The sequence below is a fragment of the Poeciliopsis prolifica genome, unplaced genomic scaffold (genome assembly GCF_027474105.1).
Source record: "Poeciliopsis prolifica strain line A6 unplaced genomic scaffold, Auburn_PproV2 SCAFFOLD119, whole genome shotgun sequence".
Taxonomy (NCBI): domain Eukaryota; kingdom Metazoa; phylum Chordata; class Actinopteri; order Cyprinodontiformes; family Poeciliidae; genus Poeciliopsis; species Poeciliopsis prolifica.
The window spans coordinates 445752-516224 of record NW_026562494.1 but is presented as its reverse complement, the minus strand read 5'-3'; the positions used below and the strand labels follow the sequence as shown (position 1 = coordinate 516224).

The 70473-nt window shown below is 44.9% G+C and overlaps 5 protein-coding genes and 2 pseudogenes across 5 annotated transcripts in view; 3 read left to right on the top strand and 4 right to left on the bottom strand.

The window, feature by feature from the left end:
• LOC129354812 (uncharacterized) overlaps positions 1-434 on the top strand; it is a 1040-nt gene extending 606 nt beyond the window's left edge. Inside the window, exons 2-3 of the mRNA XM_055024356.1 lie at positions 81-206; positions 271-434. Of these exons, the coding sequence (XP_054880331.1) occupies positions 81-206; positions 271-368 (224 nt within the window). The 3' untranslated portion in view covers positions 369-434. The remainder of the gene's footprint in view (positions 1-80; positions 207-270) is intronic.
• Positions 435-11073: 10639 nt separating this feature from the next.
• Positions 11074-13263, bottom strand: LOC129354864 (zinc finger and SCAN domain-containing protein 2-like). Its single transcript, XM_055024396.1, has 3 exons — positions 13139-13263; positions 12401-12556; positions 11074-11834 (listed from the first exon to the last, which is right to left on the bottom strand). The coding sequence occupies exons 1-3, from the start codon at positions 13179-13181 to the stop codon at positions 11074-11076; spliced, it is 960 nt and encodes a 319-aa protein (XP_054880371.1). The 5' UTR covers positions 13182-13263.
• Positions 13264-14130: 867 nt separating this feature from the next.
• LOC129354826 (formimidoyltransferase-cyclodeaminase-like) lies at positions 14131-21684 on the bottom strand (annotated as a pseudogene).
• On the top strand, positions 20560-26754 carry LOC129354863 (adhesion G-protein coupled receptor G7-like). The gene is made up of 14 exons (XM_055024395.1): positions 20560-20645; positions 21671-22015; positions 22062-22973; positions 23398-23502; positions 23575-23687; positions 23761-23901; positions 24008-24096; positions 24509-24651; positions 24780-24893; positions 24970-25160; positions 25248-25400; positions 25477-25589; positions 26223-26577; positions 26737-26754. Exons 1-14 carry the CDS (start codon positions 20612-20614, stop codon positions 26752-26754), a joined length of 2826 nt encoding a protein of 941 aa, XP_054880370.1. The 5' UTR covers positions 20560-20611.
• On the top strand, positions 26681-28053 carry LOC129354862 (adhesion G-protein coupled receptor G7-like). The gene is made up of 4 exons (XM_055024394.1): positions 26681-26818; positions 26885-27043; positions 27589-27745; positions 27862-28053. Exons 1-4 carry the CDS (start codon positions 26754-26756, stop codon positions 28051-28053), a joined length of 573 nt encoding a protein of 190 aa, XP_054880369.1. The 5' UTR covers positions 26681-26753.
• Positions 28054-38555: 10502 nt separating this feature from the next.
• Positions 38556-53778, bottom strand: LOC129354821 (target of Nesh-SH3-like; annotated as a pseudogene).
• Positions 53779-62921: 9143 nt separating this feature from the next.
• The window catches only part of LOC129354860 (titin homolog), a 19299-nt gene continuing 11747 nt past the window's right edge, over positions 62922-70473 (bottom strand). Inside the window, exons 14-24 of the mRNA XM_055024393.1 lie at positions 69974-70224; positions 69699-69757; positions 69390-69621; positions 67231-69308; positions 66931-67150; positions 65613-65823; positions 65020-65208; positions 64729-64942; positions 64347-64426; positions 64064-64122; positions 62922-63828 (exon numbers count right to left, since the gene is read on the bottom strand). Of these exons, the coding sequence (XP_054880368.1) occupies positions 64089-64122; positions 64347-64426; positions 64729-64942; positions 65020-65208; positions 65613-65823; positions 66931-67150; positions 67231-69308; positions 69390-69621; positions 69699-69757; positions 69974-70224 (3568 nt within the window). The 3' untranslated portion in view covers positions 62922-63828; positions 64064-64088. The remainder of the gene's footprint in view (positions 63829-64063; positions 64123-64346; positions 64427-64728; positions 64943-65019; positions 65209-65612; positions 65824-66930; positions 67151-67230; positions 69309-69389; positions 69622-69698; positions 69758-69973; positions 70225-70473) is intronic.

Sequence of the window (70473 nt, the reverse complement as noted above, 5' to 3'; positions counted from 1 at the left end):
CTTAAATCTCCAGAACGTTTCTTTTCCACCAGACTGAGAGCCACATGAGCAGCAGTGACTGTCAGTTTGTCTCTGTCCAGATGTCCTGCTGTCCAACGGCTCGTCCGTCCAGCTGGACGTCCCCATCATGTCTGCCTACGTAAATGAGAACCTGGCGTACTGGAAACGCTTGTCATTGATTCTCAGCCTCGTTTCGGCTCTGTTAGGTCAGTGAGGTGCAGGTTCATCCCTCAGCTGGTCTGACCCTAAACTCATCATGTTCTGTTGCAGGTTGCTGTGGTTACTGCTGTCGCAAGAAGGAAGATGAAGCTGCTGACCAGCAGATGGAGAATGAACGGATGAATCCATCAGATGATTGTGAACTTTGACCCCCTGGACCAGTTCTGGCTCCTGTCTCTTTAAGAACCCCATCCTCTTCAAAGTTCCGTTTCCTCTGATTGGTCCGTTTCAGGAAGAGATCTTCTCTCTGCTCATATTTACTCCAGATGTTTGTTAATCAAATCTACTGTGAAAACATTTCACAGTGCAGTTTTGTAAAGATACATAGTAAAATTAACAATTTGATTTATTTAGAAATGGTTCATTTGAATTAATCTCAACTAATTCTCAATAATGTGAAGTTAATTTAGCTGTTATATAACCACAGACCCGTTACCACGGAATATTTCATGTCTTATTTTAACTTATTTCTTCTGCTGGATGCAAACCCATAAATTCATTAGTTTAATTTAATTTTAAATAAAGCTGCTTGCTAGATCACCATTCATGCCGAGTCGAGAGATAAACTGCTGAATTTCCACTTCTGATTAACTAAAAATTTGTTTTCTATTCCACTATTGTTTCAACCACATTTTCCTAATTGCAGTGTTTATATTCTAATGTTAAAACTACATGTGAAAAAGTCTCTTCGCATCAATCATGAGGAAACATGCAAGCCATCATCCTCCAATCACTTCCTGTTATCGTCTTTCTTCATGGTTTCCACCAGTAGTAACTTCCTGTTGTTGATCATGTGACTCATATGATTGAAATAAAAAGTTTTCCATTGCAGTTCTGAAAAATAAACTAATTTCACAATCAAACCGGAGTTATTTTGTTGGTGAAAATAACCACTTGTCACAAACGAATGATTCTTCTGATTGGACCTTTCCTGAAGGCGATCAGTGCTGGTTCTGGAACCAGAACCTGAACTGGATCCAACAGAATCTGGATCAGAACTGCAGCTTTAAAATGAGCAAATCGCACCGACCCGAGATATCACCATAAGATCCAAAGTTCAGGAAACATCTCAGCGGAAGCAGCTTCAGAACCAAAGTTCTGGTTCTGTTTGCTCAGCAGTTTTATTTTCCTCACAATCAGGACATCAGAACCAACCTGTGAGGCAGAGGCAGACTGCTGCATGTCTCCATCTAGTGGACAGAAGCTGCAGCGTCTCCAAACTACATTTAAAAAAAACTAAATGTTGAGAAACTGTTTGAACAAACAGGAAGTCGATTAATTTATGGATTAACTGCTTAGACATTGTTTTAACATAATGTGGATCAGGTGAAGCAAAACAGAAAACTTTAAATGTGACTCTACCGGATTTGTTTTGAGCTTTGACTAGGCCACCACTGGAGTGGTTTGCTTTGGGTCCATCCCAGCTCCCTCTGGTTCCTCAGTGAAGGAAAAGTTCAGTTTTGGTTTGATTTGATCACAGAATCTTCCTCCTTTCAATCAGAGTCTTCCTCATCTAAACGGTTCCTCTGTTGGAACCAAACGGTTTCAGGTCAGGTGACTCTGATGAGACGCTCACAGGAAGTGGAGATCAGTCTCTCTGCTGCATCACAGCAGAGCAGCAGCGGTCTGATGGATCTGCTGAGGACGGTTCTGCTGCTGGTTCTGGTCCATTCAGAGGCTCAGAACCTGGTGGATGATACTGTAGAACCGGGTCAGGATGTGACTTTAACCTGCTCCCTTAACCATACTGAGGTCTACTGATTCGTGGAGGACCAGAACCAGAGCAGTGAGAATCGGACCGGTCTCCTCTCCAGAAGTCTCCAACTACGACCATCAGACCAAACATCTGACGGACGGGAACCGGCTGGCGATTCAAAACGTCTCAGCTGAGGACAGCAGGCTGGTCTCCTGCGGGAACAAGGAGGACGATGAGGTGGAAACCTTCAGCCATCCAGGTACCGTCCTCATGTTCCCACACCAGCAGCATCTCATTCTGCGTCGGTTACATTTCACTGAGACCTCGTGGTTGTCATGGAGAGCGATGGAGGAAGCAGGAAGTGACTCCTGAAGTGGAAACAAAAGCTTCTGGTTGGTGGATCAATCAGCCATGAATCATCCGGTTATGATGAGGCAGGTTGGGGAATTTACAGGACAAAAGTTCAAAGCTGATACGATGGGCGACGAAGGAGAGAATCTGGAGGCGACGCCCTCTGGAGGTCAACTGGTCCACTGCAGGGTCAGAGCTGAAATCAGACAAACTCTTTGGATCTCTGCTTCTTTGAGACCAAAGCTGACTGGTTTCTGTTGATCTGGGTCAGAGTGGAAACATCTGTAACCAGGCTGTTCTCCACATCCTGTCTGCTCCTCTGCATGGTTTTCAAATGTGTCAAAGTGGAAAAGGTCACCCACACATTTACACTTCAGACCTGACGAACGTTCCCGGATTTATCAGACCAAGCTGCTTTGTTTTAGCCTCATCAGAATAACAAAAATCATTTCTCTTTGCTAAAGCCACAAAAAGTAGCAAAAACTTTTTGTAGAAACTTTTGTAACTTTCTTTACATTTAGAAGTTTAAAACATTTGGTGAGTATCAGGGATAATTTCCTTATAAACTGGATGCTTTGGGTGGAACCTAATTATTAAATCTGACTCCTCGCTAATACCTGTGGACAGATTGGTTTTCCAAATGGACCTTAACTCTAAAAAAACTATTGAACAACTTATTGGAGGAAACCCAGAAGGCTCAACCAAGTCATTAATCTGGATACTGAACAAAAGTATGCAAACTTCTGGATGAAAAGAACGTTACAAACACATATATGTAAAAATATAAATTCTTGCTACATTTCCTGGCATCAAGCAAATGAATTTAGCAGAACTGCTAAATCATTGTGGTTTGCTTCCAGATGTCAGCTGGTCTGAAGGTCAACTCTCCCATTGTCTCATGTTCTGTTGGCAGCTTGTTCTAAGTATTGTGGTCAGAATGTCCAGGATGAAGCTGAAAACCAGCAGACGGAGGATGAATGGATGAATCCATCAGATGATTGTGAACTTTAACCCCCTGAACCTGTCCTGCCTCCCGCTTCACCCCCAAAGCCCTTCTGAAAGTGCAAGTATTTCAAAATAAAAGCTGGGTTTTGTAGACTGAATTGTTGCTAAAGTAATGCTGCTAACTGGTCATTTGGAGCAAAACCAGTTTGTGAATTAGTGTAAACAGATATTAAATAAAATTAATAAGAAAACTCTTTCATACAATTCTTGGTCTTCAAATATTCACACTGAACTGTGATATTACTACAGATGATTATTTCATGATTTATTTTTACATATTTCTGTTGCTGCTGTGTGCAAAGTCATTAAATTAGTTAGTTTCAAATGTAATATTAAATAAACTGAATTGAGACATAAATATCTGCATTTCCATTACAAATGTAATAAAATAGTACATTTTGTAAATGTTGAATAGACATATTTTTCCAATTGAGGCGTTTCCATGAAATAAGAAATGCAGTTAAAATCCTATGTGAATAAGTTTGTATAATAATCCAACCACAAAACACAAAAACTATTTTACACTGTTATCCACGTTGAGGCCGGCGTGTTTCAAGAAAACACCTGTTTGAGACCATTTCTACAAAAACATGAAGAAATGATGCAAGCACTGAAGATACAGAAAAACTTCTTTTCTTCTGTCGTCATCTTCTTCTTGGTTTCCACCAGTAGTAACTTCCTGTTGTTTATCGTGTGACTCAAATTATTTTAAAAAACAGTTATGAAACAAACTAATTTAGAATCAGATGAGAAAAACCTCATTCTACAACACTTTATTAGTTGCTACATTTCCATTAAGAAAATTTATTTTTTTGTAATGTAAAATTGTTAAATAATTAATGTAAAAACAGCTATTGCTTCATTTATTGGCTCTAATCTCTTATGTTTTTACAGTTTTAGTCTTTATCTAATCAATCTTTAATCTGTCATAGCTTATTGTTACCTTAATGAGTTTGTTGATTTATTATTGTTAATAAACTTTTGGATATTGGACAGAAATGTTCAGAAAACAAAGAGCTGAACTTTTAACTCCATCAGTTATAAATATAAAACATTAATAGCTGATATTTAAATATTAACACACTAAACTTTCTTTGACTTATATAAGTGAAACATGATTTAAATATAGTTATTCAAAGGGAAACTCTGAGCTTTAAGTCCAACAGACCTAAAGCTGTTGGCCTGAACAGCAAAGTGCCAAAGTTTGAACCGATTCTGTTTTTACTGGATGCTGCAGCAAGTATGAAGTCAATCGACATCCTGAGGAGTTGAGGACACATGAAATCACTTCCTGTCTCCTCTGGTGGGTTTCAGGTGAGGTACCGCTCACCTGAACAGCGCCCTCTGCTGCACTGGTGCTGCTTCTCTTCTGGCTGTTGCATCCAGTGGAGACCACAGCTCACCTGGAAAGAGATGAACAAGTCATTATTGATAATTATATATGGCAGATGAAATGCAGCAATACTGTGAAAAGTTCATTACTAAATAACTAAAAACTCTCCAGAGTTTCTCCTCCTGCCTCTTATGAATCGTAGCTTCAGAACCTTGAGCTGCTTTTAGCCTCTATTTAGCTCAGAGTTTTGAGCCGAGGCTCCAGAAATCAGGTCATTGTCGTGTTGCTTCATGTCTCTGTTAGGAAGGACTCAGTTTTTCTAAAACTTGTTGAATTCCAGCGTGTAAATGAGTCTTTGTCTGTGAAATGTTTGCTACCTTCAGGGTGAGTCCTTTGCAGCAGCCATCTTGGGATTCTGCTAAAGAAGAGGCCCGCCTCAAACACAGCTCTTTAATAGAACCGGCTGCACTTTGATTGGCCGGGCAAATTGAGAGGCGGGGCTTCACTGGTTAATTGATGAACTGCTGGATGTAAGGGCGGCCATTTTGAAAGCTGCTTTGGTGCAAATGACTCAATAAATAAACTTTGTTGGCAGAACAGCAAAAGTTTGACTGGATTCTTCTTTCCACACCTTTTAGTGTAAAAGTCACATTCTTTAATAAATTATCACAAACTCTTGTCTCATAATTCAAACTGTTGACCTTTGTTATTCCAACTGTAATTTTCTGTTTTCTCTCAGTTGTTTTCTCTCCAGAGAATCTCCACCTGCCAGAAAACACAAAACAAGAGACTGATGCTGTTTTCTGGTCCAGGAAGCTCCAGGTGAATAACTCCATACAATCTCAAAGTCATATTTATTGATGTTTTCATTCAACAGAGGAGAAACACGTAAAACTAACAATCCCAACAATACAGAGTTTTAACATCATTAAAGAAATCAGTGTAATTCCTATACTAAGAGATTTATTACTATAAATGATAATACAATAAATCTCCAGCCCTTGTTCTCGTGTTTATCTTTAACTTTGAGGAAAACCTTTTTCCACAAACATCACAACTAAAAGTATATTTTAGCATTTCTGCTTCAAAGCGTCTTTCAGAGTCTTTCAGATTCCACATCCATCCCAACCTGAAGGTTTCCATCTTTGTTCATTCTCAGCAGTTTTGTTGAAAGATGACTTTACGGCAGATCTTTTCCCACAAACAGATACGGTTGGTCTTCCATGTGGATCTTCATGTGTCTCTTTAAGCTGGACTTCAAGGCCAGTCTTTTTCCACAAATATCACAACTAAAGGGTCGTTCACCTTTGTGGCTTTTCATGTGTCTCTTTAAACTAGACTTTACATTAAATCTTTTTCCACATTCATCACAAGCAAAGGCTTTTTCATCCTTGTGGATTCTCATGTGTGCCTTTAAATTGGACTTTATGCTAAACTTTAAACCACATTCATCACAACCAAAGGGTTTCTGTCCTGTGTGAACGCTCATGTGTACCTTTAAATTAGACTTCAAGTTAAATCTTTTCCCACAGACATCACAACCAAACGGTTTCTCCTCTGTGGATCCTCATGTGTCTCTTTAAACATAACTGTAAGGAAAATCTTTTTCCACAATCATCACAACTATAGGGTTTTTCTTGTGTGTGGGTTCTCATATGTGTTTTCAAATGTGACTTTATGCTAAATCTTTTCCCACAAACATCACAACCAAATGGTTTTTCACCTGTGTGAATTCTCATGTGTCTTTTTAAAGCTGACCTTTGGGAAAATCTTGTTTCACAATCATCACAATGAAATGGTTTTTCTCCTGTGTGAACTCTCATGTGTGTCTTTAAATGTGAGTTTAAGGTAAATCTTTTCCCACAGACATCACAACCAAAGGGTTTCTCTCCTGTGTGGCCTCTCATGTGTCTGTTTAAAGAGGCACTGAGGGAAAATCTTTTTCCACAATCCTCACAGCAAAATGGTTTCTCTCCTGTGTGAACTCGTGTGTGTTTCTTTAAATCTGAACTTGAATTAAATGTTTTCCCACAGAAATCACATGATAATGATTTCTCTCCTGTGTGGATTTTTGTGTGATTGTACAAAGATGACTTTAAGGAAAATCTTTTTCCACAAGAATCACAACCAAAGGGTTTTTCAGCAACATCAACTTTTGTGCTTTTGCTTAAATGCGATTTTTGATGAATGCCTTCATTTTCCGAGTCTGATAATTGTCTAAACTGAGATTCATGATGGTTCCAATCATCATCATCATCATTGTCCTCTTCATCCTCATCCTCCTCTTCCGTCTCTGAATTGCTCAAAGTTCCTCCAGCAGTATTTCTATCTGGGTTTCTGCTGGATTCTGCTGCTTCACTGATCTCCACCTCAATCTCTGCTTTTATCTGGTCGCCTGAGCTGCTGGTTGAAAGATCTCCATTTTCTGTCTGTCTGATGAAGCTGAGACAGCCCTGGTTTCTCTTCATCATCCTCACTATTTACATAAACAATATTTAATGGGAGTCTGGAATAATCCGGCTCGTCCTTCACTCTGAAGAGCTCCTCTTCCTGCCTGCAGCAAGTTTTATTGTTTTGCTCCTGCGTGTGGAGAGGATCCACGTCAGGACTCTGATCTCCTGGAGGCTCTTCCTTAACATCTGCAGACACCAAACACATCACATGCATGAAGAACAACTTCATCTTGACAAAGTTTCAGAGATGCCAATTATGAACATTAATAGCCGTTAAAAGCTCAGTAGTTGGTCTGTCTTAGATAATCAGATAAATAGAAACATAAAACAAACCATTTGAAGTTCAGACAGAAGAGACCAGATGCACTACACTGTTAGCTTCAGAGAAAACACACACACACACACACACACACACACACACACACACACACACACACACACACACACACACACACACACACACACACACACACACACACACACACATCCTTACTGCTGATCTGAGCTGCAGTCGATGGAAACCTGTCGTCCGTCTCCTCCTTCACTCTGAGCTGCTCTCCTTCCTGACTCACACAGAGTTCTTCCTCTTCCTCCTTTACCTGGAGGCGCAGCGCCTCCTGCTGGTCCATATCAGTACTCTGGTCTGCAGGAAAAACACAAATATTATGAACAACTTTTACTTCATGGTTCTCCGGCAGTAAAGACTCGAGTTAAAGAGGAGTAGTAAATGTTTCCCTTTCCAGTGAAGCAGATGGTTTGGGAAATTAGATGTTGCTAATTTGAATATAAAACTTATCTAGCAACATAATTTGTGTCACTATTAACATTCTTTCTGCACATTTTGAAGCATAACATCAGAAAACATTGAGGAGAAACTGCACAACTTGTAATAAACTAATGTAAAAGTTTCCACATTAGTTTGAGCTGGTTTTGATTTTTTCTGAAAACAGCCACCATGTGCTAAAGAGGAAATGGAAACAGGTTTACTGAACATGTCCCAACATAAAAAATGTTCCCACCCACTGCCTTACCAGAGGCACAAAACTCTGCAACTTTTTTATCTGTATGACTTGATGGTAATAAGTGCAGTGAACATTGTGGATGTATTAATATATAGTTTATAGCAGTTTAAAGCTCATTAAAGGATTTTCAAATCCCAAATGATGCAACATTTAACCCATGAAGGAAACCTTAGAGACCGTAGAGATGTTTGCTTCTCCTCCCAGCAGAGGGCGCCACTGGGATACAAACATGAAAGAGTGTTTTCAGGGTGCAGACTAACAATGTGGCTGTTTTTAATTAATTCTGTCAAGATTCAATAGTTTACAAATTATGTAATTTTTGGGTTATTTTCCGTCTTTTCCCCTAAATGACCAAAACTTCACATCAACTGAAGGGACATTAAACAGCATATGTACTTTAATCTGTCCTCACAGATGTCCATTACCAAATATAAACATTGTGTTCATCATTTTAGGTAATTTGACATAAATATGTTTTACAATGTTATTTTTGCAACTTTTTATTGAGCAAAAACACTGAAAGTATTGCTACTTTTACTTCTGTCCATGTAGACACATATAAATTTAATTACTATTCCGGATAATAAAAATGTAGTTCTGTCAAGTGAGAAATCCATTTTTGATATCTAAAATGCAATCGTGCAATTTCAGACGTCACCGATTTTATGCTAAATAGGCCTGCCATATTACATATCTTCTACCGTAATAAATCGACTACTAGCGCATCTGAATCTGCCTCCGCCGTGGCCTCATTTATCTCGGCCTCGATTGTTTCACCGCCGTCAGATGAAGCTTCTGTCGTTTGAACCTCTAAATTAGTGAGCAGAAACTCCTGCGGATGTTCCTCCATCCGCCATCTGGCTGAAAACGACCCTAAACCGGAACATGAAGAAGGAAACGCACCGACCTGATGCGAGCAGCAGGACTCTGCTCTGGAAAACGTCCTCCATCTTGTGACGTCTCTTCCTGCTTCCCTCCAGCTGAGCCTCAAACCGGAAACTGGTTTCCAGAGTTTATCATCATCGCCGTCACCATTATTATCATCATCATCATCTGCTGCTGCTGCTGCTCGCTTCCCACTGCTGACGGAACGAGAACAATGGCGGAAGAACCCTGAAGGAGCACGAGGGGGCGGGGCCAGCGGAACCGGAAAAACGGAACCAAAATTATGGTTCCGTTTCTACTCTTGTTTACAAACATTCCGTTCCAAAATTAATATTTAGTGAAACATTTGATTTGCACATGTAGCGTTTTAAAAGTTAAATAGCGACACGAGAGTTAAGATAAATGTTACAATGTCAACCATTTATTATGGTTGCAAAATAAATGGTTACAATGATATATATAGTCAATAATATTGAGAAAATTTTTGTCTGCTTTGCTTTTATGTAAATTTGGATTTTTATTGATATCAACATTTTTGTGGTTAGAAATGGCTGAAGTTACACATTTCTTATTGAAATACATGGAAGAAGGTGGTGCAGTGCTATGCCTCACCTCTGGGGGCGCTGTGTTACAGACAGGAAGTGCATGATCATTAATGTTTATTTAATATCGCAGGTGTTTTTCTTCTACTCTTTGAAAAGACTGGAAACAATATAAATAAAAAAATTAGAACATATTGTTGGAAAAGAAAAGAACCATTCAATGCCTCTTTCATCTTCTGCTTCCAGATTTTTAAAAACAAAATTGAGAAAAAAAACAAGGATTTGTCTTTTGTGTGTTTTTTTTACAGTGTTATATTGATGGATGATAAGTTTCATATGAAATAAAGAAATTCAACCAGAGAGGTCAACCACAGAAAACATTTCAATTTTAAGAAATCAAATAGTTTTCTTTCTATCATATTGTTGAATTGCATTAAATAATTAAAGCACAATAAAATGTCTTCATAAATTTAGGTCAAAACTGAAATATAATCTATATTGCATTAAAATGTTCAAATAAAATAAGAAAGGATTTCTGATTAATGACTAACATCAATAAAAATAAGCCACACACAGAAATGTGGGTCACATCAAAATCCTCAGGAAATATTATCAAATCGAACAAAAACAAAATCCTCAGAATCACCATTAGTTTTATTAACTCAGGCAGCAAAAAAAAGCTTTTTCAATCCAAAAAATATTTAGTGATACTTTTATTCAACAAACAGTGGAGAAAACAGTAAAACCAACAATACAGATGGATTGGAGAGTTTTAAACATCAATTGGGATTTACAATGACAATAAATTGTAATTCTTATGGTAAGAAATGAATCACAAAAATTATAGCAGATATCCCCAAACCCAATGTTCACATATATCTTTAGACTTGATTTTGAGGAAAACCTTTTTCCACAAACATCACAACTAAAAGTATATTTTAGCATTTCTGCTTCAAAGCGTCTTTCAGAGTCTTTCAGTTTCCACATCCATCCCAACCTGAAGGTTTCCATCTTTGTTCATTCTCAGCAGTTTGTTGAAAGATGACTTTACGGCAGATCTTTTCCCACAAAAAGATACGGTTGGTTCCATGTGGATCTTCATGTGTCTCTTTAAGCTGGACTTCAAGGCCAGTCTTTTTCCACAAATATCACAACTAAAGGGTCGTTCACCTTTGTGGCTTTTCATGTGTCTCTTTAAACTAGACTTTACATTAAATCTTTTTCCACATTCATCACAAGCAAAGGCTTTTTCATCCTTGTGGATTCTCATGTGTTCCTTCAAATTAGAATTTGTGCTAAATTTTAAACCACATTCATCACAACCAAAGGGTTTCTGTCCTGTGTGAACTCTCATGTGTACATTTAAATTAGACTTCAAGTTAAATCTTTTCCCACAGACGTCACAACCAAACGGTTTCTCTCCTGTGTGGATCCTCATGTGTCTCTTTAAACATAACTGTAAGGAAAATGTTTCTCCACAATCATCACAACTAAAGAGTTTTTCTTGTGTGTGGGTTCTCATATGTTTTTCCAAATATGAACTTAAGGTAAATCTTTCCCACAAACATCACAACCAAATGGTTTTTTTTCTGTGTGAATTCTCATGTGTCTGTTTAAAGAGGCACTGAGGGAAAATTTTTCCACAATCCTCACAGCAAAATGGTTTCTCTCCTGTGTGAACTCTCATGTGTTTCTTTAAATCTGAACTGGAGTGAAAAGTTTTTCCACAGAAATCACATGATTTCTCTCCTGTGTGGATTTTTACGTGATTGTTTAAAGAAGATTTTAAGGAAAATCTTTTCCCACAAAAATCACAACTAAAAGGTTCGTCAACAATGGGAATGTTTCCATGTTTGTCTAAATGTGATTTTTGATGATTGTCTTCAGTCTCAGACTCTGACAGTGGTTTACCCTGAGATTCATGATGGTTCCAATCATCATCATCATTGTCCTCTTCATCCTCATCCTCCTCTTCCGTCTCTGAATTGCTCAAAGTTCCTCCAGCAGTATTTCTATCTGGGTTTCTGCTGGATTCTGCTGCTTCACTGATCTCCACCTCAATCTCTGCTTTTATCTGGTCGCCTGAGCTGCTGGTTGAAAGATCTCCATTTTCTGTCTGGTGCTGATGAAGCTGAGACAGTCCTGGTTTCTCTTCATCATCCTCACTATTTACATAAACAATATTTAATGGGAGTCTGGAATAATCCGGCTCGTCCTTCACTCTGAACAGCTCCTCTTCCTGCCTGCAGCAGGTTTTATTGTTTTGCTCCTGCGTGTGAAGAGGATCCACGTCAGGACTCTGATCTCCTGGAGGCTCTTTCTTAACATCTGCAGACACCAAAACACATCACATGCATGAAGAACAACTTTTAGAAAAGTTTGTTTTAATTGAATGAGGAAGACAGAAATACATTTGGATTTAATTGCTATGATCAACACATTAATATAAGAAAACCCATTTCAAAAATGAAGAAATGTTTGATCATGTCTTCAGGTGATGGGGGCAGAAAGGTGGAGCTCTGCAACATCTGCACTTCAATTCACTTCCTTCCTGGTCAGTTAAACTCATTGATTTAGACTCTAACAAGTAGATTCAGAGAAATTTATCACATATTGTCTTTTGGTTCTGTTTCTCTGTGTACTTTCATTAAATGAGCCAAACAATTCTGACCAGACCCAAATTTCTGGTGAGGCTACAGAAATAAACTCAGGGAAAATGAGTCTTTTTAACAGTTCATTTGATGAAGCATTTCAAATGTTATTATGTGACTTAGAAGAAACAAAACTTTCTATCTCAGTTTGGACATAAATGGTTTTGGGTTCATTAATGTGTTTTAATGTCTTGGTGAATTAAGAGACATTAAGAACACACACATACACACACACATCCTTACTGCTGATCTGAGCTGCAGTCGATGGAAACCTGTCGTCCGTCTCCTCCTTCACTCTGAGCTGCTCTCCTTCCTGACTCACACAGAGTTCTTCGTCTTCCTCCTTTACCTGGAGGCGCAGCGCCTCCTGCTGGTCGACACCAGCCTCTTTCTTAACGTCTGCATAAAAACATGTTATAACCTTTGTGATCACCTTTGACTTCAGGTGATTCAAACATGACATAATGAGCGTTTTCAGAATCCACCAATTTATACTTTAATTATATTTTATGTATTCTGATAATAAAAGTAATATTTTAACATTAACAATATTATTAATATTATTAATGGTATTTACTTTTCCTTGAGTAAAACAGTTGAACTGCTACTTTATTTTATCCAAAGATAAGAATATATTTAGTTATTGTTCTAATTAGTCAGAATATAAATTATCCTTCCAGTCAATGTGTCTAATTACAAAGCATTTTTAGATATCTAATCTATGTAATTATTGATAATCAGAGGAAACAGATTGTTATTAAAATGGCTCCTCCGCCGTAATACACCGACTACTAGCGCATCTGAATCTGCCTCCGCCGTGGCCTCATGTATCTCGGCCTCGATTGTTTCACCGCCGTCAGATGAAGCTTCTGTCGTTGAACCTCTAAATTAGTGAGCAGAAAACTCCTGCGGATGTTCCTCCATCCGCCATCTGGCTGAAAACGACCCTAAACCGGAACATGAAGAAGGAAACGCACCGACCTGATGCGAGCAGCAGGACTCTGCTCTGGAAAACGTCCTCCATCTTGTGACGTCTCTTCCTGCTTCCCTCCAGCTGAGCCTCAAACCGGAAACTGGTTTCCAGAGTTTATCATCATCGCCATCACCATTATCATCATCATCATCATCATCTGCTGCTGCTCGCTTCCCACTGCTGACGGAACGAGAACAATGGCGGAAGAACCCTGAAGGAGCACGAGGGGGCGGGGCCAGCGGAACCGGAAGTCCGGAACCAAAATTATGGTTCCGTTTCTACTCTTGTTTACAAACATTTGGAGAAACATCTGAACATTAGGAAAACATTTATAGTTTTAACTTTTTGTTCCAGGAAGTTTGGATTTTATTTATATTAAAGTTTTTTTTAAACTTTTGAGAAAAAAAATTAATATCATTTGTGCAGAATAATAGATTTAGGGATTCATTCTGCTTGTAACTTCTGATTATATTTATGGACATAAAATGATAAAAAAACATTGAACTTCTACTTGTTGTTATTGTTGCATTAATATCCCAACATCACCAGATCGTTACAGCAAAGGTTTCATGGAGAACATTTAACTTTTCAATGTTCATAATAAAGTCCACTTTCTAAATTCTGAGGAATTGAACCCACAACCTTTTTAGCTGACATTTGTTGACATTAATCTGTTTATATTGAATATTAACTTTTCACTGGCCATCTTTAGGTTTGACTTCCTGCTTCCAAGGTTCAGTTCATGGTGATCATTTATTATACAATAAACTTTACCTTTATGCTGATGATATTCTGTGAATTTTAATTTTTATAGGACCAATTTCAAATGAATAAACATCTGTTAAAGTTAAAGATGGACTCAGAATGAATGATGATGATGCAGGACTTTGTTTTAAAGTGTAAGCGATGATTTGTAGTTACTGTCCTGAAGTAAGCAGGTCTTCATGAACTTTAGATGTTAAATAAAAAAACTAAAAACTTTTATAAACTTTGAATTTATTCTGCAGATCGTCTCAGGTTTTGTTCTCAGGTTCTGTTCTCAGCTGCGTCCAGGATGGACGTCACGCTGTCCTTGGCTTCCTGCAGCAGCTCAGAAACCCTCCTCTGCGTCTGAAGCAGAAACACAAACATCGTTTAGTGAAAACCATCAGAAGAAAGGTGAAAGGTCACCTGTGACTTACAGCCAGTCTGAAGGCTTCGTCTGAGACGTCTTTCAGGTTGATCATGACGTTGAAGTACGCTCCATAAACGGCCGTTTCCAGAGCTTTAGCTGCAACCTGGTGAACACAAACAGATTCTAGATCTGAGCAAAATTCATTCTGATTCAAACCTTCAGAGAAAAGCTGTTGCTCCAACTCTAACCTGAGCATCAGACATGCAGCCGATGTTCCCGAACAGAACCATCTGCTTCAGAGACGGCCACAGGACGCTGACCTTCTCAGCCAAAGCCAGCGGGACGCCGACGGCGCGCTTCAGGCCTTCCTGCATCGCCGCTTCTCTCCTGTAGGTGGAGACAAAACGCAGTCCAGAAAAAGCAGACAGACAAGCAGCTGAAGACTCAACATTCATCCAGACACGTGACCTGCTCCTGTCCTGGGCTGTGGACTTGGGCATCTTCAGCGCCACCTGAAACAGACATGATCACTTCTTAGGCAATGCACCACACAGCCTGTAGGTGTCTCTGTTGTTGAGTCATCTGGAGCATCAACAGGTGGCGCTGTCAGGTGGGAACTGCTGCTGCTCACCATGTAGCCGTTGAAGGCGCAGAGTCGGCGTCCACCAACCCCAGCAGTTCGTTCATGGCCTGATGGAACGGAGGAATCAGCTTCCTCATCACAAAGTCCAGGTTCTCAAACTGCCTCTTTCCGTACGTCATCTGCCCACCATGGCACCCAGTGCTGCCCCCTACAAGACGGGGCACACCTGGGATTAAAGGTGACCTGTTCTACTTCCTTCAACAGGTTAGGCTCTGTGGACTATACAAATCACGTTCATTATATTTTTTCACAAAATCAGTCTTAGATCCTCAGTTTTCACTCTGATCCAACTCAGCTTCACATTTACACATCAAAATGGCTGCAAAATGGATGTGCAGTTATGTAACGGAGCATATTCAAAAAGCAGAAGTGGAGCTCCTGCACAACCACCCAGAGCAGCTGGTCTCTGGGTATCAGATCAACAAGACTCCTGTCTTTTCCAGAAGCCAAGCCACAGAGTGGAACAGTGGAAACCCGCTAGAGCTAGTTTCCACTAGCTACAGCTAGTTTCCACTAGCTGTAGCTAGTTTCCACTAGCTCTAGCTAGTTTCCACTAGCTACAGCTAGTTTCCACTAGCTGTAGCTAGTGGAAACTAGCTAGAGCTCAGTTTGTGTTGCTAGGTAACGGGGCAGTGCCCGCTGATTTGTGGTTTTTCAAACACCAACAAACTTTAACTCTTTACCATAAACTGGCTGGATGTTTTTAAGAGCATAGTTTTTAACCAAATGGAAACATAAAAACATGTAAAATATGATTTTTTGCGTAAGGGTTCCCCTTTAAATCGGCTCCCTCTGCTGGACAATCTCTGAACTCTCACCAAAGCGCCAACGGCGGCAGAAACGGACCCTCCTCCTGGAGCGGCTGTTCGTGCTCCAACGCTGCGGACAAACTGCTGCACAGTCAGAGACACGAGCCCGCCTTCTTCCTGTGACCTCACCATGTACCTGTCAGGTAAGACACGCCCACATTAGCTGCGCTCGCTGCTCTGCTGCAGGCAGGAGGGATGAACTCACTCTATGATCCTCTGCTTCGGGTTGAAGGGACCCAGAGAATCCAGGCCCAGTTTACTGATCACCTGCAACCAACAAGGTGAGGCTGATCAATGTGTTCTATGGCAAGCTGTTTAACATAAAATCAGTTTTTGTTGGACAATATGTAATTGCATTCTATATATGTAAAAAATGCATTTAGGCAATTCTGAATGTAATTTAAGATTTCAGTAATAATTCAAGATATATTCAATGACATTTTTGATCAATCAAATTTCTTTTGGTTTTGTTATTAAATGTGTCACAGTCCATAATTACAATTTAATATCTGAACCAGAACTATAACTAGTCAAAAACATGAGTTACTGAGTCATTATTTGGTCTCAACATGTCTGCAATTTAAATCTATTTACATATTTTAAATTGTCACCAGTCGGAACAAGCAGCGCAATATCTAAAATTTATTTTATGACTCGTTATAATGTAATTGTAGAAATCTGAAATGTGTTTCAGATACTCAATAATTCATTGTAGAAAATTCTAATTCAAGCATCTGACCTCATTTCTACAAGGCAGAAGATAATTAGATAAACCTTAAAGTGATGTGAAATGTCTGGAATGTGAGTGAGATGAAACTGATTTTATCTTAAAATTGCTTGCCATAGACCAAAGCTTTGTCCACTGACCAGCCGGACTTTGTGCTCCTCTTCGATGATGAAGAGCTGCTCTGTTTCATGTAGAAGTCGGCGGCGTCCAGCAGAGCCTTCAGGGGAATCAGACCGACGATCTGGGATCCGACCACAGGAAGCTTCAGCTCCTGGACGCCACAAACAGGAAGTCAGACTCACAGGAAGTGATGGCGCTCAGGCCTGTTGTGACCTCAGCAGCCCTGACCTCAGCGACCCCCAGATCTCCTGGTACACGGCGTGGAGCGGCGTCAGCTCAAAGTCCAGGATGTTGGTGGACACCTGGGCCAAGTTCTCCTCCTGCAGGTACCAGCCCAGACCCTGGACCTTCTTCAGGAGACCTGGCTGCTCAGAGGCACACAGGAAGTTACCACATCTAGATATGCACACATAGATAAACACATCTAGATATACACACATAGATAAACACATCTAGATATGCACACATAGATAAAAACATCTAGATATGCACACATAGATAAACACATCTAGATATACACACATAGATAAACACATCTAGATATGCACACATAGATAAACACATCTAGATATGCACACATAGATAAACACATCTAGATATACACACATAGATAAACACATCTAGATATGCACACATAGATAAACACATCTAGATATACACACATAGATAAACACATCTAGATATGCACACATAGATAAACACATCTAGATATGCACACATAGATAAACACATAGATATACACACATAGATAAACACATCTAGATATGCACACATAGATAAACACATCTAGATATGCACACATAGATAAACACATCTAGATATGCACACATAGATAAACACATCTAGATATGCACACACAGATATATAAACACGGGAAAAACCTACGACATAAAACCTGATCAAAAATATGAGGCACAAGATTAAAGCTACTGGAGAATTAAATAATATAAAATGATTATCAAACAATTTCTTCTTTCTAATTTGTAAACGTCTCAAATTTACTTGATTTTCCTGAGGAAGCATAAAAAATGACACATTCTGGTTGTGAGATTCAAATCCTCCATCGTAATAACATTTAAAGCAAGAAAAACCCAAAAATAACAGGAAACAGTATGAAGTGGGCTTTTATTCTGAAGTTCCACCTTCAGGAAGTTGCAGTTTTAACTAAAGTAGTAAAAGTTTGTCCCACCTGGTCCTTTCCTCGGCCCTGTTCGCGGACGTCCAGGGCGATCCGATGAGCCTGCTCTTTGGTGCCGATCAGGTTCACGTTGTACGCGATCAGGAACTTGCGAGCTCCGGTTACCGTGGCGCCCCATGATGGTACGAAGAGGGCGGGGCCAAAGTCAGGGGCCCACTCTGCACTCTTCAGCTGCAGCAGAAGAAGAAAGCTGATGGATGTGAGAGTTTGGATCCAGAGGCGGCGCATCGTCTCACCTTGTCAGGTAAAGCTTCGTACTCTCCGGATCGAACTGACGGGAGATTCCTCCTGGACTCGGACCGAGCCGCTTCGCCGTACAGATACACTGAGGACGGATTTGGACATCTGGACATTTGTCTACCATTTTTAACTTCTTATATTTGAACATTTTTGACTTGGACATTTTCAGTTTCAATATTCAAACATTTAAAATTTTATGCTGAAAAATTCCAGATTTCATCTAGAAATTTCAGAGAATAATCTCAAAATTGAGTTTTTTTCTTGTAAATTTATGCATTTTTCAGCACTTTCAGTTCTTTTCTCAGACATTTTTGAAAATCTGAAACTTTATAATGTTTTTTTCTCACAAATTTGGAATTTTTCAAGTTAAGAGATTTTCATGTTTTCTCAAAAATTTCTGAGATGAATCTAACATTGTGAGAACATTTTGGAGTAACTTTCCTCCTAACACTCCGTGGTCTCTCTCTCTCTGTGTGTGTGTGTGTGTGCATGCGTGTGTGTGTGTGCGTGCGTGCGCATGCGTGTGTGTGCGTGCGTGACTCACCAGGAACGTGCAGCGTCTCCGCCAGCTGTCGTCCGAACTCGTTGGCGCAGTGGACGCAGTCGTCCATGCTGACGTTCTGGACGGGGATGAAGGGACAGACGTCCAGCTCCGGTGCGCGGATGTTCCCCTGCAGCAGAAGCACACCGTTCCCAGAGGTTCGGTTCGGTTCTGCAGAGCGGCTTTGGACTCGCACTGACCTGAATGTTTGCTCATATCGATGAGGCCGAAGGCCCGGCGGGCGGCGCTCAGCGCCCCCTGCACCACCGCCTCCGGGGGGCCCACGAAGGTGTAGACGGTCCGGTTGGTGGAGGCCCCGGGTCGACGTCCAGCAGGCTGCAGCCGGCCGTGTCAGAAATGGCGGCGGCGATGGCATCGATCACCTGAGCAGGAGAGCAACAGCTGAACCCAAACGAACCTCAGGCTGCTCACACCGGACCGGCTCAGTCCAGACATTCTTGGCTGGGTCACTTATTATGTTAGCATGTAAAATAACCAAATTTAAAGAAATAATAATAATCATTGAGTTTCTATACGATCTGTAAAGCTGAAATTCGTCCAGAACCTGTCATGTCAGATGGGCTCCTACCTTCTGGTCTCGGCCCTCAGAGAAGTTGGGAACGCACTCCACCAGCTGAGCCATGGCGTCTGCAAAGCCTGACCCAGTCTGACCAGTTCACCCACAGCTCAAACATTAACTGGGACAGAACCACCGGATCCGCTCAGTTTGGAGGCTCGGTGCTGCACCCTGCAGGCCGGGCAGCGTCTGTCCTGCAGGGGGCGCCAGAGATGGAGTCCATCAGGGCTGCATGGTTTAAATGTTTGTGATTCAAACAGAAAGGTCAAAGGTCACCACGTTGATTCCTTTCTATTTGACTGAACCTTATGCTGCCGGAGTTCTGGACCCGCTCCAACCAGAACCGTTACATCAGAACCAGACGCAGAAGCATCTGATAAGTTCTGACCCTGCAGAACTGGGTCAGAATTTATCTCACTGACTGGGTTCAAGTTCAAACTACACTGGTGCCGGGCATTTGAGCAGCACAAAGTTGTGTTTCAGAGATATGAATAAATGTTTCCAGAGGTCATGAAAGGTCAACCTGCCCCCTCAAACACACACACACACACACACACACACACACACACACACACACACACACACACACACACACACACACACACACACACACACCTTCTTCAGATCAAACTGAATTGGTGTAAATCTACGATGCTATATTTGTGCAACAGAAACATTTTACACAAACTACTGATTGATGGTGTGAGGGGCTGGTTGACCTCTGATGACCTCTGGGTATTTTTTTGATTATTGTGAAATGACAGCAGCACAAAGGAAAAACATTGCAGCTCAAATGTGGCACAAACATTTGACTACAGTGTGGTTTAATTTGGGGCGGCTTGTTGACCTTTAACCTTTGATTCATATCTTCAAAACAAAAGCAGCACAAACAAAAATCTCAACAGCACAAACGCAGCACAGATGATGGTCAACAATTTAGTTCCATTTCCTAAAAGTGGGGCATCTGGTTGACCTTTCATAACCTCTGGAAACATTTATTAATATCAGCAGAAATGAACATTTTTGCAGCACAAATGTAGCACAACTTGTATTTCTGAGGTCTACACGCCTCCCGACCCGACCTGCTCCTTTCTCCAGCATGTTCAGCATTTGTGAAACGTTTCGTCTGGATGTGATCGATCAGACTGTAAAGGTGAAAGTTCATCCATCTACATCCCAGAAATCCTGAGACAGGCAGAGTCGTGGTCAGGTTATGGATGACCTGTTTCCTGTTCCTCCTAAATCACCAGGAGTTTTTCCAACTCTTCAGATTCTTTATAGGTGACGAGTAAGGAAGCCACAGAAATCCACCGAACTAAAAACTAAGCTGTGAAAAGGGAAATCATTTATGAAGTTAATCATAAATGATTAGAACTGTAGCTTTGCAGCACTTCTAGGCAACCTTTGACCTGTTTTACAAAACATAGCTGAGTATTTTCTCACCAACACTTCCTCCTGCGCCGCTCAGCTTAAGGCGCCAGACATGAAGCTGTGACATCAGCGTCCTGCAGCATGGAGGCCTGGATCTGCATCGTCGTCACGCTGGGTAAGAAAACCAACTTCTCTCCTGTTTGTGCTGCAGTCAATCTGTAACAGAGTCGCTCAGTGACTCACATTAGCCTTTAACTTTCTGGTCAACTTTCACTGGAATTCTCCCAGATTAGTGAGAATCGTCAGTTTGGCCGTCGGCGTCTTCAGAAACGTCCGCAGAACCTTCAGGCATCATTAGACACTTTATTAGGCTGATAAACTCAGAAGAACTCAGGTTCATTCTCACCGTGTTTATAAATGTTTTATAAAAACTGAATTGCTTGCTCACAAAAATATTTATGGAGCTCAATATTTATCTTGCTAACTAAATAAAATGTTTAGCTGTCTGACTAAATATTGAGTTTGGAGCAAAATGTTCAAATTGGAGCTAAAATTTAAGTTGGTAAATATTTTCATGCCAATTAAATATGTAGTTTGAATTGTGATATTTATAAATGTCTGAATCAAATGGTGACAAAATGACTGAAAATGAAGCTCATGTTTTCCTGCCATTATTTCTGTGTTTTTGTTTGTGTAACTTTCCGAATGGACCTGCTGATCCGTTCGGTTCTGACTCATGTTCTGAAACTGGTTGCAGCCAGTTGTGGCTAACATTGTAGCCGTGAGTGAATTATAATAAACACAACCAAAATCCTGTTTTTAGGCCTTTTTCCTACATGAGCAGACAGTTTCTGAAACCTTGTCACAAGATTCCTGACTTTAGACGCCATTTCTCAGAGTTATGGGGACAATAAAAGTTTATGCTGCTCCAAGAGCCAGATGGTGGTTTTTTTAAAGGTTTAGGAAGCTACTTTAATAAACTTATGAACTGTTTGTTATTTTCCTTTGGAAATAAATCAATTTTTAATTTGATTAGAAGTTTCAACAAACTCTTGGACTTCATTTAACTCAGATTTCCATGAGGCGAATCGAGGTCAGTAGCTGGAAGGTTCTAACTCCCTGCATGACGTTGAGTTCAGTTATTACCTTCAGGTTTATCTCATTAACACAACAAACAATAATCCAGATATTTCCTTCCAGTTGTTCCTGTAGCCAACGCTGTAACAACCACAGCTGGATCTACAGATCCTCCTGCTTCACTTCTGGAGCAAACAGTTTCCACCATGTTGACCGACGATACGACTGGAGCAACACACAGTCCCACTACTACTCCCACTACCACAGCAGAGACCTGGGCTCCTGATATTGATAGAATTATTACAACTACTATTAGTGGTACTCCCACTGCTCCCATTACTTCCACTACTACTCCCATTACTCTCACTCCTATTCCCATTACTACTCCCATTACTTCCACGACTATTCCCATTACTTCCACGACTATTCCCACTACTCCCACTACCACATCCACTACTACTTCCACTACTACTTCCACTACTACTCCCATTACTTCCACTACTACTCCCATTACTTCCACGACTATTCCCATTACTACTCCCATTACTTCCACGACTATTCCCATTACTTCCACGACTATTCCCATTACTACTTCCACTACTACTTCCACTACTACTCCCATTACTTCCACTACTACCCATTACTTCCACTACTACTCCCATTACTTCCACGACTATTCCCATTACTACTCCCATTACTTCCACTACTATTCCCATTACTACTCCCATTACTTCCACAACTATTCCCATTACTACTTCCACTACTACTTCCACTACTACTCCCATTACTTCCACTACTACTCCCATTACTTCCACTACTACTCCCATTACTCTCACTCCTATTCCCATTACTACTCCCATTACTTCCACGACTATTCCCATTACTTCCACGACTATTCCCATTACTTCCACGACTATTCCCATTACTACTTCCACTACTACTTCCACTACTACTCCCATTACTTCCACTACTACTCCCATTACTTCCACGACTATTCCCATTACTACTCCCATTACTTCCACTACTATTCCCATTACTACTTCCACTACTACTTCCACGACTATTCCCATTACTTCCACTACTACTCCCATTACTTCCACGACTATTCCCATTACTTCCACGACTATTCCCACTACTCCCACTACCACATCCACTACTACTTCCACTACTACTTCCACTACTACTTCCACTACCACTTCCACTACTACTTCCACTACTACTCCCATTGCTCCCACTAATCCTACTCTCAATACTCCCATTACTCCCAATACCACTAATATTACTCCCAATACTACTACTCATCCTCCCACTACTCCCACTGCCACCAATCCTCCCACTGCTGCTCCACTGATCTGTGCCAATGGGGAAGAGGAGTACGGGGTCTGTGTGTGTCCTGATGAGTGGACGGGGGAGACATGCTCAGAGGGTAAGGCCTGTTGGAGTCTGTTTCTTGGTGCATGTGGACACAAAAAAGTACTGATAATTGGACATGGAGTCAGAAGGTCAGAGTTCAGATGGATCCAACACAATGGATACAAGTGTCTTACCTGGGCTGGGCAGAACCAGAACCAGACTCCTCATTTTAGATGAAGATGAGAGACACCAGAACCAACGATGAAGGAGTTGAGATCTGGACCTGGGAGGTCTCCTGTCGAGGTTTGGGGGACGGACAGTCCTCACAGAGCCTCTTCAGTCAGAAGGAGTTTTATTTATTTTGGGGCGCTCACCCCAGATAAGACATGGGAGTTTTAAAAATAATTCAATTTCCCATCAACACCAACATTTCCCCTCATTTCTTGCTACTTCTGGTACTTCAGAGGAAACTCATCTTCTTTGACATCTTTTTACAGAAAATTTCTGCAATGAAACAACTTTAGGGAAATTCAGATTTCCAAGGACAGCCATTGGTTGGTTTGCGTACTCAGAGGAAGAATGTGACAAACATACAGTTGGAGGTAACATCCACAGATTAGTCGGACCTCAGTCTTCTTCTTCCTGCATCATTTTAAATCCAAACATGTCCTCAGCTGGAAAGCCCCAGGCTTCGACCAGATGTCTGGTCAGGGATGGAAAACCTCAGTTTGAGAACCCACCGCGAGTCCTTCAATGTGAACAGACGCTCAGCGACATTCAAAGAAACGTGAGAATATCAGCATAACCAGTCTGATGAGAGGAACTGAAGATTTCATCATGAAGTTTGTTTTGTCCGTCAGCTCACCAGTTCTGCAGACTTGGAGGTTCTGGCGTCCAGCGCTCAGCTTCTGACGTCCAGACCTGCAGATCTGAAACCTGAAGACGTCACCATAGCAGCTCAGATTGCCAACACGCTGCTGCTGTCGCCAAATGCCTCAGAGGTAGGAAATTCTGATGGTAGGACATCAGCCAGTGAACGTGGCTTCATACCGCGGGAAGGAGCCACTGACCCGGTCCTGACTCTAAAGTTCTGGTTCGTGTTTCCAGACCGTCAGGGTGGCAGCGGTTGCTACCGTCAGTCAGCTGCTCAAAGCCACGGAGTCCGATGAGAAGAAGGAAACCAACACGTCTCAAAGGTAGGCAGACATCGATTCTGTACTTCCTACTGGGTCAGAACAACGGGTCCGCCGCTCCGACCGCATCTCCGATACTCTGAGGTTTAGAATTGGTTTGGTCCCAACGGGCCTGGAGAGTGACCAGTGAAACCACTATGACCATTTAAAACTGAGCCAGAACCTGGATGGTCTTTGGTGGTTCGGTGTGGACTGTCTACATGTTCCAGAGGCTCTGAACATGAACAAACTTGATGACTGACAGAAACATGAGAACTTGTGTGAAACAGTCCAAAGAAAGCAGAACTAAAACCTTCAGGCATCAGAACCTCGGTCCAGTTGGCAGGAAGGTGAACATGTTTGAGTCAGAGCTGCTGTGCTCCCAAACATCTGATGGCCTGACATCTTTAATGTTTGATTCGTTTCTCATGCTCAGCTTGACGTTGACCCTGGATCAGCTCTCTGTGAACCTCAGCCTGACCAGCAACTCGTCCCAGCTGGTCCAACCCAACCTGGTGGTCCAGTCGGCTCAGATTCCAGCATCGGACACCCAGGGAGTCCAGTTCACCGCCTTGGCAGGTCAGTGGGTCGCTGCATCCCAACAATGGAGCCTGGAGCTTTAGTGATTCTGGTTCGGGTGCAGAAATGTTGGATTCCCTCTGGTTTTTATGAACTACTAACCCACTGAAACTTCTCGTGGTCTTCAGGGCAGTCTGGCAGTTTTGTAGCCAACAGAATTCGGTTGAACACCAACGTGTCAAAGGTCACCGTGGACCAGGGTTTTATTGCTGACGCTCTGGTTTACATCCGCTTCCCATCAGGTGGGTTCCCTGCAACAGAGAACATGTGACTTCCTGTTAGCAACAGCTGACCCTCGATTTGTTCCTCCACCTCCAGGCAGCAGGGCGGAAAGGCGCCAGCAGGGGTCCAACGTCTCTCTGGGCTTCGTCCTCTACCAGAACAGCCGCTTCTTCCCGTCGAGGACCTACAGGCGGCGGCGGGCCAGCCTCAGGGTCCTGTCAGCCAGCATTGGGGGTCCAGACCGCAGCATCGTGGCGGAGACTGTGGAGATGCAGTTCCGAGTAACGGTACGAAAACCAAAACCAGTTCATCACCTTTACTGGATTTACTGGGATCATCAGATGTGAAGAAGGTTCTGGTTCCTGCTGTTCCAGCTGCCGAATAAAACATCTCTGCACGACTTCTCCTGCGTCTTCTGGGACTACGGCAAGGTGGACTGGAACACCTACGGCTGCCACAAGGGGAACTCTTCAGACGGAGTTCTCAGATGTTCCTGCAACCACACCACCAACTTCGCAGCTCTCTGGGTGATTTACACTCTCCAGAACCAGAACAGTTCAGCGTTTCTTCCAGGATTTAAGGTTCTGAACAGATTCCTTTCAGTCTTTCAGAGAGAACTATGAGTACACAGAAGCCCTGGGTGTGCTCTCCATCGTGGGTCTGTCTTTCTCCATCCTGGGCTTGGTTATCACCATCATCCACCTCCTGAAAGAGACGTAAGACCATGCTAGCTGGCTGCTTCAGTTCAGTGGCTCTTTGGTTAACGAACAGCTTTAACGCTGCTCTAGCATGAGGAAACCATAACAGATGTTTCCAGATGTTCTCCCACTAAAGACAAAACCTTCAGGCTGTAGATGGTGGCAGAGACCATTGGTGTGATAAAAAGCTAGCTCCGCTAATCCTGCAACAAATAATCATAAACGTTATTTTGGGAAACTAAAGTGCTGCACCAACATGATAATTAGCAAAGGCTAGGCTAAAGAAGAACAGTTGCTAACCAAAACTTCAACACAGATGCCAAACTTCATTCAACTGAAACGTCACAAACCAGTTAACTAAATTAGGGTTTTAGTCTTAATCAGGAAAAATTATTTAGTTGAATTTTGGCACCAATTTTGGATAAAAGCTAAATCTAAGCTCTGCTGATCCTCACATTAAAGCCCAGATGACCTGAAACCAAATGTTCTGCCTCAGAAAGCTGAATGTGAATTGACTCTTTGTCATGTTTTACTTCACGTTGTTCTGTCACATCAAAGCTTCATGAGGAACATTTAGTCGGTTTGTGGTTTAGTTGGTTTTCAGGAAACATTTTGAAAACCAGTTGATCCTAAATTCTTGTTTCTGCTCAGTTTTCACATGAAATCTGGTCCGAAACGAACCAAGCTGACCTCCAAGACGACTCTGCTCTGCATCTGCTTCAGCCTGCTGGCCTTCATCATCACCTTCCTGTCTGGGGTCCAGAACTCCGGACCGGATGTCGGTTCCGAGGATTCGCCCAGCGATCAGAACCGGATCCTGGACTCTGACCTGCATGTGGAGCCGGACCGCGGCTCCTGCACGGCCGTGGCGGCGCTTCTGCACTTCTTCCTGCTGGCCACCTTCTCCTGGAACAGTTTGTACGGAACCCAGGTGGTTCTGCTGGTCCGATCCATGCAGCGCAGCCTGCCCTCGTACTGGACCCAACTCAGCTGGGGGGTCGGATGGGTACGACACTTCAGATGCCAAACACCTCAACTTTGTTCAAAACATGCAGAAACTGTCTGCAGAAATAAACAAAACAAACATTGATTGATTACAGAATAAATATCTGACCAGAACCAGAACCCTGACCCGGTTTTGCTTCATTTTGTTGTTTCTGGTCAGGAGTCCCGGCCGTTGTGATGGCGATCACCCTGGCAACGACCTACCGGGTGGAGAACCCGCTGGCATACAGACAGGAGGAGTTGTGAGTCCTGGTTTGAATGGGTTCTGGTTCTGGTTCTGTTCACTGACCACCTGGATGTTTCTGCAGCTGCTGGCTCGCTGCTCTGGACCTGAACAACCACTTCAGCTTGGGGAAGCCCATGTTCTGGGCCTTCATAGTGCCGCTGGGCCTGGTTCTGCTCTACAACGCGGTTCTGCTGGGCCTCATCTCCCTCACCACCTGCAGGGTGGATCGAAGGCTCACCAGGTGACTATCGCCCCCTGCTGGACACTGTGAGCAGAGCAGCAAAACAAAAGGGAAAACAATTCATTATGACATCACATCTAAAAATAAACCAGAAAATTAAACATATTTTTAGTTTCAATAACATTAACTATAAATCATGTGATTGAGGAAAACCTTTGGATACATTTTCTTTTTCATACTATTAACAAAATATGTCAATAATAATCTTTTTGTTTATTACTGTTAATTATGTGTTTTAGTTTATTACTGAACAATATAAATATATTTCATTGAGTAAATGTTTCAACAAGGTAAAAATATTAAGAGAGAAAAACATGAATTAAGCTTCAAATATGAGTTTTTAAAACATTTTGTGATTTCAGACATAAAACTAATAAATTGTATTTTTTCATCTTAAACTTTTAATATTTATGATAACAGGAAGTTATAAAGTAGCTGCAGATCTAAATAATTTCTCCAGAGATTCATTATCCAGATGTGTCAGTGACTGTCTGGTCATAATGTTGTGCCTGATCTCTCTGGTTCTGGTTCTGTGGACCCGGCAGCACCAAGCGCTCCCCCCTGGCCCAGAAGTTCCTGATCAGTTTCTCTCTGGCGGTTCTGCTCGGTCTGTCCTGGACTCTGGGCTACCTGGTCCTGGTTACCATGGGAACCGCTCACCTGGCCTGCAGCATCCTGTTCTGTCTGTGTACCACCACCCAGGTAGGGTCCAGTCCAGGTCCAGTCCGGGTCCGGTCCGGGTCCGGTCCGGGTCCGGTCCGGGTCCGGGTCTGCTGCGACCCGGCCGGACCCGGTAACGATCCGCTGTGTCTCTGCAGGGCCTGCAGATCTTCATCCTGTTCACGGCCAGAACCAGAAGCTTCCGGTCGCAGCGGCCCGTCCCGCTCGCTACGTCTCCGCCGCCGGGTACAACCCTCAGGTCCACAACGTACCACCTGTGGAAGAACCGGGCCGAAACCAGAACCTCAGACATGTACAAGAACACAAGAAACCAGGAAACCAGCATCTAGAACCAGGAACCGGGCCAGAACCGGCATCTGGAACCAGGAACCGGACAGAACCGGCATGTAGAACCCAGCCGGTACCGCTCCAGTGGTTGATCAGAGATGTTTGTACTTTTTATTTTCTATTCTTCAGTTTTATGAAATCAATATTATTGATGAATTATTGAACATGAATAATTCCTGATCAGTTTGGATATTTAATCTGGTTCTGATCCAGTTTGTCTTGTTTTATTGGTTCTGAACTTTATAATGTTTTTATAGAAACTCAGATTTTTATATTTTATTGTTTTTAATCATCTGAACCATTAAAAATGTTCTCAGTTCTCCACTGTGGTTCTGTTGGGTCCGGTTCTGTAGAACCCAGTCTTGGTGGTTCTGAATGGTTCCAGTGGGGGGCGCCAGATCTCCACCGCCACACAGTGAAGGTTCTGTTGGTTCTGAACATCCCAGATGAAATAAACTCCATGAACTGGGTTCTGTGGAGGACGGGCTGAATAGAACCATCCGTCAGGAGACTCCGGACCGGCCGAGGGATTCCCGCTGAGTCAGAACCAGAACCAACAGCAACTGGTCCAGAATCACCTCAGAACCGAGCTGAGAGACGACCCAAACAGAGGAACTGGATGAGTCCAAACCCGGACGGCTCAGCTGCTAATGATGAACAGAACCGGTCCAGACGTGACCAGAACCTGTCTCGGGACCGACCCGATGTCAGAATCTGGACCTGGTTCTGTTGGTTCAGGTCGGTCACGTCCAGCCCTGTAGCTCCGCCCCCTCATGTTACACTCAGGAACCGGTCCGGGTCGTTACGCAACCGCCCAGAACCCTGTGGTCCAAATGAAACAGAACCCACTGAACATGTGGTTCTGATGAGTTTACCAAACACCTGAAGTTCCAACGTGTTCTGTTGTTACATAACCGGGCCGCCGCAGGCCCGTTTCATTCCTCTGTGTGGGCGTGCAGCCGGGCCGGGCCGGACCGGGTGGGACCGTCTGGTTCTGATCTAACTGAACAATGAGAGGGACAAGAGTGGACCTGACTGGAAACACATGTGGAGCTGGGCCTGTGGTTCTGCTGGGGGCGGACCCGTTTGGTTCTGAAGAATCTGATACATTTTATGGCAAGTAGTCGACGAAGAGGAGGATGAAGACGAGGATGAAGAGGAGGAGGAAGAGGAGGAGGAAGAGGAGGGACAGAAACGTCTGTCCTCTGGGTCAGAAAGGTTCCCAGGAAGTTCCTCAAGGGACCGTTATTGATGTTGCACAATGCGGTTCTGGTCAACGCGGTTCTGGTCAATGTGGTTCTGGTCGACGACCTGAAGGGTTGGAGGTTTGAGTCCTTCAACCCTTCAGGTGAACGGATCAGAACCGGATCAGGACCAGAGGAGAGAAAGTTCCACCAAACTGAACAGTTTTACACCAAAACCAAAGAACCTGACAGTTTGGACCGAACCGGGTCACTGTGACCTCAACACCCAGAACATCATCACACAGACCGACCAGTGGGTCAGAACCAAACTGGGACTGATCCAGTTGGAACTGGGATCTGGTCCTGGTGTTCAGACCAAACACTGGGATTCGCAGACTTACGAGTCAAACCAGAGTCTCTGTGGACGGACCAATGAGGGAGCGGGACCAGCGTTGCCATTGGTTACCATCAGGTCCAGTGACGAGCATCTGGAGAAGCTTCAGCTCAGGTTCCACTTCCTGTTCTTCATCCTCCGGAGGAAGAATGAGGCGTTTGGTACCAGGGTTCAGCTAAAGCTCTGCTGTGGAAGCAAAGCCCAAACTGTGGTTCCCCCCGCCGTTTGGTCCCCCCGCCGTTTGGTTCCCCCGCCGTTTGGTTCCCCTGCCGTTTGGTTCCCCCCGCCGTTTGGTTCCCCAAACAGCCGAAATCCTCCCAGTGACCCCGTGTGAACGGCTCTCTGCAGGAGGGCTTCGGCACATTTTCCCACATTCACACCCAAGATCCTCAGATTCCCTCCAAGGCCTCGCTGGAACATCCCGGCCCGATTCCTCAGGCTCCATAAACCCAGATTATCTGCAGAAAACCACAGGCAGAAAGAAATAACACTTGTGTGACTTTACGGCTGAAAACAGGTGGAACGTTCCTGTGTGGTGAGATCCAGGCCTCCCTCTCTCTCTCCCTCCAGTTGGGTTCAGTGGACGAGTTAACGTCCATCTTCATCAGGATGACTCCGTCCCGTTGATGGGAGCCGCTGAGCCTCTTTGCCTCATGTGATGTCAGCGGCTCAGCGGCTGATTCCCGCCGCGCCGCGCTTCCTGTCAGCACCTGAACCTTGCTCACACATTCCTGCTTCCATCCCAACAGGAAGTGGAAGCGGCCGCAGCGTTTCCTCTGATCAGCTGCAGTTCGTCTTCATTACGACGTGTCGCTGCAGCGCCAGCGGTTTCCTCCGCCTGCCGTCCAACTAAAACATGTCATCCATCTTCATTGTGCTGGAATCGGAGCCGCAGATGAAGCTCCATTCATCACAGCGTTACTAATTCAGCTCAACACAGACGGACTGAAAAACACGGAATATCATTTCTGCTGGAAAACCTCAGAGATGAGTCACTTTTCTGGAGGTTAACGTCTCATTTAAATCAATAATTCAAGTTTTACTGACAAGAAAAAAGTTAACCTGAACTTTTCCATCATATTATGATATATTTCAAACCAAAAAGTTTTGTTTTGGACAGAGATATTTGCAATAGAAGCTAAAACTAAATGACTTTGTAAGATTTTGTGTTTTTAGTGAAATCCTAAAAAAAGCTGAAAATCTGCCATGATGGTTCAGGAAGTCAGACATGTCTCAGTTTTCTTTCTACCGTAAATATCATCATCTATAATCTATAAGCATCACTTCCTCCCAGTCGGCCATCTCTGTTTCCTCTCAACTCGTTTTTAGTGATTTAGGAGATTTAACTCGGATGTAAACAGCCGAATCGTCATGGACGCAGCTGATCTGTTAAACTTTCTGATTCTCTGCAGCAGAAACTCTGGAATCGATGATCCGGTTTCTCTGCAGAATCAGGAATGAAAGAATTGTTGGATTTCAGTTCAGATCCTGGTTTTCAGTTGTTTTCTCTCGTTTCCTCTGGGAATCTGCTGACGTTCTCTGAGCAGCAGCACGTTTCTGTTTTGGCTCCAGCTGTAGAAAACATTTCACCATAAACTGCTCTGGTTTCGCTCCAGACTCTGAACCGTCAGGCTGCGACTCGCAGGGATTTTCCTGCCTAAATGAAAAGCAGAGCTGCGGCTCATCGTTCCTCATTAAAGCTGTTCGGGGGGTTGGGGGCCCGTGTGGCCCTGTGTGACCCTGTGTGACCCTGCGTGGCCCTGTGTGGCCCTCTGTGGGCCTGTGTGGGCCCGTGTGGGCCCGTGTGGCCCCGCGGGACACCGGAAAGCCAATTTCATTTTAAAAGCTCCTTTTGAACCAATTCCTCACCAGCTCGTCCTGCAGAACAAGCCGAGGGACGGAGATGTTTGGCCTCATGAGGTCAGCGCTGCCTGTTTACAGCACAGCAACCCAAACAGTCCAGCAGGCCCGGTTTCATCCTCACAGATGTTCTGGAAAATCCTCCTGAAGCTCCGGATCGGATCGTCCTGCTGGGAGTTTGTTCTGCCGTCTGTTTCTGCAATCAGGTGTGGGTCGGAGCGGCGCTGCGGGGTTCGGTTGTTAGGAAAGTTTGAGCAAAAACGACATGAAAATAAATAGAGAAAAAGGAACAATGGCGCAGAGCAGTTTACTGAGAAAACATCCAAATGTGTTTTACTGTCAGACTCTTTACTGCTAAAGTCTTTACAGATGTGAAGAAAAATGAAGTCAAGTTAATTTTCACAGCAGAAAATCAAAGAGCTTCAGATCCTAAAACTTCATCCAGCAGCAATTAAGGAGCAAATAATAAACATTTCATTTCACCATCTAGGAAATGAAATATGTTGATGAAACATTCATCCCGTCGGTTTTTAATGTTTGTACTTTGTTTTCTATAGATCTACGTCACACAGATACTAAATCTCTTTTTGGTTGTTCTAATAAATGTTTTTACAGTTTCTGTAAAATGATGATTGTCCAGTTTTTACATTTCAAAAGTGATCTGTTCAACAAAAGAAATACTTCCAAGTACACAACCATACATCTTTGAGAAGCAGAAGTGGAGCCTCCTGCACAACCAACAAGAACACAGCAAGTAATTCTGGATGATTAGTGGACAACAGAGCTCTTGTCTTTTTCAGCAGCCATTGTACAACGTGTTTGACCTTAGCTGTGGTTGCCAGGTGACAGTATGGCGTTTGCTATTGTTGCTAGGTAACGCGCAGTGCCTGCTGATTTGTGACGTTACATTCTGGTTTTTTTAAACGGCTCGTTTTCCAGACATCAAAAACACATGAAAGCACTGCCAGAAACCGTCCGGTGGGATTTTAAGAGGTAGAATCCAAAATGCAGGAAGAAAAACATGTTTCAGCACCAGAGTTACAGTCAGGATGAGCCTCAAGCTGCATCCAAGGAATCTGGACTGGGACCGATCCACAGAGGATCCTTCAGAACCGAGACTGTCAGAAACAGTTCTGCCTGATCCGGGTCATCAGCCTCCATCAGAGCTTTACAGCAGATATGATCCCATCTCTGCAGGTCGACCTTCAGCAGATCAGATCAAGAGCCGACCAAGAACACCAAACTGAAAACAGACTGAAGAAGACCAGAACAAATCAAGCGAGTTCCACCTCCAGCCATCTGGACCCAGGAACTCCATGTATGTATCGATAAGAGAGTGTGTGTCCCCAACCTTCAGTACTCCTCCGTTATCCCCTTTTTAACAACTGGTGGCTCGGTTCTGTTGAAGGATTCAGACTCAATTAATCTGTCTCAGCGATGAAACCCCAGAGTTCTGCGTATTTTAGTGCATAATAGGCCCTAAAAGCAACACACAGCTGGTGTTTTATGAGTCTCAAAGGGCCCAGAGACATAAAAGTGCTCTTAAAATGTGGCTTTAGATCCACGCTAAAACAAAATGCCCAAATGACACATTTCAAATGACAACAAGTCTGAATGTAGTTTCAGCAACAATGAAGACAAAGGTTTTCTACAGAGATTCAACCTGAAGCGATGGTCCAGCCTGGTCCTGACCGATGGGGCCCTTCACAGCAGAGACCCAGCAGATGCTCCAAGCTCACATTTACAACCTGCAACCAAACAACAGCAAACCTGAAGAACCGTGTGTGGTCTGAGTCATTCTTCCTCAGGGCTTCCTCCGCTGAAACGCTGCGTCTCGTCCGCCCAAACATCCCCAAACATCTCCAAACATCCCCAAACATCCCCAAACATCTCCAAACATCTCCAAACATCCCCAAACATCCCCAAACATCTCCAAACATCCCCAAACATCCCCAAACATCCCCAAACATCTCTAAACATCCCCAAACATCCCCAAACATCCCCAAACATCTCCAAACATCCCCAAACATCCCCAAACATCTCTAAACATCCCCAAACATCCCCAAACATCTCCAAACATCCCCAAACATCCCCAAACATCTCCAAACATCTCCAAACATCCCCAAACATCCCAAACATCTCCAAACATCCCCAAACATCTCCAAACATCCCCAAACATCTCCAAACATCCCCAAACATCTCTAAACATCCCCAAACATCCCCAAACATCCCCAAACATCTCCAAACATCCCCAAACATCTCCAAACATCCCCAAACATCCCCAAACATCTCCAAACATCCCCAAACATCTCCAAACATCCCCAAACATCTCTAAACATCCCCAAACATCCCCAAACATCCCCAAACATCTCCAAACATCTCCAAACATCCCCAAAACATCCCCAAACATCCCCAAACATCTCTAAACATCCCCAAACATCTCCAAACATCCCCAAACATCTCCAAACATCCCCAAACATCCCCAAACATCTCTAAACATCCCCAAACATCCGCTCCACAGCAACTTTTTATAAAACCAGGGAATCCCAGGCCAAGACGAAGCAGGGAGTTCCTCTGCCTCATAACTCATCCGTCAGAGGAACCCGAGGGAGGAAGACGACGACGAGAGAAACGAGGAACAAAGAGGATTCATCTCATTGTTTTATGACTCCAAGTGATCCAATGTAGAATCCAGATGGAGAAAACGAAGCCGTCCAAGCAGACGACAAACTAGAGGATCGACTGGTCTGATCAGGGACTCCTAGATAACCAGCAGAGAGAAAACCCTCCAAAACAGTCAAACCTCTAAGTCCTGAAGAAGATCTTCATCCGAACCAGTGTTTCTGGTTAGCGGTTTAGGGTTAGCATAGTTAGCTTCTTAATTAGCTCTCTACTAGTTTCAGGTTCTGATCAAAGGCACAGTCAATACATTTATGGTCAATTCAAGCAAGCTTCAGTTCTCTGACGAAAACTGATTTCCTCAAGACCAACAAGGAACAGGAAGTCCAAGATGGCAGAAAAGTTAAAAGCAACTTTGAACAGATCCAGTCTCCTCCCAATGGATCAGAGTGGAAATGATCCAATGTTGAAAATGTGGCGAGAAACTTCAGAGTAAAATCCAATTAGAGCCATTTCAACCTGCCAAGACCAACCAACATCTGGAAACCCCATCTGGAGACCCCAGCAGACCAGGTCCAACATCTGGAGACCTCAGCAGACCGGGTCCAACATCTAGAGAGGTTCTGCCTCAACTGGAAGAGCTCGTAACGTTAGGAGTCTAATTATCGACTCGAAACATCTGAAAGAGGAACAGCGCATCCATGAAGTGACAGGCAGAGCTACTAGAAGATTATTAATGAGGCAGAGTAAGAATGAGACGGTTCAGCGCAGGATGACAAACAGAATCTATCACAGATGAGAAGAACGGCTCTCTGAGGACCCAACGGGAACATCTGGGCTCCGAGGAACATTCATCACAACATAAACCAGCAGCGTGATAAAGAACAGAGCGTTCGGCTGGAAACTCCAGAACCGGCACCGACGCCAGAGTCCAAACAGATGTTCTGATACAAACTTCTGCAGGACGCGGAACCAATTAACCACCAAACCCCCGGAGACATAAAACTTCCTAAATGGACGAAGACAAACAGGACAACGTTTCCACCGTGGAAAACCGGCAGATGGACGCGGCTCCTGGGACCCGACCGGGCCAGCAGCGGTTCCCAGGACGTCACCGGACCGGTTTAAACTGGGTCAGCCTCACAGAACAGAAAGAATACCTGGAATTTATGTGGAAGCATCAACAGAACCAGAGTCCAAACGGTGGTTTTATGGTTCTGATCCGAAGTGTTGAGCTGTTTATAGTTTAACAGGAACCGACTGACTGTGATCCAGCAAAGGTCAACAGGTCAACATGGAGCTAATTTGGTTAAATAAACCAAGTTAGAATAAAAAGCCAGTGAGTTTTATGGTCAAAGTGATAATTATGAAGAATTTTCTCCAAAAATCCAGAACAATAAGAAACTCGGGTCAAAAACAAACCAAGTTTTCTGGAAGGAAAACATTCAAACTGGCAGCAGAGAACCGACCCGTTCCCACAGCGATCGGGCCCATCTGGACCTGGTTCTGATTTCAGACACCTGGATCTGGTTCTGGTCGGTCTGAGTCATGGAGTGCTTTGGGTTTCCTCTGGAGTTTGGAAGAAGAAACCGCAGAACGATAACATCCATGAGTGTCTGACTGCAGAGCAGTTCTTCCACCAGGAACACTGACTCACCCCTCTTTACTCTGCAGAACCCGGACCGGTCCCGACCCAGACTGGGCCCAGCACCTTCTGTTAGACCTCCATGTTGCCCGAACCTCCTTATTACTGTGGATGGCCCTCAGGAATCTGTCTGTTTGTTTTGGTTATTTACCCAGAATGCCATGCGCTATAGTCCGCTTGGCGTTTACACATTCACTCTAACTGCACCAGAGTTCACTTTCTGGTCTGATTAACGTTCACACCTCCAACCGGACCGGAGTCAAGGTCAATCGGACTGGAGTTGGTTTAAAGTGGACTGAAGACAAAGTTTAACTCTGAAGTGGATCTGGAGGTAAACATGGCAACAGATTTAAATGGATCTTACCGGGAACTAAATCCACCTGCAGAACCAGGCTGGTACCGAACTGGGAGAACTGGGAGAAGTGGGAGAAGTGGATCTGTGGGCAGATGGTTGAACATCATCAGCATTAAAACACTAAATGCATCAAATTGAAGTGAAATACAGTCAAAGGATCAAATCTGAACAGGTTCCTGTCAGAACCCGGATGTTGATCCTGGAATCAATCAGAACAAACCAGGAAGGAAGAAGAACCGACACCAGCTGGTTCCGCTCAGATTCCACCAGAACCTTATGGTGACTGATGGTACCAGAACCAGAGCGGTTCTAGAGCTGCCTCCACTGAACAGAACCACCACAGTCCAACAGAAACCCGGACAGACTGCTGCCGGACCGGAACCGGAACATTCCCTCACCTTCAGCCTGCGGTACCGACCCGTTCCGCTCCTCCTCCGGTTCCAGGCTGGAAAATGACGTAACCTGTTGCTAGGTTACCGGTGAGGTTCGGCGGCTGCAGGCGCGGGTTCGCGGCAGGTCGTCGTCATGGCAACGTCCTGACTGGTTCTGGTCCCGTCAGTCCAGCTTCACCGGCACCAGAAGCGTTTGGCTGAGGCTCTCCATGAACCACGTGATGGCGGATGAATGACGTCACAAACAGGCCAATATTTACCTTTTAATTAATGTGTTTTTGACATATTTTTCCCTTTCAAATAAAACATTCTTCCAAAACCTTTACAGAATTTGCTTCAATAAATTCATAAATGGAGAAATTTACATATCTACTGGATCCAATATGGCCGCCATGCCTGGTAAACATGGTGGAGGTTGTGAAGTTTCTGACACACCAGAGTCAAACTGGTGGGTCTGACATCTGAACCGGGTCACAGATCCACCTGGTCCAGAACCATCTTCTGATCTTCTGATGGAAGGAAAGCTGTGGCTGTTTATGGCATTAACCCTCCACCCAAACCCCAAGCCCACCCGATCCTACCCCCACCCCCCCAACCCACCCGATCCTACCCCAACCCCCCCAAACCCACCCGATCCTACCCCAAATCCACCCGATCCTACCCCAGTCCTCCTCCCACCCCACCAGGGCAATGGTTTGATTTTGGTTTTAGGTGGAGTTGCTGCTTTATGGACATGCTCTCATTAATCTCTTTATATTCGTCGTATATTTGTTCTAAAAGCTTAAAATAATTGATGGTTTACTTGTTGTTTCCTGCAGTTGCTGCTGTTGGAGTCTCTCCATGATTTACTGACAGAACCACAAACTGGACCGGCTCACAGACGGTTTCTGGCTCTGGCCTCCTTCAATCTGATCCTCAGTTTCTCCGGAGCTGCAGCTCCTCTGGCATGGCAGTTGGAGTCTTTACAGTGGAAACTGTGGTTTTAGGTCCAGTGCTTATATGAAGCATTAAATGAAAGCCATCAGACAAGCCTGGAAAACATGTTGAGTCGGCTTCTCCACGTCTTCCAACCCGACCACAGACGGGTTCTGCTTTATTGTGCAGAAGGCAGCTTATGCAAGACACAGGATGTAAAAAAAAGAAACCAAAACATTTTATTATTGAAAAACAACACAGTAACAAACACATTTATAAAAATCACCAACAACACATTGTGACTTTCTTCCAAAGGTGTCTCCTGTGTTTAACTGAGCCATGATTTATAAGAACAGCTCTGAGCATGAGTCAGGCTGCAGCTGAGAGCGGCAGCCATCTTGAACGGTCCAGTCCAGCAGGACTGGAATACAGCATTTAGAAAAATGACCTGCATCTGTTACTGAACACCAAATGAAAGCCTCCAGGTTCCTCCATGTTGAGCAGGGCAGCTGTTTAAAAATGGATCTGGATCGTTTCAAACAAGAAGCTCTGACAGAACGAACCGGCTGATCAGTTACAGAGCAACTTACAACCTTTCAGATTCAGGTGTTACAAGACATGATGGAGAAAACCTCTTAGCTAGCAGCTAGCTGAGCTACACCACTGCAGCATTAGCTTATTGCTATTGAACGATAACAATAAAACCTTTCAGCTAGCAGTCAGCTAAGTGGCATTAGCTACATGGCTGCAACATTAACTTCCTGTGATTGAACAACAAACACATAATTCCTTAGCTTGCAGCTAGCTAAGCGGCTACACGGCTAGCTAAAGCCTTTCCGTCCTGTTAGCATGGTAGGAAGTGGAGGTCTGCCTGACCAGTGAGAGTTAAATCTGCTAATCTGTGTAGAAACAACACTCTGTCTATATAAAGTCTTATACATATATTTGTCCTGTGCAAAATGCAAGCGTAGAAGATTTTCCCCCCAACATCTGAACGACACATTCAATGTGTAGCTGTTGTGCTTTAAGCCTATTTTAAAGAAGCAGAGCTGCATGATGACTGGTTTAGAGAATAGCTGCATCCACATCATGCACCAGTAGATCAGTAAAGTTACCAGGAAGTCTATGTATGTAACATGTATCAGAAATGGCTTCAACAGGATGACCTTTGAACCGGTGACCTGATTGCTTACAGTTAACTGGTTGTACTGGTGAGCTGCCAGTCGACATGGTGAATGTTGTGGTGGTTTGTGCTGAGGCTCCGCCCACCCTGTGACCTCCTGCCTGTCGCGACTCATGAAGAAATGAAACCAAAGACTTTTGGATAAATAACATCTCACAAGTGATGAAAATAGTAATCCAGGGAGCCAGCTTCCAAAGATTGAACACAAAATAAAATATTTCTATCATGAGTTTGTTCCTGCTCTAATCGCTGTAGCGTTGGTGCTTGATAAATAGTAAAGAGAAGACATGTCTGCTATAGTTGTACAAATGCTCTCTCCTTACAGTTCCCTGATGAGGAAGTCCGGTACATGTTTTTACAGCACTGGGCCCAGCTCAGGGTCCGGCTGGGTCAGCCCCCCCAGCTGAGGTCAAAATGTCCCTTCCTGCTGAGGATCCGAGTCCGTCTACCACTTCCCAGGGATCGGCGTTCCACATTCATACCAGGAGACGTAGTTGATGTGGGAATGTCCTCCTATCTGTCCAAAGTGGACGGGCTCCTGGCGCAGAGCCCTGAAGAAACCTGGAGCAGGAGGAAAACACTCAGTTACAAACAGAACCGAGCTCCCAAGTTCTGTCCACCGATTAAATGCAATCAGATTAATCACTATGACAGAAATCTACTCCAGTACAGAAGCTGCAGCAAACCAGTTCAGGGGACGAACTGTAACAAGTTCAACTTGTTACATGGTGACCAGTTTGACAGCTCGGAGTGGAACCTTCCCGCTGTCTGCTTACCTCAAACCGTTTGAAGACGCCGCGACAGAACCACCAAAGCAAACGTTCTGCAGAACCTCACATTCACCTCAGTCTCATCTAATCTGTGTGAGAGTTTCCATGTTTACCGTTTCTGGAGGGGAGCTGGTCCGCTCTGAGCTGCCTGCCGGTCCGTCCGTCCAGAAAAGAATCCACAAACTGGCAGTGATCCTCTCCAAAGCCGCTCTGATCTCCAATGTGGTAGAATTTACCTTCAGCATGAAAGGAGACGGTCAGAACCAGAAGGACTTCACAGGTCCGGTCCAACCCGCTCCGTACCACTCACCGTTCAGCGAGTCGCTCAGATAGATCTTGTACCTGAGCGAGTTGCACAGCTGGACGCCTACAAACTTGCGGTACCAGGTTCTCTTCACGTACTGCTTGCCGTGGCAGTCGGAGTACGAGTCGGTCTTGAACGGGAACTGAGTCCAAATGGCGTCTTTTCCTGCACAGAAAACGGGTCAGGCTGCCGCATCCAGCTGGGAAGTTCAGACAGAACCGAAGCCGGATTACCTGAGACGTTCTCGCTCACACGTGGATCCGCTGCAGAAACAAAGACTCAGATTAACTCAGATTAACTCAGATCTACGTCTGGAGGACTTGATCATCAGAGCCAAACCCTCAACAGAACCGGCTCGGAGTCTGGAGACGCGACACTGAGGGGTTGAGTTCTTCTACTGATAGATGAACGTGTCTCACCACCAGGTTCTGACCCGGGATGACATATCTGAGCTGCAGCGAAGCGGGACCAATCAGAAAGTTCCTTCATGGCCCATTTGATAGATGATATATCTGAGCGGCTCCAGTTGTCCAGATTAATCATGAATATAAACTTTATTTCTGGAGGAAACAGCCTGGAGGCCGGAGCGGTTCTGGTTCTGGTTCTGACTCTGATGATGAGGAGGATCCGTACCGGACTCCGTGTTGAAGGACACCGGCTCACTCAGAGGACCTTCTCCCAACTCGTTCTTCGGCTTCACCTTGAACTCGTAACTATGGCAATCAGAGAAACAGTTCGGATCCGGTCAGAACCGTTTGAACGTTTTTACAGGACAGAAAATAAACGTCCAGTCGTCCAAACCCAAACTGACCCACAGCGGAACAAACGCTTCACTGAGCAGAAACTGAAGTTCATACAAAACACACATTTGAAATGTTTTTGTTCTTCCTTTCAGGTTTTTATGATTGTAAAACAAACCAAAGGCTTCATGACAAACACCAGCTGCTTGTGGAATTAACTTCATGTTTTTGGTGTCTGGAAAATGAGCCGTTTCCAAATCCTCTGGACTAGTCCGTTACCTAGCAACCCAGCCTGATCTCCAGTGTTTGGTCAGCTGTACAATGGCTGCTGGAAAAAAACAAAGTTTTGTTTCTGCATTCTTGTTGTGCATGAGGCTCCACTTCTGCTTTTCAAAGACGTATGGTTGTGTAAGTGTTCATCTGATTGCAGCCATTTTCACATCTGACTGTAAACGTTTAGCTGGGGGCGAGGCCAGCAGCTGCTCTTTGGATTTAAAGGGACAGAGTCTCTAAAATGACTCAAACTGATCAGACTGAAATCTCTAAGAAATATTTTTGTAAAAAATGTAATGAATAGGTTTTGTATAGGCCATCCACTTTAACTCTCATTCTCTCAGTGATTCAGCTGCATTAACGGTGAACCCAGGATCACGCCGTAGAACCATCCATCAGGATTCATGACGCCTGGCCTGCAGCAGAGCTCAAACCGAGCGGGCGCTGCGGCCTGTTTGCTCAGCTGCAGTCTGGAACCTTCATGGCTCGGCTGCAGATCAATCTCCCTCCAGGAGACGCTGGACCTCTGCAACCTGCTGGGGAATGAGGCTGCAGAGGAGGAGGTGGAGTACCTGCTCTCAGGATTCAGGTTCTCCACTGCAGTGTGGGTCTGGTTGGTGGTCAGGATGGAAACCCGTTCTCCATCAGGTCCCTTCGCAGTGGAGATCACCTCGTACTCTGCAGAGAGACGGCGCAGCATTGATTCTTCAGCTGTGACGGTTCCTGACAGACGCGCCGCCCTCTCTCTGCCGGCCTACCGGTGGTGTGGTTGTCTGGTTTCTCCCAGTCCAGGATGATGAAGGACGGACATCCCTCCACCGTCACCACAGTGAGGTTGGCGGGTGGGCTGGTCGGAGGAGACGTCACGTTCACCTCACCCGCTTCGTCTTCAGGGAAGTAGTTGAGGGAGGAGGTGATGGAGCAAGGCTCATCCGGCTTCTTCCCGGTTTGGTAAACCACATGAGGCGCTGTGGGCGGGAACCGTTCAGTTAACGCAACAGGAAGTAAAACACTTGTTCTGTTTAATCTAGTAATCAAGAAGTGCTGTTTGTTGCTGCTTGTTGCTGCTTACCCACATAACGTTTCTTGCCCATTGCATCAACATCAGAGGTTGGCTGAGACTGGAAAAGGTCTGAATCCTCCCAACTCTCCTGCCGAGTCACTGAAACAGAAAAGTGGTGACATGAGACGACAGACGTAAAGGTGAACTATTCTGCTTCCTTCAACAGCTTATTAAATGTTTTTGGCCTACTCAAAACATGGTCATTACGTTTTTGCATTGAGTTCTGATCAGTTCTGACCATTTTAAAATTCCAATGAGCTGCTGCTGGCCACGCCCCCAACTCAACATTCACACTTTCACATAAAAAATGGCTGCAACAGATGAACAATTATACAACTGGGCAGGTTTGAAAAGCAGAAGTGGAGCCTCCTGAACAGCCAATCAGAATGCAGCAGGTGGTTTCTGGACAGATAGTCAATAACAGAACTCTTGTCATTTCCAGCAGCCATTGTACAGCAGTGAAACCAGCTGACCAAACATGCCAGAACTCAGCCTGGGTTGCTAGGTAACAGCCAGAACTCAGCCTGGGTTGCTAGGTAACAGCCAGAACTCAGCCTGGGTTGCTAGGTAACAGCCAGAACTCAGCCTGGGTTGCTAGGTAACAGCCAGAACTCAGCCTGGGTTGCTAGGTGACGGGTAATTCCAGATGTGGCTAATTTTTCAAACACCAACAATCATGAACTTATTGACAAAAACCCTCTGGGTTCGTTAAGCGCTTTAGAAGCAGTAGAGACAAATTGGAAGTTTAAATGTGAATTTTGGATGTTTCTCCTTTTGGAATCGCAGCTGCATCCAGAACCCACCAGCTTCCAGAACCCACCAGCTTCCAGAACCCACCAGCTTCCTGATCCCACCAGCTTCCTGAACCCACCAGCTTCCTGAACCCACCAGCTTCCTGAACCCACCAGCTTCCAGAACCCACCAGCTTCCTGAACCCACCAGCTTCCAGAACCCACCAGCTTCCAGAACCCACCAGCTTCCAGAACCCACCAGCTTCCTGAACCCACCAGCTTCCTGATCCCACCAGCTTCCTGATCCCACCAGCTTCCTGAACCCACCAGCTTCCTGAACCACCAGCTTCCAGAACCCACCAGCTTCCAGAACCCACCAGCTTCCTGAACCCACCAGCTTCCTGAACCCACCAGCTTCCTGAACCCACCAGCTTCCTGATCCCACCAGCTTCCTGATCCCACCAGCTTCCTGAACCCACCAGCTTCCTGAACCCACCAGCTTCCTGAACCCACCAGCTTCCTGAACCCACCAGCTTCCTGAACCCACCAGCTTCCTGAACCCACCAGCTTCCTGAACCCACCAGCTTCCTGAACCCACCAGCTTCCTGAACCCACCAGCTTCCTGAACCCACCAGCTTCCTGAACCCACCAGCTTCCTGAACCCACCAGCTTCCAGAACCCACCAGCTTCCTGAACCCACCAGCTTCCTGTTCCCCTCCAAGCCTCCGCCGTGTTTCTGGAGACTCACCTGCTGTCGGCGCGGCAGTCGTGGTGGTTTGTCTTCGCTCCTGTTTGGTCGGTTTGGTCGTCACTGCTGGGACTTTGTACTTGGGGATTTCTGGGTTTCCGTTCTTCTCAGGGCGGTTCACCTTGTCTGAAGGAAAGAACATTTTGAAGGTTTCTGTCTCTCAACATGGCGGTGAAACCAGCAGCCATGGAGCTGAAGCTTTTACCCGTCTCTCCAGGTTTTCTCACATCATTTGGCCGGATGTTCAGAGTTGTCCGAAACGGAGATCCTGAAACAAGAAGCAGGATCCAGAAAGTCAGAACTGGAACAGTTCTGACTTTCTGAAAATACCAGAGACATAAAGCAGCTTTTTTCTATTTGATGGAAACCATTGGTCCAATAAGATCAAGATCATGTGCTTGGTATGTTTTTGAAGTGGTGCAGGGCAGAAATGTTCTGTAAATGAGCTTCATGCTTGTGGGAACAGTCTTCATAAAGCAGCGTTAAGCTGCAGCAGAGACGCGGATCTGTTTTCCAGCCAGGTGTTTTCTGACCTCCTGGGGAAACGAGCTGAACCAAAGCAGAGCTCTGCTCTGACTCCCAGCGCCAAACGAACCTGAAAACATGAACCAGCCTCAGGACTTGATGTTTGTGATGGAGGCGTCCAGAACCTGCAGCCAATTACACCCCCACCCAAACCCCTCTGTTGAAGGAGAAGCCAAAATTCCACAATCAGGGAATTGAGCCACTTCCAGAGCAAAATGGCATGAATGCAAAACCAGCAACATGAAAGACGGCGGAGTCCCGCAACATTGTAGCTCGTAACCTGAAACAATGCAGAGGCATTCCTCTCAATCAGGCTGTGTAAATATGAAGGCTGCGCAGCACCACCAATATTTGCTGTTTGCTTAAATTGTTTTGGTTTCTAAGAACTGCAGAGCTTTCCAGCTCAACTCCTGTTATTCTTGGACAGAAACTCCTGCCTGTTAAAGCTGGAACCAAAACATGCACAGAGAGAGGTTTATACTGGATGGTCCTGATGGAAACTCTGCAGTAATTACAGTGCGTTTTCCATTGTTTCACACACAAACGGCCTGATTTATAAATTGTTGTTTCCACATTTCTGTGGAAAGTGATCGATGCTCGCCATGCATCACATCAGCAGCGACATGTCCGCCGCCCAGCGCGCAGGAAGCATCAAGACATCAGCAGCAGGCTGAGCAGCACCAGGTCACCACAGGCCAGATGCAGCAGTTTCAATGTCTGCGGGGAGGAAAAGTGCAAAGCCCTGCAGAGTGAAGTTCTTAAAAATAAGCCAACTATCAGGGACGATCAGACTTTCCAAGAAGAAACTATTTTCCACAAGATGTGCCAAAGTCTTTGGCCGGAGCGTTGAAGCTGGCGGCGCGTCTTTCCCTCTTGATCCCAGCAACCATGCGATGCTGGTGCTGGTGCGGTGCTGGTGCAGCGCGGCGCGGCGGAGCGGCTGAAGCACGCAGCAGCGTTACAGCGCAGACAGGCGGGGTCATGCTGTTACCAACCATAAAGCCGGTCGTCAACCACGACACCCGAGCGACCGAACCCGACAGGAACATCAGATTTGTTGTCCTCCGTCAGCGAGTTGTTGACTGCAGCAGGAGAGGAGGACAACTGAAACATGGCTCTGATTGGACGGTCATTCTGTCAGCGCTCTGTTTACATCTGAGTTCCTTCAATGATCAATGGTTTTTATGCAAAAAGAAAAGAGTTAAACCGACACCAAGCTGTCTCTGGACCCTCAGCACAGTGAACTGATGGAACCTTTTCAAATAATCAAGCATCAGATTCATCTTGATTATTTGAAGGACATTCTGCCAGAAACATGGATGAAGACCAGCAGAAGCTTGACTGGAAGCTGAAAACATGAGACAACAAACATGGATGGACAGATCAATGGATGGAAGGATGATGGATGACAGGATGAGGAGATGGACACAAACATATTAATGGATGTGGACGAAAACAGCAACATGAGCCGCAGTGGAGATGGAGATGCTGCAAAGCGAGTGAAGGGTTAATGATGACACGCAGAAGACGAACAAGGACTGTTTACCCAGTCGAGCTCTGGGCCATAAGGCCAGTTTGGGCTGGGAAATGCCCCGGTGTGGCTGTCCGTTTGCTGTGGGAGAGAGCCGAGCGTCAGGAGGGGACAGAACCAGGAGCCGTCAGAAGAACAACCAACCAGAGTCTTTAGAGGAACTCAAACTGCTCCACTGGCCTGCAGCTGAGGGCCTGCAGCTGAGGCCCTCCAGCTGAGGGCCTCCATCAGCCTGCAGCTGAGGGCCTCCAGCTGAGGGCCTCCATCAGCCTGCAGCTGAGGGCCTCCAGCTGAGGGCCTCCATCAGCCTCCAGCTGAGGGCCGCAGCTGAGGGCCTGCAGCTGAGGGCCTGCACCAGCAGCTACAGAGCAGCAGAGTTTAGATGAGAACCTGAAGCTCAGACCTCAGGGTCTCATTCAGGTTTTCTGCTCTGCTCTGAGTTTCACTCCGGCAGTTTGGAAAAGACGCTCAGACATTTGCTTCATGTGAGCCGGGATGAAACCTGGAGCTGATCACGGTTCATGTCTGGTACCAGAACCACTGGCCTCTGTTGGACCTACAAGACTAGTTTGGTTGTTCAACTGAGAGGTCAGCAGCCAATCACAGATCATCAGGAAGTAAAAGAGATTGTCAGACAGGAAGTGTTTCAGAAATCCCTGAGTAACCGGATCAGAGCCGACGCTACAGACTGTGATGGTTGGTGGTTCAAAATGTTCTGAAAATATTGGAAGCTGCCAGAAAAATCTAAAAAATGTGTGGTTGGCATTAATAGTTCTGATCAGCTGCAACAATCACTGCAGGCGCCATGAAGGACGGGAGGATCAGACACATTGTTTTCTAACGTTGTTTTTTAGATTCTACTTGTTGATCTCTCATTTGTTGTGGATCATAAATGTATAGCAGATGGATATGATCAGCTCAGACACCGATCAATATTTCCTCCATGCAGACTTGTTGATCGAATTGAATTCACATGTCAATGTTTCACTTTACATTTCTATACATGCTAGGCTACGTGACAGTGTGGCGCTGTCTCCATTGTTACCATAATTCAATGCTTGTTGCATCTTAAATCGTATTATAAAGAATATGATCTTCTTATCTGGCATACAGCGTTTGCTGAGGGTTTTACAATCACCATAACTTTGATCATTAAAAGTTATCAAATAAAACCGTGTGACCTGATGACCACTTTGAAGTAAAGTGGTCATCAGGCTAACGACAGTTTGACGCCTATCATGGGGACGGAGCGTTGGGTTTGGACCTGTGTGTCTTTGCAGTGGAGTCAGAGAACGTAAAGTGAAAATAAAGGTTCAGTGGAAGATTACCCCCAAGGATCAAAGAGGTCGGGGACGAGTTACTGGATCTAGAGGAAGAGTGGCGCTGTGTGAGGCGGTAAGAAAACGGGTCAAGATGGCTCCTCAAGATCAGTGGGGAAGCTTCTGGGCTGGAGGGCAGCACAGGAAGTGACGGCACAGGAAGTGACGGCACAGGAAGTGACGGCCTCCCGTTTCTGCTGCTGCCTGGACCTAGAAGATGAAGAACAGTCGCAGAGTCGGGTTACAGGTTGACGAGATCCTGCGACTGAAAACAGAGAGCTAGCAGCAGCCCTGAGCGACGGACCAACAGCTGGAGCTGCAGCGGATGAAGGGTGGGGTGAGGATGATGATGAAGGGTCTTTAGCTACAACAATCTTGGATCCAGTCAGTGAAGCTGCTGCTGTGATCAGCAGCCATGACTGAGAGATTGAGCGCTACATGCTGGATGGGATGGAGGTGAAGGAGCAAACCTGAGGACAAAACAATCCACCAGAAGCCTGACAGGAAGAGCAGACAGACGGACAGAGCGAGGCCGGCTCTGAGCGGACAGGAAGTGAGGTTACCCCAGGTGCTGAGCTTGGCCCGTCATTGGCCAGGGCGAGTCGGAGCAGCGAGGAGCCGTCCTGAGGCCTGACAGCAGCTGTGAGGATAGAAAAGGTTGAAAACTGCAACAACATGTCTCACTGGAAGAGACGCGTCCGACCTGTCAAAGTAAAACCACAGTGACCAGAGGTCATTCTGGAACAGAAAGGAGGATGAAGTTGAACCAGGAGGATGTTAACAGCAGAAAGGTGAAGGTGGAAATTACCGGCAGGATTAGGAAGCTTCTCAGGGGCCCTGCTGGGGGCCCTGGTGGTCTGAAGCTCGCCGCCTTGGGAGGGGAAGTTAGAGACAGTGATGTTGGCAGGAGGGCGGCGGTGGGCAGCAGTTTGGGGAGGGCAGTGGTCCGCCGCTCCGCAGGATGGGTTCGGTTGGTTATCAGACTGTTTCCTTTTTCTGGGACAGAGAGGAGAGACGCTGTGATCCTCCGACCAACAACAGAAATTAAACTCTGAGGACTGAGACCTTCTGCTTCAAACAAAACTTCCTCCAGGATTAATTGTCCTGCAGATACTTTTGGCCGATTGGCTCAAAGTGAAGTGGAGATGTTTTGGTCTCAGTTATTTGTTCCCAGAAAGTTGAAAAGAACCTGGACTGAAGTGAGCAGAACGACTCGTGTCGTCTTTCTGCAGAGAGAAAGACCAACAACGTCTGCGTCTGAACGGCATGCAGTCTGAGTGAAGGGAAATGTAGAGCAATAAGACGATTAAAGGAGGTAAAACCTGAAACAAACCCAGTGATCAGCTAAACCACTGACCCTGAGGAACTCCTTAGAAAAAGGAGCCAACATCTGGTCTAGTTCATACCTGAGAACCATCATGAAGGCTCTCTGGTATTTAGAAAACTTTAAAAACTCACCTTGCTAACAAACACTAGACTCTGCAGATATGCAGATGATTATCAGGTTTTTCTATTTTCATTGATTCTTACATGAACAGATTTTGTGTTTCTGTGCAAAATGGCAGAAAAAGCAGAAGGTGAAGATGAAGAGTCAGTGAAAGGTCAAAGGTGGCTGATGGATCGGGGTCACATGATTGTGGATGACCGCAGCGTGGGCGGGGCCAAGTCCACTTCCTCTTACCAGTGACATCACCACCAAGACCTTCTGACTGGGGCGAGCATGCAGCCAATCAGGACAGGCCCCGCCCCTTTCAGGCGCTGAAGCTGCATGAATGGATGAAGCTGATGGTTAAAGAAAGAAAAGCATCTCCATGGTTACCAGGTGAGCCGTGAGCGGGTTTGGGCCGGGCGGAGCCGGGCACAGGGGCCGTTTCCTGTCGGCTCTCTGGGGCCTCTGTGGAAACAGGAAGCTGTCTTTACAGAGGAAGAGGAGAGGAAAAGAACCGGACCGGACCGGAGAGGAGAGGAGAGGAGCAGCTGCAGTTCAGGTTTACAGACTTTACAGATTGGATCAGTTTTGGATCGGTCCACCATCACTGCAGCGCTTCACTGGACCAGTGAGAGTCTGACGCCCCGAAAGAAAAGAAAGTTGAAGGAGGAGATAATCACCGAAGACGGAGCGCGACGACCCGGAGTCCACTGGCTTAACGACCCGAACGCTGGAACTGTTGTGAAGAACTGCAAATAAGTCAACAGTCTTTACTGATCTTCAGTTATAAAGCAACATCCTGGTCAGTTTGTCTGGTTTGTGGTTAAACTTTACCTGGAGCAGGAGGGAACAGGTGTTGAGGTTTCTGCAACACAAACCAAAGAACAAACAAAACTTCATCTCTCTGAACTGAAAGGCTGTGTGTGTCATCATGCAGCATTTATTAATGCTGCATTTATTTGCCAACCCACTGACATCCAGCAGCCATTACGTACCATCGGATTTTGCCAGAGGTTTCCGCGGCTTGTACGGTTTCTGACTGTTTTTATCTGCAGATTAAGAAACAACAATTTCTCAGAACATCGGGGATTTAAGCAGAAGTGTCTCCTGATTGGTGGAGGAGGTTCTGCTTACTGGCCGTGTTGGTGCTGTGGATGACTGGTTTGCTCCACAGGCCGCTGCGGTCGTCCTTGTTGGAGCGAACCCCGAACTCGTACTGCGTGTCGGGCTTCAGGTGGTCGATGACGGTGTCACTGGTGGGACAGGTCTGGTAGATCCACTTCCTGTTCCTCTCCTGTACCGGATGGTGTAGAACCTGGACCAGGACAGGACACATTGTCACACTGCCAGGTGGATGTTGGGTTTAGAGCTCAGATCGTTCTAACTAATGGATGCGAGTCGATGCTTCACATCGTCTTTGTCATTCTGAAGTGATGCTGCAAGACAGTTTGAAAGATTTAATACTAAAGATATTTAGTTGTGATATTCCTGTCACCTGTGAGAAGAATCCAAAAAAGGTTTAAATGCTGATAAAATGAACCAGACGGTAGAAGAAATTCAAACGATGGAAAAGATGAAGCAGTTCTGCATGGAGGCCCGGCAGAACAGCGACTAAGAATCCAGAACAATGTTGGATTGTTTGGTTTGGATTTCTGCTCTCATCTGCTCACATGTGTTTCATGTGAATGACTGGTGGATTCTAACAGGTTGTTCTGGTTATAAAGATGCTTTCAACGTCACCAGACCTTCTAGAACAATATCTGTTGAAGTTAAACTCCTTCCAGTTCCACCGGGTTCCTAACAGCAACATGTTGGTTCTACTGGGTCGATCAGAAACAATCTGCTTCACCAGAAGGATCCAGTGAAGCGTCTGTAAGGAACCGACGCTGCGGCTGGAGGTCTGGCTCTCGTCAGTTTCACTGACTGCCGTCCTGAAGGTGTCGGGTTAACAACACGTTAATAACCAAGAAGCTTGCAGCCGTGTGGTTTCCTGGCGTCTGCAGCCGTCATGACCTCAGCATGGAAACAAGCATGTTGTTCATCCTCCACTTTCTCCTGGGCTTTGGGAGCGAGGCAGCAGCCAAGCTGAAGAGCTGACGTTAGCTTTAATAAGAGCAGCAGAGGACTGAGGGTCAAGATTTCCACAGGTTCCTCCAACTCCTCTGACAGGGAAGGAAAAATGTGAGCTGCAGGCGGCGAGAGACGATCAGTCGGCACAACAGATGCATCATCCTGACTGGACAGACATGAGACTGTCCCACTGTTGGACACAGGATGGTTACGGATCCTCACCCGTCCTCCAGACACTCGCTCATGATGTTCTTCTCATACGGCGTCTTCAGGTGGTTCCCCCAGGACAGCAGCACCGCCGTGGGGCTGATGGAGCCGATCACCAGGTGGAGCGGCTTCTCCAGGTTCACCTTGCCTGAACAGAGACATCAGTGAGACTGCAGGAGGCTCTGCAGACCGGGCCAGGGCCGGGCCGGGCCGGGCCGGGCCGGGCCAGAACCCTACCTGTGCAGCGCTTCTTCATGTCGTTGACAGGGATTGGCTGGACGGCCACCAGGTACTTTGGTTCAGCATCTGAAACAACACGGCGGCAGAGCTGAGCGTTTGGTGACAGATGATGTCAGACATGGAAACAGAAACATTTCTGATTGTTTCCAGCAGCAGAAATGTTCCTTCGGACCAAATTACACTAAACACTCAGGTTCTGCTGATCTGGTTCCAGACACCGGATCTGATCATAACCTGGAGCATCATGAAGACTCTTAACAAGTCAACCACCTGAAGATGAGTCAGTTCACAGCGTGTTGCATCTGGAGTTTTCTCCAGCCTGTTGGGAACATGAACAGGTCCAGTGATGATGTCATGGCGGCGTGACGCTGAGCAGACGCACACATGGCAGCCATTACAGACGAAGAGAAATTTCTCTGCAGGAACAAAACATCCAGAGATTCTTCCAGAACAAAATGCTGCGGCGCTTTACTTTCTGTCTGAAACCGGAAGGAAATGAATGAAACTGTTTCAATATCTCAAACTTTACGGTGTGTTGGAAACGTTGTGGAGGAATCGTCCTCCGTTCGTCTGCTTTGGTTTTCAACACAACAGCAGCAGTTCAGCCGGCTCTGATGTGGCAGGAAACCCAGAAACCTCAACATGCGGCGCTGCAGAGCTGATGATGAGCTGCAGCCACTGGGAGGCTGGAAGGAGGCCACAGCGCCACCAAGAGGCAGAACGCTCCACCGCATGACCAGTTCATTCACCAGCCACAACCTTCTCCATCATGGAGTCAAATGGAGGCGACAGATAGCGTCACGCTAACAAAACATCATGTGACACATGAAACGTTTGGACGTCCCCAGTTAAGAATTATGACGGATTATTAGGGGCCGATTTACAGAGAATGAAATTCATACATTGCAGAAAACCAAACATTTTAGATTAATGTCAGAAATTTTCTAGAAAAAACAAAGACATTTTCTGAGCTGAAAAAGTTGAAAATTTGCAATAGAAAACTTGGAAATTTAAGATTAATCTCTGAATTTTTCTAGAGATTTCTTCTGTTCAAGCTCAGAAAATTTTAATTGGTTTCTTCAAAATTATGTTTTTTCTTGAAATTTTCAGAGATTATTCAAAATTCAACATTTCTGAGTTGACTTTTGGAGAACACAAATTTACATGTTTTTGGCAAAAATGTATTTTTCTATCTCCAACACTATCATATAGATATGGCCTAGTTAAAGTCCTACATTTAGCTGTGTACCATCAGCAGCACTAAACAGAGATGTTTTACAAACTGACTGAATACAAATGCAGGTTTTTGGTTGTGAACATAAAACAGAACATCTCAGGTTTATTCTCTGGAGCTGACCCGACCCAGAACCCAATCCGGCCCGGTTCTTACCCAGCTCGGTCTCGTACAGCTGTCCGTTCTCCGGCAGCTGGATGAACTGCTTGGAGAAGACGCTCCTGCCGTATCCCAGGATGTATCCCTCCAGCTTCACGTCCGGACCGGGCCGGACGAACTTCATGACGATGGTCGCCGGTGGCGTTGATCCGGACCTTCATGTTCTGACGGCGAACTGAGGGGAACCAAACCGGAGGCGTGAGCAGAACCGACCCGAAAACAAACATCCAGGCAAACTGTGCCAAACTGTACAGAGTTTGTAGCTCAGAATTATGACTTCTTGTTCCTGAATTCAGAGGTTTTTCTATAAATTGATATTTTCTTGAATGTCTGTTTTTTTTTGTTTTTCTACTTAAATTACAGCAAAAAATCTGAGAAGAAAAAAAAATTTCTTCTGAAATGTCTAAATTTATCTGGATATGTTTTGTTAATTGTTAAAGCAGGGGATGCATTTTTTTCTTCCTCTCAACTTTCCACATTAGGACAGAATCTGGTGGTAAATGAACTTTGTGTTGTTCTGTTGTTTGATCCAGAACAGAATCGGGTCACAGTTCAGTTTTTTTAGTTTTCCAGTAAACATGAAGCTGTTTCTGAGCCGTTAGGAACATCTGGAGCAGCAGATCCTGATGTTCCTGTTTATGTAGCAGCAGCAGAAACTAAACTGCAGCGTTTAGAGGATCCTCGTTAAATCTGCTGCAGCGTTTTGAGACCAGAACAAATAAAATGTTCCATCTGCTGGAGGTCCAGGATTTCTGCACATAAATATATGAATACTTCCAGTCACTGTCAATCATCATGCTGCTCAGGTCAGATAATTTAACATCGCCTTTAAACTTTGGAGTTTCTGTCTTTAGATTTCAAAGAGCAAAGTTTTGCTTAATTCTTGATTTTCAATGCATTTCAATGGGGCAAAAAGAGTTGAATAATTTAAGAGTATAAATAGTTTTAATACCAAAATACCAGTTTGAAAAACCAAAGTATCAGAAATAGGTGCAATGTAATTTAGATATAATAAAACTGAATAATGAAGGAAAATGTAACAATATGTTAAGGTTTAAATAAAAACAACTCTCCTGAAAAGCCTGCAGCGCCCCCTATGGTTCAACTAAAACAGTCCACAGCTTGTCCAGCGCGCCCTCTGCAGGCCAAGCCAGGCAGCGCTTTGCAAAACAGCAAAAAGTCCAACAATAAGAAAATATCAGACCAAATGGAGGCAACATGGAGTCAATTTAAAGAATAAAAACTACAGTTAGCGCCCCCTGCTGGGTGGTTTAAAATATTCCCCTGCATCTGGACCGGGGTCCTGCAGAGCCGAACCTCTGGGTCCTGCAGAGCCGAACCTTCGGGTCTGATCAGAAACCAGAACATCGTCTGCATGCAGACAACCAAGCCCAGCGGGTCGGGCTGCTAACCGGGCCCCAGCAGAACCTGGACTAACATCGTTTGGACCAAAACCAGAACCAGAACCTGCTGACTCAGCTGATTCCATTAAAATTCTGCTGCATTTTATTCTGAAAATCTGGATCAGAACCAGTCAGCTTTAAACTGAAAAGATAAAAACTTTTATTCTGTTCTGTAGTTTCCCTGACCTTTGACCTTTGTGTCTGCTCTCTGTCTGTTCTGGTTCTGTCCGATCAGGTCAGATATTTGGACTTGCCTCGGGTCCTTTGGGCCGGGCTGCCGCTCAGCAGAACCGTCCCTCCGATCAGCAGCAGCAGCAGGACTCTGAGCAGGAGAGCCACCATGACCTCTGACCTCTTGCAGGTGATGATGAGGAGGATGAGGAAGGAGCGAGCTGGAGCTGGACAACTTCACTAAGCCTCTCAGAGAGTCTTAGGACTTGTTCAGCAGTGAGTCGCTGCCGTCCAGCGGCTCCATGTATAGGCTGGAAAAGGGGGCGGAGCCTCCGCTCGCTCGCCCTCCCTCCCTCCCTCTCCCTCTCTCTCTCTGCTCCTCCTCTTGCAGAACCGAGCCGTTCTGGTTCTGTTTCCATCAGCTGCTGCAGATCTGAGGTCCAGACCCAGTCCTGTTCTTCCTGTTTTAATCCTTCATTAAATCTGATTCTGATGTTTCATTTATGTTAACAGTTTATGTTTCATATTCAGGAAAATGTTTTTAATCCATCAGTAAATTATTTATGAATCTGTTTGCATTGAATCCTCTCCTGGTTTTTAACCCGATGTTTGTTTTTCTTCTTGTTTTTACATTTTAATCTTTATTTCGTCTCTAATCAAATGTTTTCTGTTTGTTTCTTCATTTTGTTCTGATTTTTGTTTCATGATTTGATCTGATCTCTTTGTGTTTCTCTGCTTGTTTTCCTCCATTTTAATCTTTGTATTTTTCATTTCTCTTCCTGTTTTGGATCTCTGATCCTTTGCGTCATTCTTTTCTTGTTCTGCAGGATTTTTAAAGTTATTTTTGGAATGATTTATAACTGTTTTTGCTCTGACTTTATGGTTGTTCTGCGTATTTATGATGCTGTTTTTCATCTATCAGTAAATCATTTACGCATATTTCAGTTGAAAACTTTCCTGTTTTGTATTTTTACACATTTTCTGAGTTTTTTTCGCTGAAGGTTTTGTATTTCTGAGTCTGTATGTATTTATATATTGGATGGATCTGGTTCTGGTTGTGTTTCATCGTTCTGGATCCTTTTGAACTTTATTTAAATGTTTTCAGATTATTTTGTCTCTTTTCCAGCCGGTTTGTTTTCTCGTCCTTTATGTATATTTGCGTTTGTTCTGAATCACTTTTCATATTTTCATATTTTGAGTTTTTTAAGTTTATTTTTCATGTTTCTTTGACAGTTTTACTAATTTGATGTTTAAACTTTTCTCTTGTTTGAAGTTCTATGTAAATGTTTTAGTTGCTCTGACTGGTTGCATAACTTTCTGCTTGTTTTGCAAGTTTTGGATCTTAAATTCTTCTTCATATTTTCTTCTGGTTGTTTTCCACTTTTTCATCTTTATTTAAATGTCTTGCATATTTTTTTGTTTTTTTCCAGCCGTTGTGTTTTTTATTTGTTTCTCTGTTTGCTCTGAATCCTCCTGTGGTTTTTCTTTTTGAGCTTTGAGGAAATTTTGCATATTTCTTTGGCAGTTTTGCACATTTTTTTGGTTTTATAAAAATTTCTCTCCAGGTTTTTGTAAATTTTTTGCATAAATTATTAATCTGCAGTTGTTTTCCCTCTTTTTGCATTTTTTCCAATTACTTTTTTTTATCCACCAAAGATGCATTTAATATTTTGTTTGCACTGAGTCTCTCATGGTTTCCTTTTTACAGTTTATGAACATTTAGCGTCCCCTTATGGATATTTTTCATATTTTGAGGATGTTTTTAATGAATCAGTAAATATTTTCAGATATTTTTATATCATTTTTCTTCTTTCTTGGCTTGTATTTCATCATTTTCTCCTGTTTCCTGATCTGAACTCAGTTGCTTCACCATAAAAATATCTTTTCCATCATAAATGCTGGTTATGAGTCGCGGCCCCCGGGTCTTTGGACCCCTGACCCCTGACCCTGCAGCCTTCAGGGCCACTGATTAACTCCCACCTGGAGGAAGGAGTGCTGTGAGTATTCAGTGAATTTAGCGTCTCATTATGACCCCATGCTGCAGCTGAATCCTGAGATCCAGGCTTGGCAGCGGCGGCAGCAGCTGGATGTTCCCGGGCGGAACCGTGAGGTTTGGACCAGCAGGAATGAGAGGAATGAGATCGCCTCGCTTCGGGGTGTTAATGATTTCACACAAAAAGGCCACAAATAAAAGCAGAGCATGCTGGGAACATCACAACACGTGCCGCCTAGGAACAGCCAGGAATGCTGACATGTTTCCTCCAGGCTGGAGAAACCACGATGATGAGGAGGAGGAGGAAGAGCAGTCAGAACTTGGCTCAGGGTTCTGGGTTTGTGGACGCAACACGTGCCGTCACATGCGACAGGAAGGAGGCGAGGCGGAGGCGAGCAGCGAAATGCCAAACAGCAGCTGAAGCAGAACCGGGACTCATGTTTGAGCAGCAGAAGAAGTTTGGAAACGATGACGGACGAGAAGAACGGAGGGAAAACGACGAGAAATACCGATGGGAAAAAGCCCAAACGAACCAGAAACGGATCAGGTTTACCTCTGGTAGAGGCGCCACCTGTGGCCAGGAACAGTACTGCACCATAAACTGACATTTTTATACATTCTTGAATTATTGTGTATTTTATGTGTATAGTTTCATTAACTAATGCTCACTGAGTTAATAATTATTTTTTAATTTAACTGCAACATCTTAAATTTAATGTTTCGAGAAACTATGAAAAAAATAATAAAACTCCCGATTTGATAGTAATGGAGGCTTTTGGTTGTGGTTTGATAAATACTGACAGTCAGGATTCTGGTGTGGATTCAGAAGCTGGATGAAGACCAAATCACATATTTGCTAGAAACCCAACCAGGGGTGTACTTTCTTTTTATCGTCACTATAAATCATGGCACGTTTGATTGGAAAGTCGCTGAAGCCGGATCTGATTGGGGGCTCGTCCGGGACGTTGAACTTCATTCTAGCCCAATTAATTCATTTAATATCTGATCACTTCTACATTAAATCCCTGAAATTCATAGTTTTCCCAATATTATTAACTTTACTCATAGATTTGTGTTACTTTATTTTATGGTATCACGTTATCAAATATATTTATTTCTATTCTGATTTAAGTGAACCTGCTAGATAAATGTTCATTCATGAACAGGTGATTAGTCTGATGATTAAGGTTCTTGTTTTTCTAGCTACAGCAGAAACAGCTGCAGATGGCCAACATGCTGCTCTGCCTCTCGTTTCCAGGTCAACATTAATAAATTTGTTGTTGCCTGAAAGCGGTGCAGCGCTTCAAACACTAACATCAACCAGGCAGGAGGCTCCGACTAATTAAACTCTGTTTCTCTGCACAAACCCACAGCCTGAAGCCCAAATTCCCACTGAACCGAGCCAATCCAGATAATGATGTTCGCAATGCTGCCAATGTTTTTCTGCAACCAATTACCAGCCCCTCCGAAACAAAACATTTCATTAAGAGAAGTAATCAGAACCAGCCTTATTGATGCTAATTACTGCTTTAAACCTTAATGTCCTTCAGGTCCAGCAGGATTTCACTGAAACTCCAACATGATGTGTTTTTATCCAGAACAACGGGTCCAGACAGAACCAGAACAAATCATCATCACAGTTTGATCCATATAAACACTGAGGTTTAATCAAAACCAGTTTCTCTGTTGCTTTGTTCACAATGTTGCGCTGTTGAAAAAATCTTTGTTCCTTCAGATTCAGGCTTTTACTGTGGAGGATTTAGTCTTTTATTTCAAAAAATCTCAGGGTTTAAACAGGAGTGTATGTGTTTGAAAACTATCTTAATGTTTTCTGTTATAGTTTCAGCATAAAGAAGTGGACTGAGGTCTTTTAATTTGAAGGAAGAAAACTTAAAAACATGATTAATTTCCTTAAAAATGGTTTTGGGTTCAAGAAGCGTGTTAGTTTTATTCTGAAAGGTTCATGTTTACACTTTATTCTTTAAGTTTAAAGTGAAACATTTTCACAGACTTTCTTCAACATCTGAAGTTTGTAAGTAGGGAACAACTGAGATTTATGCAGTGAGTTTTATTTTGAAGGCCATAAATATCTCAGAGACTTTTATTGTGAAGGGTTGTCCATTCTGTCAGTGATATTTCCAGCTGCAGATGTGAAAGTTTAGCTTTGAGACTCAGATCTTTCTATTTTCCATCAGAGCTAACATCCTGTGATGCCAAGGGTTTCTGTTTCTGACCAATCAGCCGCCGGTCCAAGCCTGGACCCAGACTCCAGAACCGGGCTCAGACTGAAGAAGCCAGTGTTCTTACATAAGCCTCTTCCTTCCAGAGGAGAGCAGAACAACGTTGCCTTTGTGTGAAAACGGCTTCAACAGGCTGCGGTTCTCCGGAGCTGCTCACTTCGACTGGTACCGGTCCGTCTGGTACCGTCCGTCTGGTACCGGTCCGTCTGGTACCGTCCGTCTGGTACCGGTCCGTCAAAGCGACCAGAACCCAGCGCAATCATTGACAGAACGGCTTCAGCATGCTCTGGTTACCTAGCAACCCCACAGGAGCTCCGCCGTTACCTAGCAACCACACAGGAGCTCCGCCCGTTACCTAGCAACCCCACAGGAGCTCCGCCCGTTACCTAGCAACCCCACAGGAGCTCCGTCCGTTACCTAGCAACCCACAGGAGCTCCGCTGATTTGAGTTGAGGAAACGATGGGAAATGTTTTCTCTTGGTAGAGTTCTCCTCACTACATTTTAATTTTTGCACAAACTGAAGAGACTGCTTGATGTCATTTGGAGGTAAATGGATAAAACTGCTTTGATTTGATTGATAAAATAATGTTTAAACTCTCAATTTATCTTGAAGGTTCCACTGGAGTCTTGAGGGCCACATTAAAACCTCTGCTGGGCCAGATTTGGCCCCAGGCCTCATGTTTGACACCCTGCTCCATAGGGATCAGCCAGTTTATCCTGAACCGACCCAGTTGACCTGGAAGAGAAACCGAAACAGGAACAGAATAAAACCAGAGAGGCAAAACATTATGACCACCTTTGTGTGAAAGGATCCAAACAGGCGATCTGTTGGATCAGGTCTAGTTTAGTTATTTGTCACTTGGTGAGTGTTTCCTGTTCCAGTCAGTCCTAGTGGAACCACTGGGTTTGGATCTGAACACCAGAACCCAACAGAATGAGAGTCTGTGGCTGATAATGAGCTGAAACATGAAGGACCAACATGAAGCCCTGCAGAAACTAAATCAGCTCATGGACTGAGACATCAGACACTAAAAGCAGAGAAGGAGATTTCCTTCAGGGTTAGGGGTAAGGTCAGGTCTCTGGTCCAGGACTCTGTCACCGGAGCTCCGGCCCACGATAGAGGAGCTTCTGCTGGATGGAGGAGCCAAAACTCACATCAGGAAGAGTCTCTGGCTCTGCAGAACGCTGCTGCCAGAGACTCTGCTGCTTGGGTTGGGAAAGTGTTAGCAGATGTCGCCAGAGGAGGCCAGCACCACCATGCCGGCCCACCGGCCCCCACCGGCCCCCACCGGCCTCGGCTTGGAGAGCCCAGCGGAGAAGTGGACGGTTTGTTTTCCACCAGGCTTACATGAAGAGAAGCTGAGAGGAAAAACGCAACCAGGTTCCATCAGGAGAATCAGAACGAGCTGCTAACAACCGACATAAATCAGAGGAACTGCAGGGTCCAAGGAAATTCCCCAGAAAACCAGAGTCTTCAGTCTGAGGCCGGGTTCTGACCCGCTGGTGGGTCAAAGCAATAAAACTGAGCTGGAGCAAAGAGCCGGGCTCAGGAACGAGTCCAACTAAAGAGAGACCAGCAGGGGGCGCAGTGAGATCAGGCAGTAACTGGAGCAACATGAAGAAAGTTAGCATGAAGTCCAGAGGGGAAGAGATCCTGGAGAACCAGAGTCGGACCAACGCCACATCTGGACCCCATGGAGGTGTCATCAGTTTGCTGCGGCTGAAATGATGACGGCAACACACTGTCTTCATTTATGATTCTTGATCTGGCAATATAAATGAATAAAATAAACATAGCCTCAGATTTGGAGCAACTTAACCAATTAGGACCAGACTATAACCAGTTCTGACCAGTTCTGACCAGGTTTAACCAATTCTGACCAGTTTTAAACAGTTTCTAGCCAGTTTCTGACCAGTTTATAACCAGTTTTATCCGGTTATGGCCAGTTTCCAACCAGTTCTGACCATGGACCTGCAGCAGAACCAGCTGCCCTGTACATGGCGGCCATGATGCTTCTGGACGTCCAGAGTTTTGTCTCTCAGGCTGTTTCTCATGAAGCTCAGAGGATCAGCTGCTGATCCTTCGGTCCTGGATGATGTAACGCTCTGAGGTTGTGAAACCGGACCAAGTTCTGTTCAGACGTCACCTGTTGAAGCAACGTGGCGTCAAACTGACACCTCACCCTCTGTCCCGCTCCTTCCAGCGCGAGCGGCACCATCTGCCTCCCATTAGAGGAAAGCGATTCTCGAAGCAGCAGCAGCAGCAGCAGCAGCAGAAGGGGAAAACCGTCTGAAGGTGGAGGTGGAGGCGTTACGTAACCGAGGCTAACAGAGTCTGACAGGACAGCTGGAGGCAACAATCAGGCCTGTGTTTCCCATTAAACTCCACAAATCCAGACCTTTTCCACACACAAACACTTGACTGAGCCGAAGTTCAGGTTGGCCTTCATCCTCCTCCTCCTCTTCCTCCAGGATGCTAACGCAGAGCAGGGCTAGCTGCTGAAACGTCTGCCTGCTCCTTTAAGGCCGTCAGGGTCAGAGGTCATCCAGGTTAAGAGCTGCAGCGCTCCTGATCCATCCCCATGACAACCTGCTCAGGGCCCCGGAAAGGCTTCGGCCCTGCAGCTTTGATGATGACCTTCCCTCTGATCTTCACACTTATTTTTCTGAACACATTTAGGAGAGTAGTTTCTGTTTCATGACAAGATGCCACGCCCCTAACTGATGCAATGCATCATGGGTTGTGAGACTGAGGAGGAGAAAAAAACTGAATGAACTGAGTTTGATGAAATGATGAGAGTCTGGTTAGAAATACAGGAGGAAGATGAAGGTTGGGTTGTTTGGACCAGAATGGTTCTGTTGGTCCTGAAACATTCAGGCCCGAGTCGCGTTTCTTCCCGATTCACTAAAACAACCGACTGATCCCGGCTGGTTCTGATCAAGCAGTTCTGAAACAGAACCAGAACGGATCCTGGACCAGATCCCAGACCCGTTCAGTCTCAGGGTCACCAAGGTCTCACGTGCAACAATGTCAACATATTCTGCTTTTATTTTGTCTGCTTGCGCCGCTCTGTCTCCTCTGTTTCCAAAATAAAAGCCTCTAGAGGCGGCGGCTCCTAAGAGTTCAAATTCAGTCCGAAACCAAAGCTGAGGGAACGAGGGGAACCTTCAACACGACCTTCCTCTCAATGATGAATATTTAGAGGAATGAAATGAGTGAAGCAGGTTGAATGATGAATGAATGAATGAATAATGTTCACATCATTAACCTGGCATGTTCCTTCACACATAAAAAATCAGAAAATAAAGAACAAATTACTGAAAAATTAATCAAATAAAGGATTCAGGCTTAGTTCCTTCAAAACAAATGACAAACTGTGTCACAGTTCTGCACCAGAAGAAGACAAAGCCGTAAATCTGGATGTAAATAATGGCTGCAGATTTCCTTCATCTTGTGACTTTGCTATCAGATCTCAAAAATGTTAAACTCGGCGGCCATTATTACTGCTGTGTGACGTTTTTGTTCTTCTTCTCTTCAGTGGCATTTAATTAGTGGATTGAACAGAAATAACTGCAGCAGAAATCAGTTCGATTCACATGTACTCACTGGTTCCAGTCTGGATGCGGGTCCAACCCGTCGCGTTACGCTGGATAAAACTCAGAACCGAACCTCCGGCTGCTGACTTTGGGTCTCAACATTCCTGCTGTCAGCAGCGATGACTGAGCGTCAACACGTCCTCCTCCAGGAGACCGTCTGTCCTCACTCTGCCTCGCTCTGTTTGACTTTTGTCTCTCTGGTGATGAAGGATGGGATTTACCAGCCGTCATCCTCACTGCTGTAGCCACGGCAGCCGATGAGAGACGACCGAGGGTCCCCGAGGACCACCGAGGACCAGAGACGGTCTCCAACCAGGAGACCTCACCTGGGGACAAACTTTTTAAAAACGTTAAAAGCATCGGGGGGAGTTTTCCCACCCCTCAAAACAAAACTGCACAATAATTTTACTGCTTTGTGTCTCCAAGCACTAAAGTCAAAGTGCATGAATTTACTGAAGCAAAGTGGAAAAGAACAAAATATTTCAGGTCTCAGTAATAAAAGAGTTCAGTTTCCAAACTTTCTGGACTGAATGTTTTCGACTTTGTTGGTGTAGACAACATTTTAATCGATTCTCTGTAACAAATAAAATAACTTTGTCGAAAAAACCTGGCAAATTCATCCATGATTGTTTTCAGTGAATAGTGGCTGGATGTTTGTCGCTACCAGGATATTAAAATGCAAACAAAACAAAACATGGCTGGTAAATGAAAGCGGTTTCAGTACCAAACACTCTTAAAAAGATTTAACTTCTTCCTTAAAAAAGATGGAACATATTCATCTGCAGCAGGGCCACACATAATTATTTCAAGGGCTGCAAATGGCCCCCGTGCCACACTTTGGACACCTTCAGGAACGTAACAAATGGCAACATTAATGTTGATAAACATGGAAAACAGACAAATTATGAGTATAAATATGCTTTTCTGACATTTTACATGAAACATACCTGAGAGGATTAACCAGTCACTTCAACATTCTTATTGATTACCTGTGATGTCATCAGGTTGTCACGGCGATGGCCAACATGTCCGCTCTGACAGCACAGTGTTTGACTTCAGTTTTTCCTCTTTAACAAACATGCAACATTTGACGAAGGGTGTGTAAAAAAAGTCAGCATTTTATTTTAAAAAGTGCGCCACCTCCCTCGCTTACGTTACAGCTTCAGACTAAAAATCAGACAAACCGCCATAAAAACACACAATACAAACCAAACCGACGGACAAGAGGGCCGAGAACGTTAAAACCATCAGAGGAAGGGAAAGAGACGGCTTTTTAAAACGTCAGGATAAACATTTAGGAGGGAAATCAAGATCAAACTTGTTCCTGGTCTCTATTAGCACATCTAAAAACAAGCTAGGCAGTTATGCTGCGTCAGCATTCAGGTCTGTATTTTCAGTAATTGGACACGACGTTCTGCAGATGAAGATTAGAAAATACTTTGTCATAAAACAGCATGGTGGGAAGATCAGAGAGCAAAAAACATAAATAAATGTCAAACAACGCGGCTGGTAGCTGGAGAGAAAGAAAGAAACAGAACCGGATCATGACCCTGAAGCTGTGACTGCTGAAAGCTGTGACTGCTGAAAGCAGAAAGTACCAGAGAGTCTCACTGAAACAACACATTATAATTTTCTCTGCTGGGTCACATCGTTTCATCAGAACCGGTGAATAACATCAAGTGGTTTGCACGTTTTGCAGGAGGCTGACATTAGAGCAACCTCAGCTTGATTCGACCCATGTTGTTGTGTTGTTGCTTTGTTTGCTCAGTAATCAGGTCCCAGAGTATCTCTAAAGAACTAAAAGTTGTCTCTTGTCCAAACCGTTTGTTCTACAAGATCCAGATGTTTCAGATCCACAAAATAAACACATTAATGAAACTGAAGGGAAAGGTTGGGGCTGCCTCGCTCTAATGAGAAGCAGCCAAAGTCTTAGAAAACACAAACTAGACACATTCATCATTTCATGGAGTCAGAGTTGAGCTCTACCTCTAATACAGAAATGTAAACATCAGTGAGGAGAAAGCAGTAGAAAAAGCAGGAGGTTGATGAAGTGTGGTGCTGTGGATTTATGTCAAAGTTGCTTGTGATCAAGGGCTCTGTTTGCATCACATCCCAGAAGAGCTAACAGAACAGTGAAGGCACCAGAGGGAGAGACGCTGCCGGTCACCGACGTCCAGGTTACACCAGAGACCACCAGGAGGTCAGGATGCAACCAGAAACCCTTCGATCCAAGCTGGAGATGAAGTCTGGCAGAATGTGTAAGACAGAGGTAATGTCCAGCGATCAAAGATCAGAAATCAAAGTGTTCCTTCAAAACGAGACGTCAGGATACAAAACACAGAACGGAATCAAAAATCAAGTTCACTTCAGGGCGAAAACATAAACTCCAACATCTGTCAGCATCTGGTCACCTTCAGCCCAACGAACAGCAGCATCATGGTAGACTGGTCTTCCTCCTCCAGTTAAAGATGTAGACTGGTTTCTGTGGAGAAACAACAGGTCAAAGTTCAAGCAGTGGTTCTCAAGCCTTAATGTTCCCGAAGCTAAAAGTTCACTCTGCTAGCTACTAGTGCATGACATAACCACAGGAGGTCACTGATGATCGCTAAGAGTTTAAAGCTGAGCAGAGCTGTTCTATCTAGAGTCTGCTGAGGCTTCTGGGTAGTGTAGTGCATCATGAAGGAATCCTGCTCAAACAGTGATGAGTCTGGTTGTACCTGGAGGTCTGCGGCTGCCTGGACGCTACGTTGTGGAGCTTCCTCTCCTCTCCAGGAATCTGGTTCAGGAAGAACAAGTTAGTTTATGTTCAGGCTGAACGTGAACAGAGCTGTGAGGTGAACAACAACTTGTTTGGTCTTTAGATTCCTTTTGTTTCATTTCATAGGGGAAATTCTAAATATCTGAGGATTTAGCAAGATTCAAACCAACATGGTAAATATTTGAGAAGCAGTTCCAGATCAGCGTTCAATAAACGGATAAAGAAAAAGTAAGAGCACTCACACTTGCGTTTGCCGGACAAAGTCTGCAAAGCGCTGATCTCTGGAGCACAACTCGATTATTCTGAGACGCTCCTGGATCTCCTGTGGAGAGGTCAGAGGTCAGTGCACAGAGATCAAGTTTATGTAAGAGCGCAGTAGGAGAAGTAAAAATACTTGTCTACATAGTACAAACATCCTGCTGAGTTGAAAACGCCTGAGCCAAAGAAATGTCACAACATGGTGTGAGCTCGGCCTGAAGAGTCCAGATCACCGGCAAGAAGTAAGACGGTGAAGCCAGAGGAGAAAGTCGCCCGGTAATCAGGAGCTCTGAGCCGCTAACACGACTAGCTTCAGAGACGACGAGACGCCGACGCCACAGAGATCCATCAATACAACCACCTCACCTCTTTGGAGAGAGCCGTGTTCTGGCAGATGTTCTGTATTTCTTCACTGGTCAGTTCTTTAGAGCAGCACTGGTTCAGGGTGGAGTCGCAGCACTGGTGGTACTGGGGCAGGCTGTCATCGTAGCGCCGGTAGTACTGAGCAGAGACCGGGTCGCTCTCAAACATCGGGTTGAACTTTGTGGCTCGCTCCAAAGTTGGAAGGCTTTCATGCCGTCTAAAACGTCACAAGATAAAATGTTTTATTTTCACGTGAAACTAAATTTACTCCTGAAACTCAAAGATTCGTCCAACCTGAGTGGATCCTCTGTGTCTTCACCATCGTACTGCTCTCGGAGCGTTCTGGCCAGGAAGAAGATGATTCCTCCAGCCACCAAGAGGAAGCCGACCACCGAGGCGATGGCGATGCCGACCACCAGCGGCTCAGAGACGTACTCCTCACAGTGCTCACCGCGGTACCACCAGTTCTCCCCAACACGACACCTGCAGCAACCAACCCCGGGTCAACCTCACCAAACCCCTCATAAAGCTAAATACTCACCAATATGCACATGATACAATATTTTATTTCACATTTAATATTAATACTTTAATGCAAATATTCACTTGTACGCAGATGGTGTGATGTTTTATTGAACTGTTGATAGAGAGGCTAAATTCAGTTTCATCCTATTTCAGTCAAATTACAATTACAGTAATTATCATAATATATAGAAAATACTAAACAAGAAGAAGACAGATAATGGTGTTTAAATTGTCAAGAACATAATTCAGAATTCAATAAAATGTTGAAAATGTAACAAAATTAATTAATTAGTTGGTTAATTAATTAATGAAGGTTAATTCACTTTTTACAGAATACCAATCAATCCTTTGGTCTCCCCTACCTGCAGATGGCGCCCTTGCCAGGAATGATGTCACATTTGCCGTCGTTGAGGCAGAAGTTGTGCTGAGCATCACAGACGCTCTGACACGGCAGGCCGTCGATGCTCAGATATCCAGGATCACACACGCACTCTGCCTCTCCTGACCACTGGTTCACCATGCACTTGGAAAACTCGTTACAGGCCTGGAACTTGCAGGGATCCGCCCGGTCACCTGCCAGGTGGAGAGGAAAACGCCTCAGAGCCCATGAACCAGATTAAAACAGAAACTCCACCAGAGAAAGAGCCACTCTCTCATCAAAGTCTCTGCAGATTCTTAGACAACTCGGTTTCTTTCCAGGGACCTTGGACTGGTCTGCAAGGATGGGAAGTTGATGCTTCTATGGCAACGTCAATGTGGATTCCCTCTTTCTAATGATGCTGAAGTGCGATCATAGACTTTGGTCGGTGCTTATGGCGTGACCCCAGCCAGCCCTGCAGCCTCTAAGTGACCTGGCAGGTTTAGCTTGTGCTTGTGCAATGGAAAACGTGTCTGCAGCGAAGATGAGAGGAGTAAACTGATTATCCAGAGTTCAGACCCCAGTGAGTCACTGTTGTAGCTTAGCTTGATTAGTCAGTGAGGAGCTCCTAACAATGGCTCAGACAGATTAAAGTGCAGTCGCAACGCAGAAACAATGAGTTATTTACTCTTCTCCCATCAGGGGCGGAAAACCCAGCAGGGGTCTCTCAGTAAACCCACAGAAAACCCAGCAGCAGGTCATCAGTACTTCCAGATCTCCTAAACTCAGATCTTAGGAGTTAATTTGTTCAAAGATCCATCCAGTGACCTTTCAGACTAAACTGGTTCCTGTAGAGTTTTCTGGTTCTGATACAACAAGACATTTTAAAAGCATCCAATAAACCCATTGGTTTGAAGAAGTCATTTTTGAAGTGCAAGAAACGTTTGTTCCAACATGATAAAAGGACATTATACGGATTAAACCCGGTAAACAACTTTACCTTTTAAAGACTAATAGAGGAGGAAAACACCTGGTGTTCAGGCAGACGGAGACAAACAAACATGATGTTGATACTGCAGTCTGTGCCACTGCTCACGTTCCTCCCAGACGGATTATCTGAGGTATTAGATCAAATCCTAAGAGGTGAAAGGGCAACTGAGACGCTGCAGCTCTGCACAAACAGGCTGAAAACCAACCAGGCGTAAGAAGAGCCAATGGTTTCCTTCTCCTCTCGCCTCACCGTCCCTCATTTTATGATGAGGTTAGATTTAAGGGAAACCCTGTTACTCCTCTGGACTCGTCCAGGTTGGGTTGGGTCTCACCTGACTCAACATCCAGTGAGTACTTGTCGATGGCCAGGTTCATGGTGTGGTAGGCCGTGTTGGCAAAGTCCTCCAGAATCAGGTAGATGATGTTGGTGACCTCTTTGGGAACCGGTTTGCCAAAACGCATTCTGCTGTTTACAACAATGCTGCCGTTTCTGAAGTTCAGGATCTCCAGGTTCTGGAAGTTGTTCAGATTGGACTGGAGGTACGGGACCAGCTACAAAGAAAGACAGAAAGGTTACCAGAGGATCCTTAATGGAACCTATTTAATGGAATCTGGTTCTTTGAGATTCTCACCAGCTGGATGAACTGTTGTTCTAGGGACTTGTACTCTGAGGAGCTTTTGTTGAAGAGGTTCCTGGAGAACGCCATGTTGGTGACCCTCAAGCTGAAGAACACGGTCAGAGCTCTGCCCGGCCGGCCCGGCAAAGGAAAAGCTTCCAGGTCTGAACCTCGAGCTTCACTGGAGAAGTCACTGCTGTCACCATCAGCTTCCCCAGAGCCGTACTGGAACAGGTCGAAGCTCACATCAATACTCGGCAAGTCGGAGAAGTCATAGTCGAGGTTGATGACAGAAGAGCTGTGGTTAACGTTGGGTTGTGAGGAAGACGGTGTTGGAAGCAGAGCGGTGACTTCTTCTCTGGAAGGTTCTGTTTCCACTTTCCCATGTGAAGGAGCCACTTCCTTTCCAAAATGTTCTCCTTCCTCCTCTGTTTTTACTTCTCCAGAAGAATCTACTTTTATTTCTGAAGGCTCAAGTTCCCGTAAAGATTCTTCCTCTTTCTGTTCTTCAGCAGGTTCAGATTTGCCTCCTAAAGGCTCTTCTTCAGGTCTGGAGGTCTCCAGTTCCTGTCCTGAAAGTTGCACTTCCACACTTTGTCCTTTGGGAGGGTCGGGCTCTTCTTCAGCTCCCAATGTTTGTTCTGCCTGTGATGTAGACTCTACATCCTCCACAGGAGTTTGCTTTTCTCCACCTGAAGCTTCACTCTTCACTGTCACAGTTTCAGTTTCTGAGGATTCTCCTTTGCTTTCAACTCCATGAGGTTTGACTCTGGCATTGTCCAGAGGGTCAGCTTTGTCTTCATGTTTAACAGGCCATTCTTCCTCAATTCCCTCAGAAGGTTCTTCTGTGATTGTAGGAGTTCCTGCTTCCTCTCCTGGACGTTCGGTTGTCTTCATGTGTTGCTCTGAAGCTCCCAGCGTTTTCTGTCCAGAATCAGTTGGAGTCGTTTCTGCTGGTGTCGACTGAAAAACGTCTGAAGAACTGGAGCTGGTGGAAACATCAGTGACCTCGTCGTGGTGAAAGAGATCCTCATCTTCTGGCACTGAGTCAGAGACTCGAGTGAACGGCGACTCCTTTTCAGGGGAGAGAGCGCCGCTGTGGTCCGAGGCTGGGGGTAACGATGGGACCGGAGAGGCTGTGGTTGTAGTGACCACAATGACTTCATCCACAGCCAGGTCCTGGTCCAGACCTTCAGGTGAGGGTGCTGTCGGGGTGGTTCCTAAATGCTGCTCCTCCAAAATCTCAACCCGACTGGGTGCTCTTGTTTCTGGGAGGGGCGGCTCAGATTTGACCTCAGGCTGTTCTGGACCACCAGCAGCTGTTTCAGCCACTGTGACCGCCTGCACTTCAACAAATGTAGGTAGGTCCAGAGTTAGAGGAGCTTCAGTCCGGGTTTTTGGTAAATCAAGCACAATGACCTCTTCACCTTTCATGTCTGAGACAGTGACCCCCAAAAGCTCTTCCTCCATGTTTCCAGTGGCCTCTGGGCGCCTGATGCCAGAATCAGCTGGAGTCCAGGTCTTAGGGTCAGGAGAGGGCGTAACAGGAACTGTTCGGGTCTGAGGCTCAACCAGAGAGTAGTCATCATGGAAACCAGATGCTTCCACCGTTTGAACAGAAAGGTCAACAGTCATGGCTGCCTCAGTTGAAGGTGTGGTGAAGTCTGATGTGTCTGTGCTCAGTGGCGTCACAGAGACCAGAGGTTTCTGGGTACCATCAGACGTGGCGGTTCCCACCAGTAAAACATCAGCCGCTTTAGAGGTTGCTGGTTCCACAGCAGCAGCATCCGTGTCCATCTCCAGGTCAGGTGGTGGTAGGACTTCATGGCTGTCAGAAGTGATGTCAGACGTTTCTGAAGCCTCCCAAGACCAGAGATAAGAATCCTGATCATCTCCAGAGAAACCAGAGCCAGATCCATGATCAAATGTGGCCTCAGAGGGTTTTGGAGGTGAGGTGACTGCTGAACCTTCAGGAACGACCGTCTGGTCGTCCACCTGGTGGTCATCCACCTGGTGATCATCCACCTGGTGATCATCCACAGCGCTGGGAGGCGTAGTGAGGAGGAATCCCTCACCTTCAATGTTTCCACCATCTGTGAAGCAAATGAACTCATTAACTGACTGATCTGATCCAGGACAACAGAAAAGGTTTTACAGACGGAGACGTTTCTTACCGTCTTTAGTTACTGGCTCCAGGTCAACTGTCTTTTGGACTTTAACGGTCTGTGGAGGTGTTGTACTTTCATCGAATAAGAAGACGTCGTTTTCACTCACTTCCTCACTGTGTGGACCTTTCCACTGGTCCCTGGTATCAAACAGGAAGTCCTCCTTTTTCAGGAAAACCTGGCTGGTGTCTGGCTCATGGATCGGCGCATCAGGAGGTTTCTCTGCAGCCAGTATGTTATCCTGAAAACAAGGAGCCATCGTTCAGCCTCTACTCATTTAAATCTGTCAAGTTTAGAGTTTAGTTGAATTTGTCTCACCATGTTGTTGTAAGCTTCATCCGATTCACTTGTAGGTTTCACAGGAGGAACGTTCCCTGCTTCAAATACAAAAACACTTCAGTGAAACAGTCAATATTTCTTTAATATGTTCATTAAAGTCAAGTTAAGATTGATTTTATAGCACATTTCATCAACAAGGCTGTTCTAAATGCTTTACACCATGAAAACATCACTTATAAAACAAACAATAAACATTAGATTTTCAGATCTGGGGCCTGATCACCAGATTCTAAAGACCAAACAAGCAGAGGTACCGTTTTCCAGGCTGTCCAGGCTGTCCAGGCTGCCGTTGTTCAGGACGTTGTCTTTGTGCAGAGCTTCGGTGATGTAGTTACGGAAATCAGTGATTGTGTAGATGACGGTGGGCTGCTCAGCAGAGCCAACGTAGCTGCGCTCCACCTGATTATTCTGCAGAGTGATGAAGTCCAACGTGTCGCTGGAGATCCCACCGCTGTCCACCTCCAGGTCCAGAGTGATGGAGTAGTGGACCTGCACCACCAGACCCCTGATAGGACCAGAACACAGAGGAACAGCTCAGTCAGCATTCAGGTACAAACACCATCCAATCATCAAGGAAACGACAACAACATCTGAAGAAACAATTTATTTTTAGACAGTAAATTAGTGCAAAAGTTGCTCTGTATGTGTTTGACTGGATCTGGTTGTTGTCTGATTATTACATTCAACCTGTTTATCTCGTCTGTTAGTTCATGCTGACGCTGAGGAACGGCTGAACCTGGTGACCTGCTGGATG

Bases quoted from the DNA above. Each gene is read 5' to 3' on its own strand.
- LOC129354862 (XM_055024394.1), top strand. From the start codon at position 26,754: ATGGCGATCACCCTGGCAACGACCTACCGGGTGGAGAACCCGCTGGCA. The intron at 27,044-27,588 runs GTGACTATCGCC...TGGACCCGGCAG, and splicing joins GTGGATCGAAGGCTCACCAG to CACCAAGCGCTCCCCCCTGG. The intron at 27,746-27,861 runs GTAGGGTCCAGT...GTGTCTCTGCAG, and splicing joins GTCTGTGTACCACCACCCAG to GGCCTGCAGATCTTCATCCT.
- LOC129354864 (XM_055024396.1), bottom strand. From the start codon at position 13,181: ATGGAGGACGTTTTCCAGAGCAGAGTCCTGCTGCTCGCATCAG. The intron at 12,557-13,138 runs GTCGGTGCGTTT...GTTTTTATGCAG, and splicing joins AGTCCTGCTGCTCGCATCAG to ACGTTAAGAAAGAGGCTGGT. The intron at 11,835-12,400 runs GTAAGGATGTGT...TGGTGTCTGCAG, and splicing joins GACTGCAGCTCAGATCAGCA to ATGTTAAGAAAGAGCCTCCA.
- LOC129354863 (XM_055024395.1), top strand. From the start codon at position 20,612: ATGGAGGCCTGGATCTGCATCGTCGTCACGCTGG. The intron at 22,974-23,397 runs GTAAGGCCTGTT...ATCTTTTTACAG, and splicing joins GGGGGAGACATGCTCAGAGG to AAAATTTCTGCAATGAAACA. The intron at 25,590-26,222 runs GTAAGACCATGC...GTTTCTGCTCAG, and splicing joins ATCCACCTCCTGAAAGAGAC to TTTTCACATGAAATCTGGTC.